The sequence below is a fragment of the Lygodium microphyllum genome, chromosome 20 (assembly GCF_053477565.2).
Source record: "Lygodium microphyllum isolate KBCC chromosome 20, Lygodium_microphyllum_v1.1.10, whole genome shotgun sequence".
In the NCBI taxonomy this organism is placed as follows: domain Eukaryota; kingdom Viridiplantae; phylum Streptophyta; class Polypodiopsida; order Schizaeales; family Lygodiaceae; genus Lygodium; species Lygodium microphyllum.
Window position 1 is genome coordinate 83986244 of NC_141154.1, and position 72089 is coordinate 84058332.

Genomic DNA, 72089 nt, shown 5'->3' on the forward strand with positions numbered 1-72089 from the left:
TTGCTATCCCACCCTGGGGGTATGATGCCAGGAGGCATATTTCACGATGGATTCCGTAAAGTTTGATTTTCGGGGCTCATACACAACGTGGATTCTTTGTGCGAGAAGTCAATGGGGACGCCTTTCCTTTTCAGGTATTTTGTTAATTTAGTGTGTACATGGGTGATTCCGCAAAATACATATTAAATTAATAAACTTTAATGAGTTTAGAGTGCGCACTCGTGATAAATTAAGGTTAGGATTGATTTCTAACCAATTGATTTATTTATGTAGCTGAAGACTGCTAGGTATTCACTTTTGTCGGTTTAATTGTATTATTTTACTAACAATTGTGAATGCTTCAGTTGATGTGTAGAGATAGCAGCAGTGGTGGAGGAAAGCATTGGAGAATAGCGTGTATTCGAGTCATCATCTATATTTTGATGGGCGCATACCTTAGGCATGGCGCCTATATTTTGTCGCGCCTATTTATTAAGGCGTTGGATATTTATTTATTATTTTTGTATGTGCATGGGTGCATGATTTAGATATTTGTATTTGGACATTGTATTGGGTATGCCTGACTTCTTGGGCACCCGCCCATTAGCTTTATTTCTATTTGGCACTAAAGCAAACTCAAAAGCCAAAAGCGTGCTATTTTGTAACTTGGGCTATTATTTGAGATTGAAGATGATTAATACATAAAATACATGCTTTGTAGAGTGCTCACACAAGGCATGGGGGGAGATTGCACCCAATTGGTCTCTTGTTCATGTCATGCATGCTTTCTACATTGAGTTTTGTCCAAAAAGTAGAGTTCTTTTGTTCTTGGGGACCTTCTGACACTCACTACGTGCGCTTATGGCATCCGATCTGTGCACCAATAACTCCATGCTCATGTAGAAATACAGCCCCTATGCCATGGCCACTGGCATCACACTATATGGTAAATCCTCTAATGAAATTTGGACATACCAAAATAGGAGTAGAAGTAAGAAGTTCCTTTAAGTGGTTGAAGCAAGAATCTGCAAAGTGCATCCCAAAAGAAGGCTTCCTTCTTCAACCTCTTAGTCAAAGGAGCCGCTACTACAGTCCTATAATGCTTAATGAATTTACAATAGAATGACAATAGACCAAGAAATTCCCTAAGTAAAGTAGTGGTGGTAGGTGTTGATCAATCTTTGACACACTACACCTTCTTAGGATCAGTATGTATCCCTTTCTCACTGACAATATAGCATGAGTACTCCACTTATGTCTGCATAACAGAACACTTATTCTCCTTAGCAAAGAGTTTGTAATGCCTCAATACATTAAAAACCTTCCATATATATAACAAATGATCCTGTGGTGTCTTGCTGCAAATTAGTATGTTATTTTTTTTTAAAATGAAAATTTGAAAGAGAAAAAGTTGTAATATCTTATTCATTAGACTACTCTGGAAGGTATCCGCATTGGTAAACCCAAATGGCATCACTAAGAAATGGTATAACCCTCAATCAATCTTGAAGGCTGTTCTAACATCGTCACCCTCTCACATACGAATCTAATGATATCGTAATCTCGAGTCAATTTCAGTAAAGAACCTAGCCCCCTCTCGAGCTCACCAACCAAGTCGTCAACTCTAGGAATTGGATACTTGTTATTTACTATGATCTTCTTTAGATCCCTAGAGTTAATACAAATCCTGAAGAATCCATCTTTCTTCTTCATTAACAAGACCAAAGATGCGTAAGGTGAAGAATTAGGCTCAATGAACCCTATCTCTAGAAGCTTCTTGATTTTCTTAGACATTTCTTCACGCTTATATTTAGACAGCAGTTTATAGGGTGGCTTATTGATTGTCTTTGAATGTGGCTCCAAATCTATAGGGTGATCCATTGTTCTCTTGGGAGGTAAGGAAGTAGGAACTTTAAATAAATCCCTATATTCCTCAAGTAGAGCTTTCAAAGCTAGATGCTCAGCTAAATTCTTGGACTGATCCTTAACCTCTTTATTTAGGTGTAAAATAAAAATCTGAGAGTACCTCTTATACTCCTTCTTGAGTTGCTTTATGGTAATAGTAAAAGTGAGATTTATTAGGGATTCCTTGTAAATGGATAAGTTGTCCATCAATGGTAAACTCCATGTATAACTATGAGAAATCCATAGCAATCTTCCCTACGGTCATCGACCAATCACACCCAAGTACAACATCTATGGGTTCCATTTCCAAAGTAATTAGGTTCATCTTTGCTCCATAATTTTTGGCTAACGGCATGGGAACCTATGGATACATTTGATGCTAATCTCCTTTCACCATTAGCTACTTGTACTCTTGCGGGCTATTGTAAATCAGTGGAAAAATAGTGTACCTTGTCCACAATCGACTTATTTACAGAACTATGCATACTACCACTATCTATCAGGATAAACACATCCTTCCCATTAATGGTACCCTTCATACAAAGTGTGTTAGGGCTCTTTGAATCAAGATAAACACATCCTTCCCATGAATGCTACCCTTCATATAAAGTGTATTGGGGCTCTTTGAATCTATACAAGCATCCATGGAAATAGAATAAAGGGTAGTGGTGGCAGCAACAATAGTCAAGTCTCTTCCATTAGGATCAAAGGGAACATGCCCCCTAAGGTCAAATGGAAATCCATCAGCAACCTCGTAAGATTGTTCAAGATCAAGATCCTCATCATGCTCTTCAAATTCAGCTTGTGCACTCATAGTTGGTTCTTCTCAATGACCTCATCATCCACATCCTCAAGTACTATCATATTGTAATTATTGGCTTTGGCATTCTTATAAGTGCACTTAGATACATGATCAACTGTATATTTTTCACCGCATTTGAAATATAGACCCTCCTCTTTGCGCTCTTTAAAAAGATCCATATGTGTAAACTTGTCATTGTTTATTGAGTTATTTTGAGGTCTATTATCACCTTGCTTAGGCTCAACCTTGTCATTGTTTATTGAGTTATTTCGAGGTCTATTATCACCTTGCTTAGGCTCAACTTTATGGCTAATTGTTGATTTGAAACACTTTGCTATTTTGAAGCATGGAAAGTAAAGTATGTAGGGACTTTGGGACCACTAAATGAAGTATTGGATCCTCCATAATTGCCACAAAAGTTTCTATGTTTACCAATACCCCTTTGTTGTCCAAAAGAAACTTACATGGGAATATCCTTTCTATACTTACAAGCATACCTCTCTGCTAGCTCAATAGCTTGGAATAGTGTGGTGTGTTACTAGTTAGTATACTCTCTAATTGATAGGCTTCTTTGGTACAATTGATACCATCTTCTAGCCAATACTTCTTTCTCAATGGGAGAGACAAATGCTTGAGCCATCTTAGCTTTGAATTCCTCCCAACTATCAACCTATTGATTTTTCCTCTTTATGTACCTCCACCATATAAGAGCAAAGCCCTCAATGCAAAGTGTAGAAAAGTGAATCTTTTGGTCATTTGACCTAGGGAAAATGTCAAAATAAGACTGTAACTTTAAAGTCCACTCCTCCAAAATAATCGGTGATGATAAATGTCCACTATATTTGGTCAACACAATCTTATCATGGAGTTCCCTCTCAATAAGGCCTTGCTATCCATTAGTTACTTTGGACTACATATCCATGTAATTGCCAGTGGGGTTTGAAAGATTATTATGGCACTCCTATGATAGTTGGTTTGAAACCTACATGGAGGAATAGGTGGTTAATTTATAGTTGCTTGAGGAGGATTTGACCCATGGATGCTCAAAATAGGCTCATCAATCCTAAAAGAAGTCTCCAAAATCTCATAACTTGTATGTGGTATACCCTTCTTCCCAATAATACTTGGTTGAGGATTATTATTTGATGGCCAAAAGAACTATTTGTCTCTACTCTCTTTGTCTACCGTTCATGCTATCACCACAAGCATAGAGATTTGAGCATTGTCTGTCCAATGAATCTCTAATAGAATATGTAAATTTAACCAAGGAATCCTTCCATATAATGGGCCATCTACTCCATAGCTTCCTTAGTTTGAATATTGATCAAACCATTTGTTCAACCACTTGATCCAGTTTAGAGACTAACTCCGTATGACTTATAGAATGTCTAGTCTCATGGTTACAAATAGTGCCATTGAGAGTAATATATGTGCCATATTCTTGCAAATTCTCCTCATTATGATGTGCCTCAAGTGTTTCCTCACATTCTTCCTTAATTTATTGCTAAACATCATCATTTTCCTTATTCTTTGCTTTGTTTCCAACCATTTCTACTCATTGTTATATTGCAGTCCTAGTAAAACTCTTGTCACTAAAATGGCTATAACTTTTCACTCCGAAATCGGGATCAATAACTTTTTTATTTAAAACAAAGCTAACAAATAGCTGTTCAGATGAGCCATAGTAGTCCATTTTAAAATTTAAAAATAAATATTTTAATAATATTTTTTTTAACTTTACAAAACAATCCTGCAACTTGTAAAAGCACTGTTTTGGTCTATCAACCCCTCTTAGGTCCAAACTAAGGTCTTCAAACCTTGTGGTACCATGTATACAACCTGTAAATATTGAATATGATTTGTAATACCCTACTTGGGCCATATAAAATTTCCAAATTACTTTGCAATACCTATAACCAAGTAGGTAATGTGCCAAAATGGGTCCCAATTCACTGTTTGAGTGAAATACTCTATGTAAAACTTGTAATCGACTTGGAATAACCTATAGCACTTATAGATGGTTGAATATTGTTAAATGATGTGGATCTAGGACATGACACAAGCTATGGTGGATCAAAGATGTAAACCAAGTTCATAATGACATGGACAAGTAGAGACAAACTATTACACAAGTGAATTAGGTTCCAAGATAGATTAGCTTGGACTCATAAACACAATCTTGTGTAGAATTGACAATGACAAGACACTTAACTGAAAGTACCAAGCATCATGATATTGTGTTCATTTCATAGTCAAGTACAATGCTTTATAGGCTTTGAGTTGTTCCACTCTCCTCATTGTGCATATGGGATTCAGGACAGCTCCTCTTGGAGCATACATCATTTGTCTATTTCTCAACAAATATCAACCCCAATCACTGCTGCCCAGGTGCCCTATTACTCCTGTGTACACATGTACTCTATTAATAAAGAGTGAAATAGGCTAAAATACCATGTATTAAACCTATAATAAACCTATATAATCCTTATAATTGATCAATGAGACCTTGATCAATACTCTCCATTTGAAATTTTGTGTCTTCAATGACTCCACTCATGATACCTATGCTAAGCGATATAACTGCATGACATGCTTCATGTATGAGTTCCAAATCACTAAGAGATGGGCAAAGTTCCCCCCAAGTCTATTGGTTGTACCCCCTCAAGATCTTTGATAGTGGGGGAGAGTCATCTCTCTATTGTTCTGCTATCTCCCCTAGCATCCACCTTTTTCCTCATTGGAAATATCAACATGGTAGGAGCATTGTATTTAAGTAAATAGGAATGAAATGCATAACTAAAATTTTCATTTAGCCTTCAATGATATGCAAGATTTGATCGATGGAAACAAATGGAATCAAGAAATAGAGATTAGCTGAGGGTCTTACTACCATGATTCAATGACTCACTGATTGCAAGTACTTAACATTTACAATATTTGTTTCTTAGGTACAAGAGAATAACACAATCAAATTAGAGTTGTGCATCAAGACAATATAAATGGTAATCATGATGAAAGAGGTCTGAAATAAATGCTAAAATTCAGGTAATAGGCTTTGATTATTGAATAGAAGTATTGACCTCTGATCCATTGATAAAAAATCTCCCATCAAAAAGTGGAAAAGCTTAGAATAAGTGGATGTTGAGAGATTCCAAATATTTAAGGAGGTGACATAACTTGAAGATCAATTACAAATATAGGAGAAGGAAAATTCTAGGCTCATATAAAAGGTGCTCAACGAGCAAAGAGCTAGATTGCAAATCTATACAAGGTCCTTAACTGTCAAATCCAAGACTTAGTGAATCTCTATCAAAAGAATGAGATATTGACTATTGCAAAATAGCAACTAAACTTTTTCTTTTTCAAGAATAGCTAACTCTCTCAATGGAGAGGTGAAGCAACCAAGGCAAACCCACTAGGACTTGGTCATGTAGATGGCTATGGACCCTACCAACACCATCCATGAAAGAGATGTGTTGAAAGAGTAGGCCTCAATCATCCATACATGACAATGCAAACAATTCTTCAAAGTAATAAGCAACATTGCTTCCAACTTCCCCTTCCTTTAGCAATGGAGATGAAGAGCCCCATGCTACATACAAAGAATTCCAGCCATCACAATCTCCAAACAACATCCCCTCAACATTTGACTTTTGTGATTGCTCAAAAGCTAAAAAAAGGTCTACCCCTTCCCTTGTTTGATTGTCTCATTAAGACTAGTGCCTACATGGGCCATATGTTCATCTAGTTATCCAAAGGAACTCTTATAAGGTCTCCTTTCGAGATCACCAAGTATGGTGGGAAAACTATTACAAAAAGTATGATGAGGTTGGCAAAGTTCAATAAAGATGGAGGAAACTCCTACTCTAACAATGATACCTTAATCCTTGTACAAATAAATTCAAAACAAGAAAATAAATAAAGCAAAAGAACCCACATATATAGCACCCAGGGGCCCTCAAGTTAGTAAGCTAAATTGGCCTTGCTCGATTAGCTCCATCTCTAACCCCTTAACCCTTTTCCACCACTACATATCAATGGCATGCCATCTCCAAGTTGGTTAGAAGGATTTGACCCCTTAGACCTAACACATTGGACATTCCCTTTACCAACTAGCTCCTAGAGTGTCGGACATACCTAGGGAACCTCGGTTTGCACCTAATATTAGATGCATCTCTCTCTTGATTGCACATGTGCCCATACTCTTCGCATCTATGAGATAGGAAACCTCCCTTCAAGATAGCATGTTGTTATAAGTATGGATGTGGTGGATAGATGACCCATCATCAACCTCTTGTTTCCTCATCTTCAACTTATCTACTCTTGTGAAGACTCTTGTACCCTACTACAAGTGCCAATGGGATTTGCACTATTGTAGGAGATAATGTTACTAAGGCTGGTTTCACACCAAAAAAGGGCCACCCACTTTTTAAACTTTGACCAATCAAAACACTTATTTAAAGGTTGGCGTCCGCAGTCCTTTACACACTGGAGAGGACATGACCTGTTGTTTACCTGTTAAACAGGTGAACTCCCCGCCCACTTTTGGACGGGGAGTCTCCCCTGCCCACTTTGTTAAGTGGCGGACAAGGGTGTACTTTTTGCATTTGCAACCAATCAAAAGATTTATAAGTTTATTCTTTTTTATTTTTTTACAAACTGTGTCCCTTTGGTGTGTAAAGGTATGACGCCCATGTTTGTGCCCAATTTCAAAAAGTGCATGCCCACACTCTGGGCGGGGGTTGGCCGTCCATTACTTGGTGTGTAACCAGCCTGAGATATGGTTGCATGGACCAAAGTGGATGACATGACAAAAAGAAGGCATAATAAAAAAGGAAGAGGAGAAAATCAATCATTAAAAATAGAAGTTACAAAAAGTAGTTGTTGGATTTTTGAATATATAAACCTTTGTTTTTGTGAAATGATAACCAAGATCAAATGTTTAAATGTCCTCCACACATGGGTATGCATGGAAAAGTCACATGCACACAAATGTAAATTTAAGAGCCGGTTTCTCTCCCATTCATGTTCTAAATTTTTGTAGCATGCCAAAAGGCCTAGAACTACCATAAATGGCCAACAGGGTGAGTGGAAAGGTGGCAAACCTAGAATTAAAAGCCTAAGCATTCAAAGTTTAAATGGAATAGAAGGGACTCATTCTTGTGTGTGCATATTTTGTATCTTCTTATCCTCTCTTTTACCAGAACTCAAGCTTGAGTGAGTGAGGAGGGTTCATGAGTGTGTGCTTTTGTGAGAGAGCTTCCCTTGTTCTCCTCTTCTCTTACTTGCCAATTGAGAACCAAGGCGTGGATCAAAGAGTGAAAATAGAAGGCACCTCATTAGAGCTTGCAAAATAATTGGAGCTTAAATTTGGAATCTCTTCTCTTTGAATGGGACTACAATGATGGAGGGAAGTGCAACATTGCAATCTTTTCTTAAATATTCTTCACTTCTACCTTATGTGCAATGATATGGTAAAGTAGAAGGAAAGATAGGGATAGAGCAGGATAAGAGCATTCTAGGAGAGAGATAGAAAAAATAATTAAGAAATGTCTCTTCAAGGAATATGAGCTTGTGTTGGAAGTATAACAAGGATAGTTAGCATTTCCATACACAACATTTGCATAGTTTGCCTCCATTTCGGTAACAAGAGAGCTTCCATTCACAACCATTGAAAAATAATCAATCAAATATACCATGATAATCAATTATGGCAACATGCACTTTGGAGAATAGCTCCTTCTTGGGAATAACTTTTCAACCTCTTGCATAGTTTAATTAGTAGCAACATCTTTACTATTGTCATTAGGATCTACAATAGTAGCTTCAAAATTTGATATATCTCCATGATGTAGTCCTCAATAGTTATATATCCATAATGTAATAGCTTGAAGGATGAAGCTTTGATATCATGTAAATTGTTTGAGGATGAGAGGAGAGAGAATACACAACCTAGTGGTACTTGTCTTCATTAAAAAACTCATAGTATATAGAACTCTCTCTCACATTTGCTTTTAGATAGTCCTAATTTAGATCTACACACTTAAAGTCTTTTCACATATGCACGCTTGCTACATGCATTTCTATTTCTCAACAAGAGTAAATGAAGATTGTGAGGTAGACACCCAAGGCACCTTTGCATTAGGTGATGGGACCTTTACATCAATATGTTTGTGAGTGGTCAATTGGTCATTTGGATTACATAGGTACTAAGTTTATTGGACTTCCCAACATCCATTGAAGCTCATTTGAGTGTATTTGTCGACAATATAGTCAACCATAAGTTTGATATAACACAAATCTACTTGTTCTTGTTGATTACATCTCTTGCAGTTGTAATTAGTAAACTTCCATTGTGCTGTATTTGTTTCAAAATATTTTACTTTGTCCACCGCTTCTCCCTCCCCCCCCCCCCCCCCTCTCTTTCTCTCTCTCTATTATCACTCATATTGAGATATAAGATCCAATTCTTAGTATTTTCTTGTTTTTAAATTTGATTTACAAAAATATAACTTTCATAACACATGCAATTGGGTGCATGGTCTTTTGATGCACGAGACCCTTGCATCTTCCTACCTAACTTTAACTAGTTTTGAGAAGGAGGTGGACGTCGAATACCCAAGTTGTGTTTCTTTGGCTTTATATGGGACAATTGAACTCTTTATTATGTATTTGAGCTAAAACCCCTATTGCATTAGGCACTTTGGGGGAATCTAACCTTGCCCCACTCAAGAGAATATTGCACTTTATCCTAACAAATTGAACATTTCTCAATTTGATTAACTTCTAGTTCAACCATACAGTTTTTTACATTTGTGGTTGACTCACGCATTGAAACTATCCTAGCACACAAACACATATATTAGCACACATAATATGCATGAGAGGGTTATCAACAATATCAAGGCATCAAATAATCCATTACTTTGGGCCATTGCCATCATTATATTGTCCAAATCATGTTCTTGCACTCATTCCCTAATCCTTTCAATACCCAATACACTTAAAAATAGTCACCTTAGAGCATTAAGAAGGTGTGATTTTGTCAACAAATGAAGAAGTTATGTTGATGTTTCATGCATTCAATAGGACATATTTGAAAAAGAAGCCAATATAGACTGTCTGTAGCTACATTTGTTGGGGACTACATCCATATCTCAACTTTAACGACCATGTAAAATTGGAGTGGGTGGGTGCATGTGTGTGTGCATATGTGCACACATGTGTGGTAACAATAACCCCTAAAAACAATAGGTTATAGAGTAACACATGATTGGAGGTCCTTGTGTAATGCGTTGAATGCGCTTTTGTTGTCTTAGTTCATTAAAAATTTGCTTGTGCATGTTATTAGATTAGTTAGGCCAAATAACCACCTCATGGAAGAATAAACATTTATTTCCATTAAACCCTTGGATCCTTTAGCCTTTAGGAAGGGAATTGTTGATTTGAATTCCAACTTGCTTTATAGTTTTTCAATGCTTTTCCTATAAGTTATGGCTCAAGAAGCATTGGCGCTTTGATTTATAGTATTTCTTTGCCAAAACGTGCATGAATAGCTCTTTGGGGTTCCCATCCCACTCGACAAAGCCTTTATTGCTTTAAATATGACATAGGCAAAGTTCAAACATAACTTGTGGTCATTATACACTTAGAGCCCTTGTTTGCATAAAATTGAGTTTCTTGCAACTCAAGGTTGTACATAATTATGCGTATAGTATTAAAACTTCAAAATAATTATGCCGATTCTAGTTCTCACATTGAAAATCCATAAAAATGCCACAAATTTTAGCTACGTAACAATGAGTTCTATTGTTTTTGCATTCCAATTGCAAATCGAAAACACTAATTTCTAATAGCAACAACAAACAAATAAAAGTTGACATGTTTCTTTTTTACACTATAGTTACAAAGTAAGTGACAAGTATGAAGAGATTGTTTGATACTGCCATCAATTAAGCCTCTAATTAGATTACAATAATCATACAAGCTAGTTCTTTCCATTGGGCACGCTCCTAATAAAATCTATTAGAACCTAACCTCGAACATTCTTACAAACTTCATTGCTACATATAAACAAACTAGAGTAGCTTACCTTCTTGTTGTAGCATCCTTCTCAATGACCACGAGAGTCATCCATAAGTTAGCAAACTTCACCAATTCAATGCAAGCAGTTACCACTCTCGCAAGTTTTATGCAAAAATTTCAAATTGTAGGCCAACTTTTTGGTAAATGAAAGGGTTTCATAATAACATTTACTTCATTTAAGTGCATGTCAATGGGTGATATATCACTTCAATATTTTGATGTAAAGAAAGAAACACATGTTGTATGAAGGACATAAGAGCAAGCTTGGTGATATAGTATTGCACTTCATGTCCAAGGAAACATTTACTTAATGTGCTCCATAAGCCTTGCTTGTATGTCACATGAAAGCTTTGCCTACAAACTTGAAAGAGGGGGGCAAGTTTCTATCAACTTGTCCAAAAAAGAAAAAGGATGTGTTTTCCACGCCTTGCTTGTGTGTCAAAAGATCTCACTCTTATTCATGTACAATGCAAATATGGATGACACGCCCAAAACCTAACCTTATCATTTATTTCTAGTGCATGCATTGCACTTGGACTCATAAGCTTAAGACATTGGTGCTTGGTAAATTCCAAAATGCAAGGGGCCAACGGTCAAACACACAATTTGTGAAGGTTTTTTTAAAAAATTTTCACAAGCTAGATGGACATTGATTTGGCAGTGTCTTGTAGGTTAGTTGTATGTATTTTTGAGTGGTTGGGGATGAAGCATTTGGTAATACTAGACATTAGTCGTGCGGGGGTGGTTGATGTAAGCAAGACAGAGGTTAGGGAATGGAATAAGGGGGGGGGGGGGGTTTAAGGAGAGGGACAAGAACTTATATTAAGTAAATGCATGTGAAGGATGGCAAAAGCACTAAAGCACAAAAGGCTTCAAGTCATCCATCAATGCTTTGAGTATTTGTTTGTTCCTTGGTTGAATCATCCAACATCACATAGAGAAAAGAAACACCTAGAATAAAAGGCCCAAAATTAAATAAAAACAAAGCTCAAGGATGTGTCCTAAGACCATTCATCATCATCATCATCATCATCATCACTAGAACGAGGGGACTCAAAGGTTGATGCCTTTGGTTGTTGTTGGGTTCCAACTCTAGCTAAAGTCATAATCTAATCTAAGGTATGAAATAATGTAATAACAAGCCTTAAGCTCTGGACTCCCCTATTATGAATTTGATCTAATGTATGCAATAGTGTGATAATAAGACTTAAGCTTTGGGTCCTTCATTATAGTTTAAATCTAATGTATGTGAGAATGGGGTAAAAAGCCTTAAGCTTTGGGCTCCTATATTATAGTCTCATAATGTACTATAGTTTCATAATCTAATCAACACCAGCATCATCATCACCACAATTGGGGGGGGGGGGGTGGGGATGGGCTGAAGGCAAGGCCAATGCCTTTGGTTGTTCTTGGGTTGTTCAAACTCCTCGTAGATCCATTATCTGATCTAATGCATGTGATAATGTATGCCATCACCACAATGCCTTTGGTTGCTCTTGGGTTGTTCAAATTCTTGCTAGAGCAAGAATCTAATCTAATGTATGTGATAATGTGATCTCAAGCCTTAAGCTTTGGGCTCCCCTAGTATGGTATCATAATCTAACCTAATGTATGTGATAATGATAACGATGTAATGTAATTACAAGCCTTTTAGGTTTTGGGCTCCCCTACTATAGTTTCATAAGGCTCCAAATGTTTGTAATAATGCAATAAACAAACCTCAGGCTTTTGGACCCCTTCTACTTTTCCACAGTCTATTCCCGTCTCTCTCTCTCTCTCTCTCTTCTATCCCGATATTCTGTCTGAGAGACTCTCTCTCTCTCTCTCTCTCTCCGTGTCGTCTCTGTCTCTCCTGCCTTGCTCTTCTTCGTCCTTTTTATGTCTGTTTCTTTCTTTCATAGTATGATCATGAATGCTCTGCATCTCCTCATTTCATCTCAATTTCGACCCGCCTTCTCTCCCCTCCCTTCCTAAATCGGCCATTCGCGAGGGTACTTCATTGCTTTCCTCCCAGGTAAAAGCGCTCTCTCTCTCTCTCTCTCTCTCTCTCTCTCTCTCTCTGTGTCTGTGTCGTTCTCTTTTTGGTATTTCATCAGACATTTTCATCACTATATTGACCGATTGGGTGGATTGCCCCTGCCGAATTTGTCATACAGGCTTGCCATCGCTCCCCCCACCAAGCCCCTCCCATTGTTCAGTCACTCATCCTCCCCATTCCAGCCCCCTGCAGCTGAAAATGTTGCCCTTCCGCTAACATGCCTCGATGGCGATCGCCTCTCGACCTCGTGCAGTCCAGTCATAAGCGCCGATTTGGCCTGAAACCCCTAGGGTTCGCACAGCTGCCGCCCAAACCCTAATTGCAGAGGGGATCCACGCTTCCGAAGGCAAAAATGAAGCTCCCGGCTTGCTCGATTTGCCAAATCACCTACAATGAGGAGGACAGGGCTCCGATAATGCTACAGTGCGGCCACACGTTTTGCAAAGATTGTCTGGCTCACATGTATTCAGTCACTACAGATCATATTCTGCTCTGCCCCCGATGCCGCCAGCCATCTAAGGTGGGCAACAGTGTGGACACTCTGCGCAAGAACTTTGCAATGTTGACCCTGATCAATCATGCTCCATCTGAATGCACAGTGGATGATGCTTCGGAGGATGAAGATGAGCTTACAGACTGCGCTTCCAACTTTTTCTCCGACCGATCAAGAAGCAATACCCCACAAGCCAGCCCTATGTGGCTCCCCACATGCTGTGGATTGCACCCTGGGCTGGGTACACATTCTGTACGCTTAATGCAGGTTCTTGGAAAGGGACCAAGGATAGGTCAAGAATTGTGGTCAGGATTGCTAACTGGACCAGGTGGCTGCAAGCACAAGGTGGCGGTTAAAAGCCTTCAAGTTCCTGATGGTATGGATTTAGATTGGGTACAAAATCGACTGGAAACCTTGCGGCGAGCTACTATGTGGTGCCAGAATGTCTGTGCATTTTATGGAGCTTGTGAGCAAGATGGGAAGCTGTGTATTGTGATGGATAAATACTCTGGCTCGGTGCAAGAAAAAATGCAGAAGAATGAAGGCCGGCTTACTCTGGAACAAGTCTTGAGGTGATTAATCCACTGGTGTTTTAAGCTTAGTTGTTATGTTATCCACACTATCAACTTTCATGCTCTTGTATCAAAGTACTTACTGAGTGCTTTTAGACTCCTTGTTCCAGTTGATATGAAAAAGGAAGCTACAGTGTTTTCTTTCTGTTGACTTCTGGTGATAATGTCATGATTTGCTTACCAAAGGTACCCAATTGATCTACCTGTCTAATGGAAATCCTTGGAAAGCAGGTATGGAGCTGATATAGCCCGTGGGATGGCTGAGCTTCATGCAGCAGGCGTGGCATCTATGAATCTGAAGCCTACAAACCTCCTTTTGGATGCCATGGGTCGGGCAGTTGTGTCTGATTATGGCTTGCCAGAGATTTTGAAAAAGCCTAACTGCCGAAAGGCTCGTTCTTCAGGGAGTGATGATGGAGCATCACGTCTACATTCTTGCTTAGAATGTACCATGCTAAACCCTCACTATACAGCACCTGAGGCGTGGGAACCAATGCGGAAGTCCGCTCTTAATCTCTTTGCTGATGACCGTGTGGGAATTTCACCAGAATCTGATGTCTGGAGTTTTGGATGTGTCATGGTTGAGATGTGCACTGGAGCTGTGCCGTAAGTCCTATCCTGGAGCCTTTTCCTACTTTTAAACTATTCTCTGTATTGAAGGTGGGTACAGGTAGAGGTTTATAGTTTTGCTGATGCAATGCCATTTGATGAGTAGCCTATGTTTTCACTCAGGTGGGCTGGTTTAAGTGCTGATGAAACATACAAAGCTGTTGTCAAAGCACGAAGACAGCCTCCTCAATATGCTGCGGTTGTTGGTGTTGGAATGCCAAGGGAGTTGTGGAAGATGATCGGGGAGTGTTTGCAGTTTAAGCCTTCCAAAAGACCCACCTTTTCAGCAATGCTGTCCATATTCCTCCGCCATTTGCAGGAGATGCCATGGAGTCCTCCTCAAAGTCCAGAAGTGTAAGAAATTCATCTGAACTTTAATTAAGGGTGCAAGGTCTATATATTAGCCCATGCACTGCCTTTGGATCATGTAGTGTCTTTCAGAAGGTTGGTAAAGTTAAAGTTCCATGAAGAAACGTAGAATGTTTCGTGGTGAGCAAGTGCATACTCCATGAATCTTGTGTCTGCAAAACCATTGTGTTTGCTTGGAAGCTCTTGCATTTACTGATGTTATGTCTGGTACAGCTGCCTCTCAAAGGACTCAGATAGCACTGGCTTGAAGCCATCGCCATCTTCAGTGCTGGAATTCGTTGAGGATGTTCAGACATCACTTCACCAGTTGGTGTCAGATGGGGATGCTGAAGGGGTCAGGTAAAAGGCAGCCGTGTTTCGCTCAATTCTACCTGATGCAGCCCCTTGTTTTCTGGTATACTGGTGGTCTCTATTCTGTGCAGGACTTTACTGGCAAGGGCTGCAATGGGGAAGGCGGGATGCCCTTTGGGCAGTCTTTTGGACAGCCGAAATGATGATGGCCAGACAGCACTTCACATTGCTGTGATGAGGGGCTATGTGGAGATAGTAGATGCAATTTTGGAGTTTCCAGAAGCTGATGTGGAAGCTCTTGATAAGGATGGAGACCCACCCATGTTGTTTGCGCTTGCCTGTGGGACACCGGATTGTCTAAAGGCTCTAATAAAGAGAGGAGCAGATGTTAATGCACGACTGAAAGAGGGACTTGGTCCTTCCATAGCTCACACATGTGCTAGCTATGGTGAACCGGAGTGCATGCAGGTGGAAAGACCTCTTTGGATAGCCTAGATTTCATGTACTGGGAGCTCATTTCTTAAGTTTACATTGTATCTCTGTTGCAATTGCAGGTTTTACTTTCTGCAGGTGCTGATGTTAATACAATGGATAGTAAAGGGAAAACTATCCTGCACAGAGCTATTGAGACAATGCATACTGCTTGTGCCATTGTCATTCTAGAGAATGGAGGCTGCAAGTCAATGTCTGTTCCTGATGGTGATGACACAACGTAAGTTTCATATACTGCAGAAGGGGTTTTTTGCTTTTGGGGTAGAGTTTGATAGATTGGCATGTTTCATTCACTATTTCAGGCCTCTACACCTTTGTGTTGCCACAAAAAATGTTTCTGTCTTAAAGAGGTGGGTGGAATTGGCCACAGCAGAAGAGGTTTCACTTGCCCTAGAAATTCCCAGTCATGAAGGAACAGCACTGTGCATGGCAGCAGGCTTAAAGAAAGCCTACGAGTCTGGTAATTATGCCTTTCGTTTCTAGTCTCATGACTACAATGATGTTTATCTAGGTCATTGAATCTTTACATGACAAATCATTTGATGCATGCCAACTTGGTCCAGAGACCTCAAACCTTTGAAACTGCAAGTTTGCATGTGTCCGGAGACCTCAAACCTTTGAAACTGCAAGTTTGCATGTATCTGACTTACCTGTGCACAATGCTGTTTTACTTGTGAGACACCTTGAACCTTTTTTGAGTGGCTTATGTCCGACTTACCTGTGCGTCAAGGGAAGGTGTGCTTATTTGGGGTAAGTAACATTATTTGGGGTATGTAACACATTTCTAGTGAAGTAGTTAGCACCTGTTTCCAGCCAAAGGCACCACCTTTATTGCTGTAGTTACAGGGTTACCATGATTGGCAGGAGTTAGAGTCTCCTCCTGCACCTTAGTCAGCATATGTTCAACTGTCCATCATCCAACTTATCTGCAGCATCTGTGGTGATGTTAAGGCCCTTTTTTAATCATTAACCAGTAAGGTCGTCAAACATGTTTTTCTGTAGTTTTGTCTTTATATACTGGGAAGATGCCCTTATAAATTCCTAGCTACCTGAAAGCACGTTTTGCTGTCATTTAGAGATTTGCACTTGGAGGTGTTATATCAACTGAGGCTGTGATATAGAAATGGTCAAGCTTATGAAATACTGTAGAAATGCCTTAAAATTGCTGAAAGCTGGACAAAGCTATGAGAATGTTAGCAGGTTTGTCAGCTCATGTGTGAGTCTGTGCTTGCCTATCAGGGCTGGGCACATTGCCTTTTATTTAGGCATTATTTTATGTTGGCCGACCAGCTGCCATTTTAGGCATATTTTATGCCTATTTATTTTGTGGCTCCTCCTCCCGTTCAGTCATCATCATTCTTCAAGTGGTCTTCCTGTTGTAGAGAGGAGCTAGTGCTGCCTTGGAAGGGAGGGGAGGGGATGATAGAAAAAGGGAGGAGGGTGGTGTGTGGGGGTATATCAGTTGAAAATGAAGAACCACCTATAATAGAAGAACCATCAATCGAATCCTCGGAGGCTGCAACCTCAATGATCACATCCCTGGGGTCTTAGAGCCGATAGCCCTTTGTGGTCGTATTGTAACCAACAAAGACAAGCTTCTTCGACTTGGAATCGAGTTTGCTCTGCCTTTTCTTCTTGTCCACATGGACATATGCCTCGCATTCAAAGATGCAAAAGTGGAAAACAGAAGGCTTCTTCCCAAAGAAAGCTTGGTAGGGAGTCATATCTTGTGGCCAAAGTAGGTGACCTATTGCAGACATGGACCACAATAGCGACAACCTCACTCCATAAGGAATGGGAAAGACCCCTATGCTTCAACATTGACTAGGCCATCCCAAGCATGGACCGATTGGCACACTCCGCCACGCCATTTTCAGATGGTATGTTTGGATCGAAATATTCCACTTGAATACCTTGATCCCTACAAAATTTAGAAAAGAGATTAGAACAAAATTTGCCGTCGTGATCAGCCCAAACACCACGAACTTTGAAAGAGGTTTGCTTCTCCGCAAACACCTTCCACTCATAGAAATGGGAGTATGTCTCGCTCTTGTACTCCAAGAAATAGGGCCCCACACAACGACTAAAGTTGTTAACAATTAGCATAAGATACTTGGCCTTCCCAAGGGAGATTGTGCCCATAGGTCCGCAAAGGTCAGTTTAAACCAACTCGAGTGGTGTAAATGTCCACTAAGTAGCAACACGTAGATGAGGTTGCCTATGATACTTGCCTTCCAAGTAGTTGGGGCATAGGGTGTGAATAGGAGAGAAATCTAGAAGTTCCTCAACCATCTTTCTCCTTGAAGCCCGTCGAATAGTATCAAGATTCAAATGCCCATAATGAGTATGCCAAAGTAGTCTAAGCTCGTGCAAAGATTGCGCAACAAGGGCTGTGAGTGTGTAGAGTGCACCCTCTTGTGTACGTGTCCAAATAGCAGCTCTTGAAGATGCATCCTCCATCATAATTGCATCCTGGGTAACGATGACTCGAGTATCTAGTTGTATAAGATTGCAATTAGACAGAAGGTTAAAGCCCAAATTTGGTATATAGAGGACTTTGACCAAAGAAGAATGTCGATCGGGCAACAAGGGAATGGTTCCCAATCCACGGATGGGGACTAAAGAGTTCACAAATGGTATTGGATCCCCCTCTGGATCGCATATCGTAAAGCCAATTCTAGTAATAAGTTATGTGGGAAGAGGCTCCACTCTCCACAAGCCAAGGCTTATCCTTAGAAGAAGCAAGAGCTGTATCCTCCACCTCAAGTAAGTGTACAAAGGTAGACTTAGTGGTAGCGGGTGTAGCCTTCGAATCCTTGGATCCCTCCTTAGGCTTGAAATGGGGGTACTTTTGCCAGCACTTCTACTCAGGATGAGTGCGCTTTTCACAGTGTGGATACTTGGGCTTCTTTTTCTTCTTGTCCTTGGATTTATCCTTCTTGTTCTTCTATTTCTTAGCCTGTGGCTTTCCCTTCTTCTTCTTGCCCCTAGAACTTCCAATAAATGCCTTTGTGGAGCTGGATCCACTAGGCCCCATCTCTTTGAGATGCTCATCATGCTCCAAGACAAGCTGTGAAAGCTCCTTCCAAAGAAGAGTATCTTGGGTCATCCAAGTCAGAAGGCTAGTGTAGAAGACATCGTACTTAGGAGATGGTAGCTGAGTCAATAGAATCATGGTCATATACTAAGAAGATATCATCCTCTTGAGGGACGCAAGCTTGTCTTGCATATCCTCCAGTTTGCCGACGTGATCCTTCATAGATTGTCGAGAATGCACTCCACCTTACACGACCATAGAAAATAGTTGAAACCATCTAGCTTGTCTTCTTTGGGCAAAGAAGAAAGCATAGGCACCTATACAGTGGGTGCTATGTCAGGCATCCTTAGGGCAATAGATTGTGCGTTATGAGAAACATGAAGGGAGGAAGGAGGAGAGCGGTGCTTTGAACAGGAAGTTTCATAGAGGGCTCAGACCGCTGATAATCTCGTTGTCGCTTAAAGGAATGATGAGAGACCTCATCCTCTCAATAAAGCTGAAAAACTGGTGTTTAGACATGTTCAAAACTTGCAATCACCCACAAAGCTGCATTTGTTGGTCAAACAACATCGAAACACGAGGAAGTCAACTACAGTCAGGATGTAGATGTGCCGTTTGCACAAAGACAATTTTTGCTAAGTACAAATGGACACTAGAAAAGCAGAAGAAACATACGTTTGGCAGCCAAATGTTGTTGCCTGGTCAAGAGGGCTGCCACCTGGGCAACAAAGGATGTTGAGAGTAGTGGGATGTTGTCGCCTAGATCTAGGAAGGTTGTGTTTGTACCAAATGCAAATTTGGAGGGGGCTTCTTGACAAGGGGGGATGGTCTTCGTGATGAGAATCCCCTTTGTGATCTCTCGTTAGGTGATGATACCATGTGAGAGTGCGCAACAAAAGAAGGAACTCAAACACAAAGAAAAGAAAGCAGCAGGAAGATGAAGGAAGAAAAAAATCTGCACTAGCTGAAATAAATGCTAAATACAAATGGAAGGACTGAATAGTCCCTGCATGCAACCTGAGGCGTCGGTGAGGGCACAAAATCAGGCTGAAAATGATGATGGCAACAACAGCACCAAAGACGGAGTAGTATGCTGCGAGTCCGAGGAGCAGCCTGCAATAGATAATGGCCAAAGTATTTTGGGCGGGGGGCAGCTATAAATAGTTGAAATCTCCTAAATCTGACTGACCTGAAATTAGGCCAAAAATATGGCTGACTAGTTGGAAATGACCATTGGACTGCAATAGATGCAATCCGATTACAGAAAAAATGCCATAAATAATGTCATGGCATGTTGCACAGTGTGTGACTGATAGAAGATAGAAACCGAGTGATAGGCATAAGAACTGAGACTAAATTAGAAGGAATGCATGTTAAGATGCTAGAGTTTCCATGTCTCCGTCAGACTCTAACAGAAGCTCACAAGTGGGAGATGACAGACTCAAAACACCAAGTGACAGGCTAACCCATTCTTTGTTGAGGCAAAGAGAGGCTGCAAGATTGGCAATACCCTCAAATTCTAGATTATTTCCATTACATTATTCTGGAGGTATCATCTTTTTCTCCCTCCCACCCTCCCTTTACAGGTTTGACACACTAGTGCTATGGCTTCTACAAGGACAAAAGGATGAACCACTAGGTGTTCCCATTGCAGCAAGAACAATCATTCCACTGCAAGTTGTCGTCATCGATCTTGCTCCCTACCCCACTTGATGTATGCGTCTATCTCCTAGCACCCCTTGTGCCACCTCACTATTCTAGGCAACAAAGATTGTCCTGCATCAGCTATCAGAGCTTTATGCTCAAGGCAATAAGACGTATACGACCTGCACTAAGTCCTTTTGAGTAAAAAGACCTCACGAGGTGATAAGCTCTCCTAGGATCACCACAACATGCTAGGGAGGTTCGCCCACCTACTTTCGGGTCCAATAGCATCCACAACCTGTGTGTCACCAGGTGGTGATACTTTTACAATTGCTTTTCTTATTTACTTATATAAATATTTTATTTTTCTTTTCTTTTGTTGCTGTTGCTTCTTATCCCTAGAGTTCTTTTGGAATAAGCCGAGATCTTTGCATGGCTGGAAGAGGCAGCCATTGAGACAAATTGGACTAATGGTTTGTCAGAGCCTTAGGACCGGTTTCATATTGAATGGGCACCGAAGAATAGAATGCCAATGGTTTGGGACTGTGTGCTTAGCCATTGAAGGTGGTGCAAGACAATGAGCTTGGCCAAGACAGAAGATGCATATGTGAGAATGCTCATGGAATAAAAGTCATCGTAACTGAGCCACATTACACTTTTTAATGTGGTCACAATGATAAAAGTTGCTCAGAACAACTTGAGGAATGCAGGGATCAACGTCTCTAAAATTTAGGGAGTTACTATTTTTGGACCCTAGAATTTGTTTGCGTCATTATCTTCGTTTTTGCAGGAGGATTAATTCTCTGGTCTGTGCCAAGGTCAAATTTTGCACCGATCATGGAGAATTTTAGACCAGAAGGTTTAACTGGGAAAATTGTTACATGTATGCCATGTGGCACAAATTCCCAAAAGAGAGACAAAGAGCATCAGAAAAAAACGTAATAGGTATAAGGGGCAGATGAGAGCATGAAGTTTTCAGGAGTTGAGGGCAGATTGCTGCAAGAAAATCAGTCATGCGGAGTATTTCTAGGTCTTTGACTTAAGTACGAAGGTAGAGCTTGCTCCCTCTGATCAACTCTCTCGATATTCTCGGAGGAAATGCTTCGCATGATGGGCTGATTCCATTGAAGGTACAATTCTGTGTTTTCTCTAAAATTCTGCACATGAATCATTGAGTATTGGTTACAGAAAATGCAGGACATGCTGGACAATAAGAACAATGAATTCAGAGATTTGCAGACTGTAATTCTGCACACGAATCATTGAGCTTTGGTCACATGCTGAATAGTAAGAACAATGAATTCTGCACATGCTGGATAGTAAGAATAGTGTGCTGGACAGTAAGAACAATGAACTCTGGACATGCTGGACAGTAAGAACAGTGAATTCAGAGATCTGCAGACTGCAATTTTGCACAGGAATCATTGAGTTTTGGTCACAAAAAATGCTTTCCTAAAAGGGATGTTGATCTGGACATTTTGTACTATTCTAATGCAGCTAGGATTTACTTAGAAGAGATGAAAACCAACTGTTCACAGGTTATGTATTGTATTTTAGAACATTATCATTTTTGTAATTTTTCATCTTTTAATTCATAAAGAATACCGAGACGGGCTCCGATCTTCCGGGCTCAATCTGGTGTTGAGCGATGGAGTGAGGTCTCTGCTTATGTGTGTGTGTGTGTAAAGACGAGGTGTTAATTGAAGGAACTACTGCTTTATGTGAGTCATAGACCGATTTCATGGTTCCATCTCCGGGATTTGAATTCTTTTCTGTAAGAATTTAAGCTCGGACAGTTTTGGGTGAAAAGGCCATACACAGGTTTTACAGAGATTGTAGGACTAGAGAGATGGCAGGCATGGGTAAAGGCAAAGGAAAACTCCCTCATGAAGAAGAGAGTTCTTCTTCTGCTCGTAGACATCGAAGAGAGAGTATTGGTGCACAGGTGTTAGCACCTTCTAGAACTGACATTGAACCACAAGATGAGGAGCAAGAACAGGGGGACTTGTTTATGGCACAACTCCTCAGTATGGTTGGCTCTTTTGAACAACTTGTAAAGAATCCTCAGATGCAAAAATTTTTGAAGTCACATAATGAGGATTCTCAGGCTGAGTCATCACATCATACCATAGAGCGCTCAAAAAGGCAAACTTCTAATGTGCGTGAGCATGTGGAAAAGACACCAAACATGGAGACAGGTCCAGTGCAACAAGAAGCACGAGCATAGGACCAGGGATTGAATGGTCAAGGCAGTAATGCACAAGTGGCACATCAGACTATTCCTCCTCAGTTTGCTACCTATCCTGGTTACTTTTGTGGTGGGTTAGTTTTTCAAGCAATGGCTGGATTACCCACGGGTTATCAGGGATACTTGCCTAGAGGGCCACCAGGAATGATGCCTATTGAGGCAGTGAACCCACTTTATGCTAATATTGGTCTACAGCCCGGTTATCAGACTCTGCAAAGTCCTTATTTGATGCTTGGAGTACAAAATGCAGCCGCTGGTTTTTTTCAGCCTAGTGGACATATGGCAGCTAAGACAGGTGAAATGAATGTTGATAATGCGAATAAGGGACTCCCCTTTTTACAGCCACCTGTCTATGACAACCTGACACCAAAAAGCTCAAAGCCTAAAGACTATAAAGAGGGTGGTTAGGTAATAAAGTTTGAAACCTTCAGTGGTATGCAAGATAATCTGAAAGCTTTGACATTTATACAACAGTTTGATGCAGCTTACATAGGAGGGAATTTTACTAAGACTTCCAAGGTGCGAAAGGCTACAACTTTTTTGAAAGGTAATGCTTTGCAGTGGTGGAACATATTATTGATGCAAGGATATGCACCTGCCACTTGGGTCCATTTTAAACAATTGTTTGCAGCCTCATGGTTAGCTAACACGTTTGAAGTAGATGTCATGACTGCATGGCATAAATTGAACGCGGCAAATTATACGGATTTAGAAGAGTACAATAAGAAATTTCGAGAAGCACTTTTGCTCGTGAGTTCTTACAGGACAGTGCCCCTGTTAGAACAAATTGAAAAGTACTATTGCGGCTTGCCCAAAGCCATCAGGGATTATTGTACCAAGACTAAGGTTACAAATATGGTACAGTTAATTGAAAATGCTGGTGTGGCAAATGCATTGTTGAAAGGAAAAGCTGACAGCTTTAAAGGCATTGAAAAGAAGGATTCTCAGTTTAGGCAGGATCTTGGCAAGAAGAAGAAGCAATTTCACAACAATCTTCTAAAGATGCGGAGGATAAAGATGCGCCAAGTAAAAAGAAGCCCAGCATTGGCTTAGTGCCTAATATGGTGGGAGATCAATCAATTGATGATGCTACAAAATTGTGCAGAGCTTAGGGAAAGATTAGAGATTTCACAGTGCTTACTTTCTTTGATCCTAGAGCTCGTGGAAACTTTATCTCACCGACATTGGCAGCTAAGCTGGGTATACGTCCCGAGGAAATGGGACCAGTTGGACAGGCTGATTTGGTATGCCCAGGACATTTTGAACCTGTCACCCCCATTCTTGGCAAACTCCGTATGCATATTCAGAGCTATGTGGATATAGAGGAGTTCCATATTATGCCTTTAGAGGGCTGTGATGTTCTGTTGGGTATCTCATGGTGCCACAAGAAGCATGCTATCTTGGATACTTACAATAGAACGTTTACTCTTGTATGTAGGGGCAAGACTCATGTGTTAGATGTGAAGCTTAAAGGAGAGTTTGTCCTAGTTGTTTCTGCTTCTGCAATTACTTCTGTAATGAAAAATCATATTTTTACGTACTTGGTTTTTGCAAAGCAAGTTAATGAAGTTGACAGTGATGTGTGTGTACTAGATGAAAGTAGAAGGGCTTTCTTGGATAAATTTAGTGACTGTTTCTCAGATTCGTTACTAGGAGAGATAACCCCCTAAGAGGCCTAATAGAGCCTTGAATAAGAACACGATCAAGAATAGGTTTCCGATTCCGAGGATAGATGACATTCTTGATCGATTACAAGGAGCAGGAATGTTTAGCAGGATAGATTTGAAAAGTGGGTACCATCAAATCAGAATCAAGCTTGAGGATATCCATAAGACTGCTTTTAGAACGACATTTGGTCTCTATGAATTTTTAGTCATGCTGTTTGGATTGACCAATGCTCCTGCTACGTTTAACAGGATGAAGGATAGAATTTTCCACCCTTATCGAAGTTTCGTTGGCACATTCTTTGATGATATGATTATCTTTTCAAAGAATGAAGAGGAGCATAGAAAACACCTAGTTGCAGTCTTTAATGAGCTTAAGCATAATATATTACTCATTAATGGTAAGAAGAGTGAATTCTTTTTGGAAGAGATTCGCTTCCTTGGGCACATAGTTTCTAAAGATGGTGTGAAGATGGATCCTGCAAAGATAGAAGCAATTGTCTCTTGGCCAGACTTGAAAACCGTTCATGATATCCACAGTTTTCTTGGCCTATACTCTTACTATAGAAGATTTGTAAGACACTTTGGAGAGATTGCTTCTCCTTTACATGCACTTGAAAAGAAGGATGTCAAATGGCAATGGACTGACAAAGAGAAATTAGCATTTAGATGATTGAAGGGGAAAATGACTACATATCTAGTACTTATTTTTCTAGATCTGTCTAAGCCATTCGTAGTGTAGTGTGATGCATGTGGAAACAACATTGGTGCTGTATTAATACAGAATGGCTAAGTTGTGGCATACAAGAGTAGAGTACTTTTTGTCATTGAAAGGACTTACCAAATTTATGAGAAAGAATTATTGGCTGTGATCCATGCACTCTCTAGTTGGAAGCACTATTTTCTTGGTGCTGATTTTGTAGTGCAAATGGATCATCAAACACTTAGATACTTTCTCACACAGTCTAAATTGTGAGAGAAACACATGCGTTGGGCGAATTTCCTATCTATGTTTCATTTTCAGATAGTGCATGTGGAAGGCAAGAAGAATGTAGTTGCAGATGCTTTATCTTGCAAACCACAGGTGTCAGCTGTTTTAATTCCTTATCACCACGAATTGGATGATATGAAAGAGTAGTTTGTTGATGACAAAGATTTCTCTAAAATCTATGAACATTTGATCAATGGCCAACATCATGATCGTTATGTGTTCAAAGAAGGCTTTATCATGATGCATGGAAGACTATGCGTTACAAAACAGTTAAGGTCAAAAGTTTTATTGGAAAGTCATGCTCCACCGTATGCAGGACATCGTGGTATTGATGCTATAGTCAAAGCGGTAGAGAATTTCTTCTATTGGCCAGCCTTGAGATCTAATGTTGATGCATATGTCAGATCTTGCCTTGTATGCCAAAAGGTGAAATTTGATAGATAGAAGGCACCAAGGTTATTGCAACCACTGCCTATTCCAGAAAGGCCATGGGAAAGTGTTGCCATGGATTTCATTTTTGATCTTCCAAGAACTTCTTCAGGGAATGATGGAATCTGGACTATCATTTGCAGATTCAGCAAATAGGCACATTTCATTCCTGTAAGGAAAAAGATTAAGTTAGAACACATGGTAAATATATTTATGCAAAATATCTTCAAGTACCATGGAATGCCACGGTCAATTATGAGTGATAGAGACCCAAGAATGACTAGCTTGTTTTGGAAAGCATTATTTGAAAACATGGACACTATGCTGAAATTTTTATCTTCTTTCCATCCATAAACTAATGGACAATCTAAAGAAGCAAATTCGACTGTTTTAGATCTACTGAAGTGTTATGTTTCAGATCATAAGACTTCTTGGGAACACTACTTGCCATTGGTTGAGTATGCATACAATAATACAGTGCACTCATCTATTGGCAAAGCACCTTTTGAGATTGTGGAAGGTGGAAAGAAATTGCCTTCCATTTTGCAGACAAAAGATAACATCTTTGAAGTAGATCGTTATGTAAAAGATTGGGAAGAAGCATATAAAAAGGTCAAGTATGCCCTAGAAAAGTCACAAGATAAACAGAAAAGAGTTGTTGATAGTCATCGTCGGGAGCTCTTGTTAAAAAAGGATGATTAGGTCTTATTGCGTTTTGAAAAGGCACATTTGAGAAAACAGAAGGGCAAGGAACGTTTGTTTCCAAAGCTGAGTATGCGTTACTATGGCCCTTTTCAAGTCTTAGAGAAGATCAATGACGTAGCATATAGGCTGAAATTACCAGAGAATTGGAAAACTTATAATGCATTCCATGTGAGCCTATTGAGGCCTTTTATTGGTTAAGTGCCAGAAGATATGGTTCAAGAGGAATAGCTTGAAGTAGAGGAATTAGATGAGATTCTAGTTCTTGAGCAGATCTTGGCACATAAGGATAGGAAAGTGAAAGGTAGAGTTACAAGAAGTTTTTTGGTGAAGTTCAAGAACTATTTACCAATTGATGCCAAATGGATGGAAGAGGCCAAATTGGTAGATTTGCCTCAGTTATTGCAACTTTACCGAGAAGCTTTCTTACTGGAATCTACAGTGACTTAGAATGCTTTTTGAAGCAATGTACATTCTCTATTATACAATTGAATATTGCATCTCATTGAATAATGCACAATGTATGGTTTACATTTAACATTAACATGTGTATCATTGAATGAAATCTCAGTGCTTTGAAGTTGTATTTGTTGCACTTTAGTTGAATGAATATGCATGTTGTGACACTAATAGTTTGCGCATACGTGCTATCGCCCTGTGTATCCGGAAACATGTATATTAGAAAGACTCCTAGTAATCATAGTTGGATACAGGATGTAATCCTCCACCTATGTGAGACTTGAACTTGCAATGACACAAATGGTAGTGGGGAAACTCCTACCATCACCCCGTGCCATCTGTTAGCAAGTGATACATGCGATGGCACTAATAATATGGAGAATCTTGTTATCGCCCTACGTCATCCGTTAGCATGTGTGGCATGCAATCGAGGTTGCTTCCTTCTTTCAAGAGAGGAGTATGTCACAAGGTGGTGATACTTTTTATAGTTGGTTTTCTTATTTACATATATAAATATTTTATTTTTCTTTTCTTTTGTTGCTGTTGCTTCTTACCCCCAGAGTTCGCTTGGAATAAGCCGAGATCTTTGCATGGTCAGAAGAGGCATCCATTGGGACAAATTGGACTAATGGTTTGTCAGAGCCTTAGGACCGGTTCCATATTGAATGGGCACGGAAGAATAAAAGGCCAGTGGTTTGGGACTTTGTGCTTAGCCATTGGAGATGGTGCAGGACAATGAGCTTGGCCAAGGAGCTTGGTCAAGATAGAAGATGCATATGTGAGAATGCTCATGGAATAAAAGTCACCGTAACTAAGCCACATTACACTTTTTGATGTGGGCACAATGATAAAAGTTGCTTAGAACAACTTGAGGAATGCAGGGGTCAACATCCTCAAAACTTAGAGAGTTACTATTTTTGGACCCTAGAATCTGTTCGCATCATTATCTTTGTTTTTGCACGAGGATTAATTCTTTGGTTTGTGCTTGAGGTCAAATTTTGCACCGATCATGGAGAATTTTAAACCAAAAAGTTTAAACGGAAAAATTGTTACATGTATGCCATGTATCACAAATTCCCCAGAGAGAGAGAGAGAGAGAGAGAGAGAGAGAGCATTACAAAAAAACGTAATAGGCATAAGGGGCAGATGAGAGAATGAAGTTTTTAGGAGTTGAGGGTAGATTGCTGCAAGAAAATCAGTCACGGAGAGTACTTCTTGTCAGAAGTGGTGCAACAATGGAAGCATAAACAACATGCTAAAATAAACTGTTGAAACACAAGACAAGAGAAAGAAAGAATGAATGAACACAAATACAGATGAGAACTCAGATGTATGCTCGGGAAACGGAATCCATATCGAACACGAGACAACAGCATACAACAGTGAGTCACTGGCTGTGTGGGCACCTTGGCACCGGCTCTCCTCTCCCCAGAAGAATTCACAAGTGATGGTCGAAGTGCTCAAAGAGGAGGAGGAACCCATCAATATATAGGTATAAAATGGAGGGAGCAATAAATGCAGTCGGCTAGCATTAAATGCTCCCTAGCCCTAAAAAGGGCACAAGAAAATGCCAGAAAAATACTACATGATATGCCACAGTCTTTGCAGCACGGACTCAGACCTAAGCTGACTAATCTTCTAACACTTCTGCCTTTGACTCAAGTATGGAGGTAGAGCTTGCTCCCTTTGAGCTAGCATTAAATGCTCCCTAGCTCTAAAAATGTCACCAGAAAATGCCAGAAAAATACTACATGATATGCCATAGTCTCTATAGCACGGACTCACACCTGAGCTGACTAATCTGCTAACACTTCCGCCTTTGACTCAAGTATGGAGGTAGAGCTTGCTCCCTCTGATCAACTCTCTCTCTATTCTCAGAGGAAATGCTTTGCATGATGGGCTGATTCCATCGAAGGTACAATTCTGGGTTTTCTTTGAAATTCTGCACATGAATCATTGAATATCGGTCACAGAAAATGTAGAACATGCTGGACAATAAGAAAAATGAATTCAGAGATTTGCAGATTGTAATTTTGCACATGAATCATTGAGTTTTGGTCACATGCTGAACAGTAAGAACTGTGAATTCTGCACATGCTGGACAGTAAGAACAGTGTGCTGGACAGTAAGAACAGTGAACTCTGGACATGCTGGACAGTTAGAACAGTGAATTCAGAGATCTGCAGACTGCAATTCTGCATAGGAATCATTGAGTTTTGGTCATAGAAAATGCTTTTCTAAAAGGGATGTTAATTTGGACATGCTGTACTGTTCTTATGCAGCTGGGATTTACCGGAAGATATGAAAACCAACTGTTCACAGGCTATGTATTTTAGAACATTATCATTTTTGTAATTTTCCATCTTTTAATTGATAAAGAAATATTGAGAGGGACACCGGTCTTCGGGGCCAATCTGGTGTTGAGCGAGGGAGTGAGGTCTCTGCTTATGTGTGTGTGTGTAACGACCAGGTGTTAATTGAAGGAACTACCGCTTTATGTGAATCGTAGACCAGTTTCACTGTGGCTCTACAATCTACTCCATTGAGAGACAAAGGCTGATGGGTATTGCTTTTTAATTGTTCACCCCATCGAGTGTCAAAGGCTACTCAACTTCTTTGGCTCCACGGTTCGCTCCATCGAGAGAGAAAGTTTGTTTTCACCCGTGGCTCCACTAGAGCTACATATTCCCCCTCCTCCCTCCTATGACTGCATGGATACCAACTCCAATGAGGTCATTGAGGAGATTACGTGTGGTACCTTACCTTCCATCCCTCTTTGAAAGGTCACCTCTAGGAGCTATCTGGTCTCTCTTCCCTTATAGCCTTACATACCTTCTCTAGCACCACCAATGGACCTTTCTTTGTCATCAGATACTCTAGAGGCCATGATCCATGAGTTCTCAAATTCCTTCTAAGTTCTCTATTAAAGGGGGATTCAAAGGGGGATCATATTTCATTATTTTCAAAGGAGGTCATTACTCATGGTGCAATCCTTCACACACCTTGACAAAACGCCTTCACATTCTTCCCTTGGAATGGGATGGTTGACATTAAAATAACATCTCACATGTTAATACCAAAGCTCTACTAGTTCTACCTAGGTCGATGCCTTGGATGCTTCTACCATGACTTTGTGGCTTTGCCTTCGCATGCTTACCAGCATGGAGACACAAAGCTAGTGGCTTCGCTCCCGACATTGAGTTTCAGGCAGCATCAACATGCCCTACGTGCTATTCTTCCTTGTAAGTGTCCTTTCCAGAGGAATATGCAGCCAACCTTCCTTCTCAGAGAGGATGGTAATGACTTGATTAATCAACAATTACATTAAGCATAAAATTCACATAAAATTGCCTCTTGTTGTCATATATGACAAGCAAGCCTTCAAATCAATTTGCCCTTGGTTTGCTCCGGGATTGGCCTTTAACTATGCTCCTTTGGTGACAAATTCAGCTCCAAATCTTTTACAAGAGTATTCAGGTATTTGATGTAAGCTTGATAAAGAGGGTGTAATCTGCTGTAAAAGGCCTAATTTACTGCAAACGAATCCTTCGTAAAGTGACAAATGGCTAGGAACTATTTCTTGGGTGCTAGGGTGGCAATAGGAGCTGGAAACTCACATAATAATGGTGAAGATGATTGGCTGAACTAGTCCAAGGAGGAGTGAAACCAGCAAACACAGCAATGAAATTGATGAAGAATAGGTCGCTACGCTGTGTGGACTCAAAAACACAACAATTTGGAGTGTCTACAGCTGATGGCGATGTGAAGAAGACTTCCAGAATGAAATTGCATGTTGGTAAGTTGTCTTGATTAGCTGGATAGCACCACAAACTGAGATATCCGCTAGGTTAGGGGTGTGGACAGCAATGGTAGAGGGATGGGGCTGAGGCTGAGGGTGTGATGGGGGAATGATGAAGGATAAATGAGAGAGTAAGTGTGGAGTGATGAATGCCCATGCCCTATTTATAGGCACACAAGTCATTGAATTGTCTAGGGTGGCACCCATAAACTAATAAATGATACAAATAAAGCCTTTTTGGGGCTGTAAATGGAAAGCAAAATAGTAGTTAATGGAATATGAACTTAATGATTGTGGTATCTCAACTAGGCCTTATATTTGCAAGAAGACTTTCCTACATACCCTTACTCTCCTTTATCATGGCCAAGGCATCATTCAATAAGCTGATCTAATAAAAACACCAAACATGTAGTCCAAATAGGTGTTGTGTATACATTAGTAAGAGGTGCTTCAGCATTGTATGTTTGTGAGTTGAAACTCAGGATGCATAAATTTTTTTCCAAGTCATCAATGGTGACATCATGTTATATTATTTTGTTAGAGCCTATACACAATGCTTTTTCAATAATATGACTACTACATGTTTCAAGTCATGGGTGGTGCACCATGTTAGTGCTATTTTTTAGTCGCTTTCTTCTTGATGGTGATGATTAGTTTGATTGAATAATGTGTTCCTTTCATCTTTTGTTGCCTTGTGTTTGAGTCAAAAGGGTCTGTCTACAAGAGTGAGTTTAGTGGGAGGTGGTTGTAGATTGACGATCTAGTTTGATCATGGCTTTTGAGTTGAGGGTGAAAGCCATAGTTATTTGGACTTTGAAGCATGCGCATGTCTTTGAGATTTATTCATTGTTGACGAGCCTCTAAGACATACAAATATACATGCGATCATGTTCCAATTTGAGCCTATAAGATTATCGGAAGTAGACCATGTAGTGCAACCAACTTATTGTTCTAAAAGAAGACTGACTACAAGTGCTTTGGAAGTAAGAAAGACGTTTCATGTGCATTTGTCTTTCTGTTATTAGACATTGCCTATTCATAGGCAAGCCTTTCCTTTCGAAGTATGCGTTTTAGTTTGTTGCTTGAATATTGTCACTCATGGCTCCAAGCAAGTATTTTAGAACAATATTTTGTAGAAGCGATCTCTCTCCAAGTTGAACACAATCATGGTACAATAAAAGAATGATGCTAACCTTGTAAAAGGATGATATTTGGTACACAGATAATGATAGTAACCTTGTAAAAAGGAGATCATCATTATTCCTCCCTTTCCTCTCCACCCCACTTTGCCTCGACATATGCAACCTTCTTACCAACAATAATGATTATGAAAAAGTTCAGATAGAGCTTGTTGGTGAGTAATCATTCGACTAGGTGTCATTGCTTTATTAGTTTACATTTTTTAGCTTTATTAGGCTTTTTTTTTTTGGCCTCTTGAGATAAGAGACACATGTGAATGCTCACAAGGGCTGGGGCCTCCCCTCCAAATATTAGGTGAGAGAGTGGGCAAGAGCCACCCTGGCATTTTTCCTGTGTGCAAATAGGATACTTCTCAAGTTGAATGAACTTTGGAGATTGATTGCATTGGTATCCTCCTCCTTGGTGACCCTGCCAAGGAGGAGGACTAGCCAAGTGTTTGAATGGGCAAGAGCCCAAACTTACACAAACACTCAATGTGAATATAGGTCTTAAACCAAGTGATGCACCTTGTGGGACTTGAACCTGCAAGCTTACGATTATGAGTCCAAGTGCTAACCGCTAGACTATCCTCGTTGGTACTATTAGGCATCCTCTTTTGATATTATGTAGACACGATTAGGGTTATAGTGTTTTCTAATCTCACAAAGGCTCTGATCTCTCTTCAATACACTTCTTGATTTGAGGATGGTTATGCAAGTTTTGTGTGCTTCCAACCTTTCTTCCTCCTTTCATGCACAAAGTATGCATTTGGTGGGCCTCTATTGCAGTATGTTAGATAAGGGCTAACGTGACAGCTGTTGGAAGTCCAAGTTTTACCACTTGCAAAACTTAATTTATTAGTTCTGGAAGCAAATTGTCAGAAAAGTGATTCTCAGGAGTTTTCATGTTCATGCAGGTAATTGTTTAGAGTTTTCACGTAAGTGTCCCCAGAAATGCCATGTGTATTTATAAAAAACAGCATGCCCGATTTCCAAGTATGAACCTCAAATTGAATGCTTATGAATGAATAGAGTCTCTTGAATCTTTTTGTATTAGGTGATTACAAATTCTAACAATCCATAAATTCAACCTAGATGTTGCCTGTTTTCACATAACAAATCTTTTGAATTTCCTTACTGGATCTGATTTATTGTTTATAAATGAAACTTTGATATAGGTTCAAACTTTAATCCCTTCATCTAGCCCCGGTGCCATTTTCAGTACCAGCATTTTGCAGATTCAACTTTGGATTCTTTTGTCTCCAATTCTAGTGTGATCCAACTTCTCCTAAGGCCAGTCTTTTCATGGGTTTCTCCTAAGGAAACTGCCAAGATCTAGTGTCAAATCTCTCCTCTTTAAAGTATGTGCAGTCATTTTTCAAGGGAGTGAAGAATTTTACGTTAAGTCTGTTCCAAAAGAGCTACATTGGAATAAGTGCCTCATCTCTCCCAAGGAATCTTCCAACCTCTATGAACTGCCAAGAAGCAAAATGTGTAGTCATTTTCCAAGGGGAATGTTTTGAAGACTTTTACTTGTAAATCCTGTTCCAAAATAACTACGAGGGAACAAGTGTAGTATCCTTCCTAAGAATCTCCCAAACTTTATGATTTTCTCTGTCAAGAAACAAAATATGTGGTTTCTCCTAGGAAATGTCTGTTGCTCGCAAGTGCTGTTGAAGAATATGTACAAGGAGATAGTTACTTTCAGCATGCTTCTGTACCTCAATTTAATCTAAAAGGCTTCATGGAACATCTTGAGATGGTGATGCTGGCTGGTCTGTTAGTGGTACTGGACTGGGGCTCAAAAAACTTTCAGTCTTGACTGATCGTTGTTTCTTTCTATTGGTTTCAAACCACAGGAGTGCATGCTGATTTTTTCGTCTTTGTATGAGTTTGTTACTTTCTTAAACAAGAAACTAGGATTGGCCACTAACATACTTGGTATATGGAACTTTCTTTAGAAGCCAGGCAGTTGGTAAAGCTTCTCTTACAAGCTGGGGCAGATAGCAATGCAAAGGATCCTCAACGAGGCCATACGGCATTACATACTGCAGCTCTTGCAAATGATGTAGAGATGATGAAGGTATGCCACTCCTGTGAGAAGTTTAGGTCTGTTGCACATCAACAACCAAGTCTTGAAGTCTTATCAAAAGCTATGCTTGAGAGCTACTAAAGAAAGCTTGGAACGAGTGCTTTGGTTAGGTCTGGGGAAAAACTTATAATGATATGCTGCCTTTGTCTGTATGCTGCTTTGTTCTACTCGGTATTGACACTCAAAATGTAGCTCTGTTCTATGGTCAAAGAATTAATAGGTTTCGGTCAATGCTAGTGATACTCTATGTAGCTTTTTACTTGGTCTTTGTCAAATATGTAGAGATTATGGATAAATTGGGTTAAAATGGACATCTTCTGTTACTTTGCGCTGGGATTCTGTATGCTTATCCGAAAGTGATATGTCCGGTGTGCAAGTCTACACCACGTAAGTACATGTTTCAGTTGATTGTTTTGCATCTTAGTTCATTTTAGTTATTGGAGTGTTGACAAGAGGGGCTCTCTTGCAGTTACCAGAAAATGAAGTATAATGGAAAGGTTATGACCCTGAAACAGGCATTGACAAATGCCGGGTGGAATGTAAGAGCAGTTTATGAAAAAGGAATGTAGCTCTTGAAAGAGAATGAGAAGGATGTGTTTAAATGACATTAGAAATGCACACCTTATGTACACCTTTGTTTTGTATGGAGTCAAAACCAATCTGTTGAAGAGAGTCTCAGGAATCCCTTCCCTTTGGTTGTCTTTGTATCCTACAGTGCTTGTTCTTGAGAAGAGGTTGTTGCATTACTGTGCTGCTGTTGTATTGCCTATACCACCTGCATTTTGCTGCCACCCGGGCAAGTATGAACTTTGGTTGAGGTTAAAGCTACTTAGTTTACCATAAACACAACCTACTTATTAAATCACTTGTACTCACAATTCTTTTGCTGCTATCTGGACAGGAATCCTTATTACGTTAAAGTTCCACCAAGTTCTACATCAATTTGACATTCCCCAGTTTCCTACTTTCTTCAGCTTCAGTTTCAAATTCCTGTCTAAATCCTCGTGAATTAGATACCGGAAACTATATGTGGGAAGTGAACTATTATAGAGAGTGTTTAGTTTGGGTGGCTAAACATTTAGCCTCTTATAATGGTCCTTTTTTTGGAATGACTCGATCAATAGTCACATAAGGAAAATTAGGATGGGGGATGAGGATGAGGCATGGCCGAGAATTGCTATTTCTTTGACTCAATAGTCAACATGGAATGGGGATGATGCTGAATTCAGCTGCAAGCATTCAGATTTTGTGAACGAGAAGCACATGCTTAATGAATGAAGGTTAATGGGCTAGGGAACCTGAGTAAATGGGTGTTCATGAGAGTCCATTCAGGGAAGCATATGGGTTGCAAACATCATAATGGTATTGCACAAGAAAGAAAAGGTGTACAATTTACACTATCTAATTAGATGCCGTTTGGGCCCATATCACATTGCCAAGGCTAATAACCTGATCTGAGAAAAGTTACATCAAAATCATTATTTGAAATATGATATAGAGTGAATATACAGCAGTGGGTGGAATGGGCCCTCTAACTTCTTAGAAAGGATACTTCAAATTCATGCAACATAATGTCCAGGATCATGGAGTGACAAACGTGATGTTAACAAAGATATATAAATAATAATTAGTAGGATTTGGGCAAAATTTTCTTGCAGTTTTGAATTGGATCTTTATTTTCAGAATGAGTTCTATGAGAACTAGGTGTACAAGACAACTCTGTCCAACATTGTGACTGAACATTTGTGATAGACTGAATGGCGTTCCCGGGTGGCACTTTCTCAAAGTTTGTGCTTTTTTCTTTGCTGCAATGGCTAGGGTCCCAGCCACCTCACACAAAATGGGCAAGATTAAGAGCGATTGTGAGGAAGGACTTATGCTATTAAGAGATGCTTGCAACCATAAATGTAAGCTATTGAACCGGAGCTACCACGGTACTCTTAGAAAGAGCCAGAGTTGCATATGCAGTGCAATTAGCACATGGAAAACACACAGATGTCCATACCAATGGTGTAATAGAGCTTAAGCCCACAACATCAGGTTACAAGTTAATGTCCTAACCGCAAGGCTGCCACTTGCGAAGATTGGGTGGCCCTTCCTTTTTAGGACTGGTCCAATATGTGATCACAGAATTTTTTTGTGTATAATTGAACAAGGTCCTTGGTCTTAGTTCCATTGAGGAGTGACATGGAATTGACTTCCATGTCTTTAGCTTGGGTGAGAATTCCTGATAGAGTGCTATGTAGATAGAGAACTTCTACAGGGTCAAGTCACCTAAGAAATAGAAGTGCGAGTGTGTATAAAGGGGTCTCAGACCTGTGTCTGAAGGACTTGGGCAGAGGTGAGCTGAGAGTTAAGAGAGGCGTCAGAGATGCTGAGATCAGCTTTGAGAGTGTGTTGTACTCGTGACGGCTCTCTAGACATAGTAGCAACAGTCCACTGGGGCTAACAATGATGTGGGCAGCAATGGAGAGTGAAACGCATTCCTCTGATCATCTAGATGTCTTTGAGGGTCTATGGGCAGCAAAACACAGTTCATGCAGGCTGAAACACAGCTACTTGGAAAGTTGATGATAAGAAGATTTTGAAGACAGCAAGTTGGCATCCCAAACATTGATATGCGGGCTATAGGCTGGAAATGCAGCAGCTATTATGATGGTGATAGGGGTTGCTGATGTCGACAAGGCTGGGTGGCAGCATAAGAGGCTGAGTGGAGTAGTACATAGGCGGGGGTGGACTTCGAGAAGGCTAGATGAGAGCTGGTACTAAACAGAATAAGCTTAGTCACATAGTATAGGTAAGTAGGAATGAGGAGGCTTGCTTCTTGTGGATTAGAATTGGGCAGCCAGAGGGTCATGACCTTTGAAAGATCTTTGGAAGCATTAATGGGCCATGGCCAAATAGGTACAGTTTTGTTTGACAACGAGTCTACTCACAAATTTCTTTCTTCTCAATTGGTATCTTTCGATCTAGTGCTGCCATGAATCCTTGGACTTCCAATTAGTGAGCTTCAACCATGTCGATGCCATTCTTGACATGCTATGGTTCTTTGATAGATTTTCATCTTTTTATGTCAACTATAAAACTCAGGTGCTTTCTTTTAATCTTGATGGTTGTTATCATGTGATGGAGGGTTGTTCGCCCTCCGAGAACTCCAAATCATATGGAATTTAGTAAATGTTATTGTGATCCGGATATTATATTTTTGTTTATTGAAGAATTTCAATTGTCTCTAATGCAATGTAATTCAATTTCTTTTATTAGTAATGTTGATATTAATGTGAGTAAATATTTGGATTTGATTCTATACAAATATGATGATGTCTTTTTGTTCAAGTTACTTGATGGACTCTCATCATCTCGCAGTATATTAGATTATAGGATTAAGACATTGCTTAATAGCCTTCTTGTCTCTTGGCAACTATATCGGTTTATCTCGAAAGTGGAGGACGAGATTGTTAGGTAATTTCACGATTACCTAGCTAAGGATTTTATTGAACCTAGTAAGTTTTCATGAGATGCGCTTGTCCTTATTGCTATAACGAAGGATGACACAATGGGGTTTTGTATAGATTACAAGGTCTCAATAAGGTGATCATCAAGAATAATATCCATTGCTTAGGATAGTGATTATGCTATGGGTGCTGTTATTTATCAGGAGGGTCGACCCATTGTATTTGAGAGAGCTGTAAGCTCACCAATGCCCAAATACGTTACACCACTCAAGAGAAGGAATTATTGGTGGTCGTCCATGTGCTTAAAGTTTGGCATCATTATTTATATGATGTGTGTATCATTATTTGGATCGACTACCATTCATCAAAGTACCTCTATGATTAGCTCAATCTTCGTGACGGTAAGATGAGATGGACGGAGCTTATGTAGGAGTTTGACTTCGAGATTTACTATTATAAGGGCGCAACTTATATAGTTGTTTATTGTTAGAAGTGGTGTAGCAATGGAAGCGTAAACATAAGCTGTAATAAACTGCTGAAACACAAGACAAAAGAGAAAGAAAAAGAAAGAACTCAATACTGATGAGAGCTCAGATGTATGCTCGAGAAATGGAATCCATATACCAAGACATGAGACAATACAGAAGCAATGTGAGTCACTGGCTGTGGAGGCATTGACATGCTCCAAGAACTGTTAGGTGATGAATGAATGTGAAGGAGGGAGCCTAAGAATATATAGGCCAAATAAATGCCAAAAATATGATTGGTCGGCATGTACAGACTCAACCATGAACTGCTGACTAATTTGCTAACACCCTTTCTCAGATCATGGGTGATTTGATACAATACAATATGCAATGATAATGTCGTATCATAGTACATACAACAATGTCCATCATAGTAGAACCATGGATATCCATGTAGTGGGTGCGCAAGCCACCACCAGGGTGCCTTGGAGAGAACTTGATGTACGATGTTGATCGTACCAGCTTCAAAAGATAGAGAAGATCATAGGAGCTCTCAATGTCTGTCAACAATGCCTCTGATGTAGCATACAGGACCGGCCTATCATCAATGCCGCAGCGCATACATGACCATGAATTCCCCTTCTTTGGCCAGATCGCGAAAGTGTCTCCTAATGTGAGCTCCAAACGAAAGCCATTTGCTCTCTATCAAAGAACCAGCCCATCATGAACCTGGATGCCAATCCTAGCTCCAGGGTTTGTATCTGCCAAACTTCGACCGATGCGTCAGGGACGTCTCGCTTTGGATCTTGTGCATCTGTATAGAAATATAGATGAGGTGCAGCAGTCCCATCTCACCACCCTCTCACACTACCTCTCTAGCATTGGAGAGTCGTGAGGGATGAGCTCATCACCACTACTAGAAAGTAGCTGAGGAAGCGGCCACCAAGCCCCTTCCACGATCTGAAGAAGAGGACCCCTTCCATGCCTTCGATTTCGCCTTGGCCGGAGGATTTGAGTCGGAATCTGAGGTAGATGATGACTTGTCGGAGGAGTCCGCATCCTGCTTCGTCTTCTGCTCCTTTTTCTTCTTGGAAGCCGCTAACTCTTTGCAGTCCTTCCTTAAATGACCCTTCTTGCCACAGTGGTAACACTGGCCTTCAGCTTCTTTGTTTCCAAATCCCTCTCTGAAGCGGCAAGAGCCTCACCTGAATCTCCATAATGTGACGGAAATCTCCCCTGTAGTTGCAAAGTCGCCTCATGGTCAAGGAGCATTGAGAACATATGAAGAAAACTGACAGAAGTCGTAGATGTCTGCGCTCGTAAAGCATTCGCCACTCCATCAAACTCCCGAGGAAGCTTGTAGAGTACCGTACCAACAAGATGTGTCTCTGATAGGGCAGTCTGCATAGTGTGAAGCTGGTCCTGGAGTTGGATAACCCGAAGTAGGAATGATTGAATTGTATCTTTGGGTTCAAACTTCAGTTGTTGGAGTTGGCCGTAGAGAATAACAGCCCTCATGGTGGAAGGAGCCTCGTACATCAATTGCAACTTCGACCATACGTCTGAAGCTGTCCTGCAGGAGGTGACCGCTGGTAGGACTTCTTTGGAAATACACTGAAGTAATGCCGAATAAGCATGAGCATCATCCGAATCCCATGTAAGCACTGCCTCCTCATGGTTGTCTTCATCAAAATCAGATGGAACAGTCGGACGTTGTTAAGGACGTGCCATAGCTCCACTAACCATGTACCATAACCGCTTCTGGATAAACCAAGCCTTCATCACTGCACTCCACATGTAATAATCAGGTCCATGTAGCTTGTCATCAGTGGATGTGCATGGAGGAGCCATTTGTAGAGGATTGAGAAGAGAAGTAGAGAAAATAAGGTATCTGGAGAGGGAACACAACCAAAACACGAGCACAGATTGCAAAAAGCAAGAGTTCACATACAACATAACCCAAAATCGGATCGAAATAAGACAAAAGCTGTTGTAAAAAGTCGAGAAATTAGTTAAAAACTGCCAAAAACAGGAAAAACGGCATGATAATGCAAGCGCCCAGCCAAGAGGAGATGCAAAGGCACCAAAATGCAGGCTGAAACGGACACACAGGCTGCACGGATGCTGACGTTGGCAAAAAAACGCAGGTAAAACAGGGCGCCTGGTTGGAGCAGCAGCCGCCTAATCAGCAAGGGTGAAAACAATCCTGAAATCAGCAAGAAAAAACAGCAGGAACACAAATCTTGAAATCTGATACCATGTCAGAAGTGGTGCAGCAATGGAAGCGAAAACATAAGCTGTAATAAATTGCTGAAACACTAGACAAAAGAGAAAGGGAAAGAAAGAACTCAATACAGATGAGAACCCAAATGTATGCTCGGGAAATGAAATCCATATTCCAAGACATGAGATAGTACAGAAGCAATGTGAGTCACCAGCTGTGGAGGCACTGGCACATGCTCCCTCTCTCCAAGAACTGCTAGGTGATGAATGAATGTGGAGGAGGGAGCCTAAGAATATATAGGCCAAATAAATACCAAATATATGACTGGTCGGCCAGCATTAAATGCTAGCCGATTGGCTGCAAATAATGCCAAAACACAAAAAATGCTGGTAAATAAAATGTCTAAAATATCTCTTTGCCCAGTCTGCTATACCACATGTATAGACTCAACCATGAATTGACTAGTTTTTGGTTTGCCCAATAAAATAGTTAGTAATCATGACCCTAAATTCACTATCCATTTTTGGCAAATGGTTTTTAAAAAATTTGAAAATCAATTGTTCACGTCGTCCTTGAAACATCGGAGATCGATGGATAGATCGAGAGGACAAATCAGACTTTGAGGATATGTTGCCTACATGTATCTTCGGTAGACAATTTGATTGGGAGCATTACCTTCCTTAGATTGAGTTTGCTTATAACAATGCTAAGCATTCGGCTATTGGCTTTAGCCCATTTATGCTTATGCATGGTTATGAGTTGAGACCACCAATTGCCGTCCAATTCAAGGGGGTAAAAATGCAATCCATGGTTGACTTCTGTACGATATATAGGAAATGTTGATGATTGCAAGGAAAAACATTAAAATGGTCTAGGATTGTGCCATGTTTTACGCTAATCAACATTGTATGCCTTGAGAGTTGTAGGAAGGCATATGGGTTTACATGAAATTTCCATAAGTACTTAGATTTAATGACTAAAAGTTATCTTTGAGGTATTTTAGTCCTTTCAAGATTAGTGAGAAGATAAGTAGCATGTTCTACAAGCTTGATTCTTTGGAGATTTGAGTTTATCCTATGTTCCATGTGAGTTGTCTAAAATAATGACTGGGACAAGGTAAATTGATTGTTTGGATTGAGGAAGTCCTATGGCTTGAGAACACTGCTCGATATATTGCATTTGAACCCGAATTGGTTCTTGGCCATGGGACTAAATGATCGTGTCGGACCGTTTATTTCCAATATTTGGTCAAGTGGAAAAATTGCCGAAAGGTGGAGGCTACTTGGGAGTCAGTAGAGTCGTTTTTCCTACTTTGTTCTTGAGGATATTGTTGATGCCTACACTCATTCATAAGGGGGGGATTGTTATGTCCTTGGACATCTGGACATTTAGATGGATGCTAGTAGCATTGGTCACATTGGCCATGAAGTGACTTAGTGCGAATGCACTAAGGGCACTTTGGGGTTAAGGTAGTTGAATTCTATTTATAGGCTCTAGACGCTATTGAGCACATTCATTGTGTAATCACCACTATTGGACTCTTGGCTCATAGGCTGATGCATTCATACATCAGGATGGTGTGGGTTGGTGGTATGGGATAATAGCTCTTGGGATGTGGTTGTGACCCAGAGTGTTGCTAGCTCCAAGGCTCGAGGGTGTGTTCGTTTGGCTCTATGGTTGGGAGGTGAGTGTGATGTCTAGTCCCTTCATATTACTGGATATAGCTTGTGTCATCTCGTGTGAAGGTTGGATCCTAGGTGGATGTTTCATCTAAGACTCATTTGTATCCGCTTGCCCATTGGTATTGCCTCAAACTATGCATACCTAGCATGGATTAATGGTTGCTCCCTTGCTTGTCACACCACTTGTCACCCTCTCTACCATTTGGCTTTGAGAGACATCATGTTTCTCAAAGAAAAATTTAGAGAAGATTGCTAACACTATCGGAATGAAGCACTATTTAGAGAAGAATATCCATTAATGAGGAGATGATAGGTAGAGTTTGGGCTTTTGGCTATTTAGAGAAGATTGCTAACACTATTGGAGTGAAGTAGGGTTGCATGCTTTCACCCACACTTTTTGGATTATTGTTAATGAGGTGGAGCGCATTGACAAAGGGTCCATATTACTTGTCGGAAATCTAGCAACAGAAAGATACTCAATGAAGGTGAGATACAAGGAAAGGAGCCTATGCATTTGTTATGCTCTTCGATGGAAAATAAAAGTGTTTTGCTTGAATAAAATTTCTAGTGATTTACAATGGACTTTGGAAGAAAACAAAGAAAAGGCTGAACGAGAGGAGTTTTCTTTTGCAGTCAGGTTGCAACAATGGAGGGAGTGAAGCACCCCTACGTTGTACCTTGATCACGATTTTCTATATAGATGATATTGTGCTTGTATCAGATTCACTTGAGGGCCTACAACGTCACCTTGATGCATTGTGGGAGTTTTGTGCAAACCTAGACCTCACAATGTATCTATTGAAGACTAAGGTAATGGTCTTCAGTAGATCCTTCTCTTGGATCACTAGACTTGGATTATAGTTTCGATGTATGGCAAATTCAGCAATGCATGTGAGATAGTCTTCCCATCAGTTAGAGCAGGGATATTGTTAAGAGTGATGTGATGGTTTTTTCATTCTCTTTAGGTATTGTTTCATTTGCAAGAGAGCCATGAGACATATAATGGGGATGATTTTGGGAGATGTTCCGTTCCATTGCATTTTGATGCCATGGTACGAGTTTCCAGAGATCTCTAGATTTATATGAAAAACACTTTTATTGTGCTTTTGCCTAGAGTTTATCAATGATGGAGCTTGTTGATCTTAGAGGGTTACATAAAAATAGTGAGATAGCAACAAGGTTCTCTGTGAGAGAACTGTAAATGTTTCTTGGAGAGCATGAGCCTTGTTGCGCTGGCTCCACCATAGGACAAATGGCAGCATTTGTTGCAAGAGGAGTTTACTTCCCTTGTAGGAGGTGATTGCCTAGCTTGTTTGGACTCTGGAGTCATTCTTGGGTTCTATTTCCTAGACCTCAACTTCTGAGGCTCTTGCGTTGCAGGTTGAGGAGTGTGTTCTACATGTAGACAGCTGCTGTCTTGATGAATTATTTCTACACCATGGTGTTTAGTGAGATGAGCCGAGGATCCTTTCCCATATATATGCTTGTGGCAGGTGCTCCCCAACCTTCATTGTGTGGTTGCTTGATTCTTGTAAGTTCCTCAACTTAGAGTTCTTCCAATTCTTTTCAGGCGCAGTGCTTTCTCTTCTGGCACAAAGGAGGTTAGCCATTGTTTCTCAATATTGGAAGCTTTGTGGCTTACTCTCTTGGTCTATACACGCCTGTCCGGACCTATTTATCTGTCACATGGAGATCATTTCTCTTGCTATGTGTGGAGATTTAGAGGGGGGTTATGAGATACAAGTTTCCATCTTCAGGATTTACAGTGACTTGCTTTGGGAGGTTCTTTCCAGAGTTTTCTTCATGCCAGCTATCTTTTAATGATCAAGCTCAGGTGATCATGTTTTCTTGAGCCCACTTCTCCATTTTGTGCATTCAGGTACATTTATCAGGTTTTCTCTGTAACGATTTCTTGGATCAGCAATGTTTTGTTGGAGCTCTTTGTGGTGGAGTCATGGACTCTACAGAGACAGCGTAAATGACTTCTTTGGGAGTGGAATACTGACCCTGAGATCGTGTTCCCAACTTCTGCTCCAGATCTGCTGTGTGCAGTGCCCCATCTGTGATCTATGAGGGAGTGTTAGCAGTACATGTTGCATGACATCTCCTGGTTGAGCCCTATCACTGGTTCAGTGGGGGACATCATGGAGCTGTAACATTTATCATCTATCTGTGGTTGATTTGGTCATGTTGTCCATTGTGGCCAGTTGTTTTGTTATCAGACAAGTTTTTTCTGCACAGACACTTTAGATCACATCAAGGGTTTTTCTATGTATAGGACCCTAATGCTCTCTCTCTCTCTCTCTCTCTCTCTCTCTCTCTCTCTCTCTCTCTCTGCCTGCCTATTGGCCCAGATTTCACATTGTGGTCTGTTCCTCTTTCTCACCAGTGACCTCACTAGATCATCTTACACTCGCTTAGGGGTGCCATCTTGTATCTTGTTCATTGTGTCTGCCATCTATGGAGGTTCTTCAGCTTCTGAGTTCATGTCTTTATTCCTGCTGCTTCCGCCATTATGACGGTTGCATCTTCTTCCTCTAGCTGGCTAAATCACGATTCACTGCAAGATGGATTGGTATGTTCATTTTCCTTCGTGCCATGTGCAGGTATATACAGTCCTCTGTAGGCTGCTGGCATCTTCTTCCAGGGTTAGAACTGCATTCAAAAAACTGAACCTTCTAAGGCCTTATTTATGCATCTCTGCCTCTCTTTTAGGGTGCAAGCACGGTTGCATCTTCTTCCTCTAGCTGGCTAAATCAAGATTCACTGCAAGATGGATTGGCATGTTCATTTTCCTTCGTGCCATGTGCAGGTATATACAGTCCTCTGTAGGCTGCTGGCTGCTTCTGCCAGGGTTAGTACTGCATTCAAAAAAATGAACCTCCTAAGGCCTTATTTATGCATGTCTGCCTCTCTTTTAAGGTGCAAGCAAATGGCCAGGCTCTTCAAATGTGGTTCTGTTTGGTGCTTAAATAGGTCATTAGTCACCAAAAGCAGGATAGAAGGCATTAGTAACCAAAACTGGGAATAAAACTTGCCGATCAGCACAAACCATCGTTTGAGAATGTGTATAACCATTCTGATGATAGATATGAGTTTTTACAAATGATTCCATCAATCTTCAACCGCCTGTTTCTGTGATACTGATATACAGTTCAGATGAATGGTTACCCACACACAGTAGGAGTTATTAAGCATGCTCTTTGTGCATGTGGATTTCAAGATGGTCTGGTTGGGGACAGTATCTGATTATTAATATCAGAGCATTCTGCATTTTCAGTTTGGTGTTAGAAGATTGCAAAAAGTTCGTTTGTTTCTGTCCTATTTTTATAAAATTCAAGCATAAGTGTGGCATTGCTTGGTGATTATGTGGAAAGTAAAAATCTCTATTAAAGCTTTTATTACCTGTGCTGCAGATAATTTTAGATGCAGGAGTTGATGTGAATGTTAGAGATGTGCGCAATGCCACTCCCTTGCATGTGGCACTTGCACGAGGCTCTAACTCATGTGTTGGTCTCCTTCTACAAAGAGGTGCAAATTGCAATCTACAGGTAGTTCATGTGTGTAGATTCATCGTATACTCTTCAATTTGAGTTATGCTGCATCATTGATTATTACTAGGAGTCTTGCATGATTGTTTGAGGAGCTTTTCCAGAGCATGATAATTTTAATTGGAAGCGGAGATTGAAGGAGTATGCAGGTGGCTGTGCATTAACTCAGTCAGTCACTCGTGAACTTGGTGCTTTCACTTGATCGTGAGCTAGAAGCACACAGGGAAAAGTTCATCACTGTCTTTTATTGCCAATGAGCTAGATATTCTTGCTGAGAACTATTATTGTGGTGCCAATGCCATTTTAATTTTCGTCAGAGCCTTTTCTAAGGAAAGGACACTGAAAGTAAGGAGACCATTGCAATTTTAATGTCCATCTTTATTGGAACAGATTATTCCTCATAACCTGGATAGATGTGTGACAAACTTTTATCTTGAATGACCTTGGACTCTTGGAGACTAGGGCAAGTCATTTATATTAAAGACAATGTCTTATTCAGAGTATTGTTTTAGGACGATGAAGGTTGCAATGCGTTCCACATAGCTTCAAACCTTGCCAAGGTGGTAAGAGAAAATCTGGACTGGATTACAGAAATGCTCGGTCTGCCAAATGCAAATATTGAAGCTCGAACAAATAGGTGAGAAAAATTGATCAGTCCTTGGTTGTCAAAAATCTAGTGAAAATGTGCTCATGGTTTGATAGGGACATGTAATTGATTAAAAAATTGTTGCCTTTTCCCCTCTCTCGTTTATGTCTGCAGTGGGAAGACATTAAAAGATTTTTTGGAGATGCTACCAAGAGAGTGGTTACCAGAAGAACTACTGGAAGCTTTAGATAACAAGGAAATACACTTGTCTTCTATCATGTATGTGCATATATACGAAGTACTGTATATGTGGAGGTCAGTTATTTATCTAGTATCAATTTTTGGAAAAGAATCAGATTCTTAATGGTCTTGTGCAACTTGTCTGTTGTTGAGGTTTTCTCAGGTTTGAGCCTGGTGATTGGGTTAAGTTCAAGAGGGTTATCAAGGCTCCAAGGTATGGCTGGCAAGGTGCCAACCGAAAAAGTGTGGGATTTGTTCAAAATGTTCCAGATAAAGAGCATTTGATTGTGTCATTCTGCTCTGGTGAAGCTCGTGTACTGACTGATGAGGTGGTCAAAGTTATTCCTCTTGATAGAGGACAGCATGTGCGGCTGAAGGCGGATGTCAAGGAACCTAAGTATGCTGTTTATGTTTATCCTGTTTGATGTCAGTGATCATTTATGTTGAAAACCCAGCAGGGTTGTGGAGTGGAATCTGTAAATGTAATGTTCTTGTTTCTCAACCAAGGTGCCAATTTCACCACGTTTGCCTTAATCTTGATTTTAAAAAGATGGTCTGTGCTTAGTGAATTTCAATTTGTTCCTTCTTATTAGATATGGTTGGCGTGGACAAAGCAGAGAGAGCATTGGCACTGTGTTGTGTGTGGATGATGATGGACTTCTCAGGGTAGGATTCCCAGGTGCATCTCGGGGATGGAAAGCTGATCCAGCTGAAATGGAACGAGTTGAAGAGTTTCAGGTTGGAGATTGGGTCCGAATCCGTCCATCACTGACAACAGCCAAACATGGGCTGGGATCTGTCACACCCGGCAGCATTGGTGTTGTATACAGTATAAGACCAGACAATAGCTTACTTCTGGATTTAAATTATGTCCAGGGCACATGGCAGTGTGAACCTGAGGAAGTTGAGCGTGTAGAGCCTTTTAAGGTTGCAACTTTTATGCTTTTCTTTTCTTTTTTTTTTTCCTGGCTTTGGGTCCTTTCTATCAGAACATTGTTTTGAAATAAGCAGTATGTAAATCATCTGGAATCTTTATTGTGCATTTCATGGTGGAGGTTTTAACCTCTGCTTATTGTAGGTAGGAGACCGGGTGTGCGTGAAAAGATCTGTTGCAGAACCGAGATATGCTTGGGGTGGAGAAACGCACCACAGTGTGGGCATAGTTACTGAAGTTAGCAGTGATGGATTACTTATGATAGACATATTATGTGGACATAGATCCTGGAAAGCTGATCCAGCTGATATCGAGAAGGTGGAGGATTTCAAGGTAACACTTCAAAAGGACAACACAATTGAACTTGAAATATGTCTTGAATGGTTACATTCCTCTCTCCTGTGATTCTTAAATTAATTACATCAAGGCTTCTATTGCTCAATCTATACGGGTTTTGGAGCTGTTTCGCATTGATAAGGTTGCTAAATCTGGGTTTAAATCACGTTCATTTTATATTCCGATGTTTTATGTGATGGGGTTTGCTATTGAAGCTGAAAAAAAAAAACCTGTCAGGTTGGTGATTGGGTGCGTGTCAAACCTTCTGTATCTTCTCCAAAATATGGGTGGGAAGATATTACAAGGAGCAGTGTGGGTGTGGTCCACAGTTTGGAAGAAGAGGGTGACATGGGAGTAGCTTTTTGTTTCAGAAGTAGGCCTTTCTCTTGCTCCTTGACAGACATGGAGAAAGTGACTCCTTTTGAGGTGGGTCAGGAGATTCATGTGAAGGCATCAGTCTCAGAACCTCGCTTAGGCTGGTTTGGCGAGACATCAGCTACAACAGGAAAGATTGCAAGAATAGACATGGATGGCACTTTGAATGTAAGGCTTTCAGGAAGTCAGAATGATTGTTATTTTGATGTGCTATGACAAGATAGCAGATATTAATGAATTCTTGGATTTCATTGCTTAATGCAGGTTAGAGTTACTGGCAAACCAACATTTTGGAGGGTGGCTCCAGGTGATGCTGAACCCTTGTCTGGCTTTGAAGTAGGGGATTGGGTACGGCTAAAACCATATGGAGGTTTGAAGCCTAGCTATGATTGGCATGGTACTGGAAAAGATGGCTTTGCGGTTGTTCACAGTGTTTCAGAGACTGGCTACTTGGAGCTCGCAAGCTGTTTTAGGAAGGGGCGTTGGATGACACACTACTCCGAGGTGGAGAAAGTACCAAGCTTCAAAGTTGGTCAGCATGTACGATTTCGATATGGTCTGAAAGAGCCACGATGGGGTTGGAGAGGTTGCTGTCCAACTTCAAAGGGCGTTGTGATTGGAGTTCATGCAGATGGTGAGGTGAGAATAGCATTCCCTGGTCTGGTGGCGCCTTGGAGAGGTGATCCTGCTGACCTTATGAAAGATGAAATGTTTGAAGTTGGAGATTGGGTGAAGGTGAAAGAAGACCTGGAAGAGCCCAAATATGGCTGGAAGTCTGTGAGACCGGGGAGTATTGGTGTGGTACAAGGATTAGCTTATGAGTCTGATGTGGAAGAAAGAGCTGTTCTTGTTGGTTTTTGTGGAGAGCAAGAACGGTGGCTTGGACTACCTGAGGAACTTGAGAGAGTAAGTCCCTTCAGGATAGGCCAACAAGTGCATGTAAAAGATTGTGTGAAGCAACCGCGGTTTAGTTGGTGTGGCAACAATCATGACAGTATAGGAACAGTCACATCAATTGATGCAGATGGGAGGCTGAGGACATATTCGTCTGCAGGATCACAGAAGTACTGGATGCTTGATCCGGCAGATGTGGAAATTGTGGAAGAAAGGCCCCTCTGCATAGGAGATTGGGTTAGGGTGAAGGGTACAGTTTCAACTCCTGCCCATCAATGGGGAGAGGTTACGCATTCAAGCATTGGTGTTGTTCATAAAATTGATGATCATGGAGATTTGTGGGTCGCATTCTGCTTCCTTGAAAAGCTTTGGGTTTGTAAACCGTCAGAAATGGAAAAGGTGAAAGCGTTTAAGATAGGTGACCGGGTGAGAGTGAAACGGTCTGTTCTAACACCTAGATGGGGTTCAAATATTGTATCACACACTAGTCGAGGTTTGATCACTGGGATTGATGCAAATGGAAAGTTAAGGATACAGTTTGCATGGCAAGAAGGAAGGAGATGGCTTGGAGACCCTGCTGATGTGGAACTGGATCCAGATGGCAACTGATCAATTTACAGGGATGGAACTGGCACATGGTGGGTCTGTGTTCGGTATCTAGTTTCGTAACTAGATGAAGGATGCATCTGGTAGTTCTGGGATTCTTGTGCTGCTCCTTTCATGGGTGGAGAAAGGAATCACACTCCTACCAGGTTCTTCGTCTACTTAAGAAAGGAGAGAGCACCTCCACCATAAGAAGTGGGAGTGCCATAAGCCAAATACATCTTCGTCAGGTAGCATCCCCATCAGCTAACAAATCTGCTAACACATTTTGTTTAGTGTATAAAGGAAGGTCACTTGGCACGAGTATATACATATATAAATATATGTTAGAGAGTGTTAAAAAGAGAGGCCTAATTATCTTGTACTCCACGAGTGCTTCCATGATTACAAATGTTGTAATGTGTAGTTTTATGTGCAGGGGGTTTAAGGAAGCACTCTTGAGCTATGAAATTTTTTCTTGCAATTCAATTCTTTCATCGCATTGCGTAACCCGTCTCCTATTGCTCAATGTATGTTTCACGACCTGCAATAACATCTTTGTACATTGGACACTCTTGGTTCTTGTGTCTCTAGAAGGTAAGCATTCTGAATGTTGAACAAGGTTCTTTTTGTGAATGTAATTTAGTTTGCCAGCTGATCTTGAGCCCCTGCCAAAATGTATACTGACAGAGAAAGGGCATACCAGGGCTGTGTATCATACTTCCCGAGCCTCTAGTTCTGCAGAATCTACAAATGCTATAATGATCTGCACCAAATTGTGGTGTAATGTTTCTGGATATGGCATGTGTTAAGTTGGATCTTAGGTTGTGTGTGGTAATGGGACCCGAAATCAGCAGTAACATGTATTCTCAGTTGGCAGTCTGGTTGGATCTTGCCTGATGCCACACGTGTTCTCAAGTGGAGGGCCATGCTCTTTTTCTTTTTTCGAGACAAGTCGCATTCTTACTTTTGTGAGTTGCAATTACCATTTCAGGCAGAGCGTCGTGGTTTCAAATCTGCCATCCTTGTTCTTGAGAAGCATCAGTTAAAGGGATGACCCTGCAAGTGCAGGATTAGCAGAGGCATCAAGCTTTCCGGGTTGGCTAATTCCTCTGAATTCTGAAAGTAAACGCTTCTTTCAGTAAATTTCAAGATTCTTTATACTGTTTTTCCTCTGGCTTATTTGAGGGAGCGTGCGATTGTGTGGGTTCTGAAATCAGCTATATGACGAGAAGTATTTGCTAGCATAGTCTCACTGTCCTCTACTAAAGGCGAAGTAACTTCCAGCAGGCTTGCATTAGATCGTGTGAAGATTGAAATGTTGATAATTTGAAAAGGTATAATAATTTAGAAGTACAAATCAGTAGGTTAGTCGGAAGTCACTCCAGATAAATAAGCTACAGCAGAAAATCAAATAAAGTATCTAGGTTATCTGTAAGATAGGTTGGTATGATGCCATCCCTGTCAATATATACACATTATGGGATTTTAAGCGGAGGAGCGAGCTGTTTAAAGTTAAATGTTGTCCCTTAAGGGTCAAAACCACTAGGCTTCCCAGCACAATTAAGCTTGATAGTTGTGTCACAATGTCATGGTTTTGCCAATTTTAAGCTGTAAAGGAAATGGAGGGAGTTTTCTTTGGTTAGCAAGAAACTCCTAGTGAATCTCCCTCATTGGAGGTGAAGTTCTCAAGGTTCTCAATGGATTCTGAAAGGCTAAAGAGGTGGACACTATTTTGAAAGAATCCCTCACCATATGGTGCAAACTCCTTTGTTGAGCTAGAGAAAGATCAAAGGTTAGTTTAGCAATTGAGAAGACTGAAAGTGTGTGAAAATCCTTATAGGTAGAAGTCTCAAAAGTGCATGGATTTAGTAGTGATTCTTTTGTCACTTACAAGGGAAGGCTTTGTGCAACTGTAGATTATGGTGGTATGAAAGATGAGATCATAGTTGTGTAATAATATGGCTCAAAGGGACTAGTTATATTCTCTCTTTTCGGCTTGTGTTTGTGGTTTATTGGTTGCCACATGGCATAGCAAATTTTGAGTTTCGGTTATATTTCTTGAACTTGTGGATAGTAGTGGAGGTAACATGCACTCAACTAGAGAGAAGACCAAAAAGAATTGTTAAGACGAAAGCATCTAGTAAGCGAGGGGAATGCACAATTCTCAGGTCATAATACTTGCTTTTGTCCCATTCTTTATGCAGCTGTCCACTCTAGCATTCCTCCAATACATGCTTTAGGTTTGATAGAGTCTTGGGCATTCAGAAACCTTGAAAAGGCTTTGTTTAAAAAATGTGCACTCTCAAAAAATTGTAGGATCAATGGCAATGACCCGTTATCAACATTGCAGAACTTGTTATCAAAATATTAAACATTTGTTTTGTTAAAGAATGGTGGGAACTCCCATTTCAACTTTGATAGTGTTTCTTTGTAGTCCATAAACCTCTTAAGGTTTACATTCAAATGTGGTCTTTGTTACCTTAAAATTTCTATCCTAAGATATCACCTTTTGTAGCAAGTTACATTCCTTTGTTGCATGATTGTGAATATTGAAGGTAAATGTGCACATATGAGCGAACTCTCTTGCTTGTATGGTGTGAATGATATAAAAAAGTGAGAATCATGGGTGTTGAAGGCAATTGCATAAAAGCCATTGGGGATTTGACAAATACGGGCAAACCTAACTATCCCTCTAGACATTAATTGGGAAATGGTTGTATGGCAAATCAACTTTAGTGGAGGGTAATGTTATCGATGTAAGTACGGATCAATGAGAGCTCGTACACGGTTGTCTTTGATATTATTCTGAGTTTTTTGTTGTACAATTACATGGGCGTCACATTTGCATTGCTTGCATTCATGAGAACAAGTCAATATTAGATTGTGGGGCGATGGGTAGCTTTGAGCAAGATAAGAGTGCTTGGGAAGAAACCAACTTGCTTCTAGATTGTTGTGGTTTGCTTGAGAGATTAATATGGCCTATTTAGAGAATGGAAAAGATTCATAAGGAAGTATGCTTAGAATGCTTCAAATACAAAATACACGGAGTTGTTGAAGAATTTTGTAGTTCCTTGTTAGTGGACATAACAAAAGCTTATTCATTGAGCGAGGCAAGAAGAGCTTAAACTTATGAGATACTCGGGAAGTTCATGTTGCCAATGTAGTCCCTAATGCCAAGTCATGGCTAATACCTCCAAGCGTCTCATAGGGTTCTTTTTGAACAAACTCTCATAAAAGATCCTTAGTAGTCAACATAATTAGCCTTGTATAAAATCATTGCTTGATTGATTCTATAATACTTGCTTACTTTCTTTTCTTTATTAACTAGTGCAAGATTTGGCCAAATGTTGATTGATAAGTTGTTTTTTGGCGTTGGATTTCTTTCTATTTGTGTGATTTCAATCTGTTGGATTTCATTGACCTCATCTTCTATTAGTAAGCTTTATATGAACTCAATCGCATTATTGTATATCATTGGGAAAGTTTTTGATCCCATTTTGTGATCCAAGGAGAAAGAGAAGGCCAAATCATATGAGAAGCGAAAAAAATGGAATGCCAACAACGAGCGTAAACAATACATTCAAAGGAAGTTATTGACATAATGTGTAATGCATGCATCATTGTTCCAAATATATAGAACTTATTGCATTTGCTAATATAACAATTTTGCAACCACCTTTTGAATCTCATGATCATGTATCTTAATTGTGTGCATTGACACCTTTGCATTTAAAGAGTTACAAATGTATGAAAATGAGATTTATTAATGTCCCCTTAGATGCCTCAGAAGTGTACATGAGAAAACAATATACATGAATGTTTTGACTACAATACATTTCAAGGTGCCATTGGCATAATTAAAAGAAAACAAATGCTAAAGTTGCAAGATGTTGTAAACACATTGTGATCCTAATACACTAAATGCTTAGGCTTTTTAAACTCCTCTATGATTGCTTTGTGGTCAATAAACTCTCACTTCATCCTCTTCCTTATTAGTTTTCACCTCAATGATTTCACTTAGTCATATATTGAGTTGTGTTCATGTAAGTTCATCTGCGATTCACATCTTGATTCCCTTGAAACATTATGTTTACTTTCATACTTCAAAACTTTCTTGTATGTCTCTAAACAACAAAGTTTCTTGATTATTCCCTTGCTTGGTATTCCATGCTACGATCCAATGGAACCCTTGTTTTTTCTAATAATGGTCTTATTTTAGTCTCTAGCTTGTATGACTCTAAGGGAGAGAGATGTTATAGTTCATTCTTATAATAAATCTTTCACTATTTTTTGTTCACATTTGATGGTCATATGAATCTTTTGGTAAAATATAACCTAAGTTCGATGTGCAATTTTAGCTTTCTTTGAGATGATTTTATTTCTCTCTTCCATGCATGGATGCTATGGGAGGGTATGCAATAAATAGAAAACAATGCATAGGCTATTCCTCAAACCTAGATATCATTCAATGGCAAGGACATCTTAGACAACCTTCATGTAAACATGTTGTTTAGTGTACTCCCTTGATGTTAAGTGGAATACATAATTGAAAAGTTGATTTCAATCTTAGAAAGCATTATAAAGTTGGTAAAGATAAGTCCATTGACGTAATATTATTATAAAACAACATCCAAAGACGTGGAGAAAAAACATTGTGGATTTGCAAGTGAGTTTTTGTATTGGGTATTAAAATATTTTGTGAACACTAATCTCAAAGCTCTCGAATGTCTTTCACTAAAAGAGCTACTTATGAGACATGTAGCCATGAGGATTTGTGGCATGCCATTATCATTATATATTTATAAAATGTGAAAATTGACTTGCATTTGTGGTAATCTTTCCACATGTAGAGTGCCATATGGTGTACAATATTGGCCCTACTTCTAAATAAACTGTCCATAGACATTAAATGAGTAACATTTGATGTGTGAGTTTCTTACCTGAATGCTATTAGAATGAGCTTGATGATCTAAGGCTATGATTAGGTTACTACCCATGTAACGGATAGAGTCAACCATTCATCCTCAGCCCACTACAAACACCTTGTATAAGGGATGGAGTCAACCATTCATCCTTGGTCCACTACAAACACATCGTATAATTAATTTGTAAAAAGTGTCAATTGTTAATGTCTTTTTTCAAAACACAACTCACTAACTTATACCAGCATAAAACAAGTTAAGTGATACATACATTTATTCTCTTCCTATGTGAGATTTATACTTCTAAGATAAATCATGCATGAGATCAAAACTTGGTACATAAAATGTGAGGGGAGGTCTCTAGCAATGGATTCAATGCTTGGAGCCCCTTGCATCTATGTCTATGTCTCTATCTATATCTATCTATGTGTATACTATAGATCATATAGATTGTTGCTAAGGTAATACCAAAGCAATAAGAGAGTTCTTGAATCAATGTGGTAGTTGGAGAGTGCTCCCAAACCGTGAGGTTCATGTTCTAAAACCTTTAGGAGTTCTTTAGTAGTCGAATAAAACTCTTAAGTCCATGTGCAACACCATCCGATCTCCCCTTGGAAAATAATTGACTTAGATATTGGACATGGGAATTCTAGTTCTACTTCATAGGAGGTGTGGGATGGTCACCCCTAACAATAGTCTAAGAACCACCTAAGAAGGGTCACTTTCTAAGCAATTGACTTGGTTCAAAGAGAGTGGAGCTATCTTTTAAACTTCCATGGCCATTAGGACTAGTACTCATTTGCACTCTCACCCCCTAAAATGGTGGTAAGCTAGTTATATTCTATCAAATTGGGTGGCCACGTTCTAATAGTGTAAGAAACTAGGAAGAGACATTATTTTTAGAGAGTCTGATTAATAGTAAAAGGGCACACTGGCATAGGTATATAAAGTGTTGAGACTTGTAAATTTTCATAATTCATTAATACAATTTACAGTCTCTTCATCTTACCTTCTTTTTCTTAGCTTCTATGGCTTTTCTCACCTCCCTCTTGTTTTCTAGTATTTCTCTCTCCTCTTCACTCTTTCTCTCTCTTATGCACTTTTCTCTCTCATCTCTAAGTCCTCTTCTTGACAAGTGGTACTAGAGCATTGGTCTTTGATGCATCTAGTCACAATCTAACCAAACATTTATCCCTCAGATGCTTAAATCCTAGTTACTCAAGGATAGGTTATACAACTCTTGAAATGGACTAGTGTAGAGACCAATGAGCTTTCAAGTGTAGAGAGGAAAGCCTAGTGAGAGGTAATTTTAGGACACAGAGGCCAAGATAGAGGCACAATGGACAAGTTAGTAGGTCATCACTAAGATATATGCTATTTTGAAGGCATTTTGGTTAAACAAGAGATCATAGGAGTTAGATAGGGTTAAAACTTCAATTACTTTTTTGAAAGAGGCTCTCTCTCTCTTCTTCCTATAAGCTCCTTTGCAAGCTTCCATAGCAATCAATCCTTCTTCTTGATTAGTGTGATGACTCTTTCCTTTCATGAAACGTTGGGGAAAATGATCTTTTTGCAATGCTTGATCAATAGAGCACACTTGTGCTAGTGATTAATTAGGCTTTTGGAGCAGCAAAACCAACACATTTTCACTAGTAGCAGTAGCTCACTTCTCCATATCCAGCATGGCTTGATCACTTTAGTTGGCCTTGGTGCTTGTCCATTGCAATGCCAATCATCCCTAGAAGGTATTGAAGCTTATCTTTCAACCTTTGAGCATTCTCCTTTACCTTCACAAACCCTATCTTTGGCAAAAATGGGGCAGTAGCCCTTCTTGTGAGAAATCTTGAAGTTCACAAAGGGATTTCATATCTTTTTGCTCTTGAGGTCTATCTACTAGCCATGAGCTTCCATTTATACCAAGATTGAGATGTTTTCCCTCTTCCTTCCATTAAGTGTAATTCACTTTAGTTTCGAAGGTGTTTCCGTGTTATATCATGGTTGGGTCAGTAATTGAGGTGAAGTCGCTTTCTTCTTCTCCAAGTGTTCATGGACAGCAAGGTATTGTTGAATTTCTCATAAATCCTTAAAGAAGGCTTGCAAATAAAGACAAAGGACATCACTCAAGAAGACACTGAGGAGGAATACCTTCAAGATTGCAAACATTGAAGGGGTTTTGAGCATTTCAAGCATTATAAAGAAATATTTTGTGGGTTCTTTACATAGAGCTTGAATTTCTTGTCAGCATTGAGGAGGAATACCTTCAAGATTGCAAACATTGAAGGGGTTTTGAGCATTTCAAGCATTATGGAGAAACATTTTGTGGGTTCTTTACATAGAGCTTGAATTTCTTGTCAGCAAACATTCAAAGGGGTTCAAGGCACTTTTTCTTTAAGGCCTTAATGATCTACAAGCATTAGATGGGGTTGATTCATGGGGATTATTGGTTATGGAGCATTATGGACCAAATTGGGGATTATTCTCTACTTGATAGCTAAAGCTTGATTCTTACTGAACCATCCATCTTCTTTGATCTTTAAATAGGTGATTTGTTCTCTTTTAATCTCTGACATCTCTCTTTATCCAATTGTTCAAGACTATCCAATTGTTGATGGGAGATTATGGTTTATGTAGGCTTTCAATGAACCTTAAATCAGAGATTAAGCCCCTCTCATTTGAATCAATTTTTAGTAGTGAATTCATTCCAATTCCAATCATATTTTCATTCTTTCATACTTTTGGATAACTTTGATTTGTGCATCAGGCCTTATTGTGCCCAATAAATAATTGTTAAAGGGTAAGCATTGCAATCAGTAAGTCATTGATTTATAACGAGTAAGACTCTTAGCCCATTCTCTATTTCAAATTTCTCTTTTTAATCAATCCATGCACTTCATTAAAGGCTAAAAACTCAATTTCAAAAATGCATTTCATCCCTGTTTTCATTGATTAGTATGCTATTACCATGGATATTCTCAATGAGGAAAAAGGTGGAGGTGGGGGGAGATAGTGGAACAAAAGAGAGGTGATCCTCCCTCACTATCAAAGATCCCAAAGGGGTGGAATCAAATGACATGGGGGGGGGGGGGGGGGGGGAGATTTTCCCACCTCCCAGTGATTTGGAGCCTATGTAGAGAGCTAGTTGTACTGTTTTATCCCTCACATAGGTACCGCGAGTGGACTCACAGAAGACTTTGAAAACTTTAGTTAAAAAGCATCAAACATGGCATTCATTGATAAGATTACATCAAGGATTACAAGGGTACAAGTACTGCAAGTGAAACAAGACACTTGACTTATAATGGGGATGATTTTTATCCATTTACAGGTGCTATAGGCTATTCCAGGTCTTATATAGGTTGATTACATGTTACCACAGTAAAACATGGTACTAGGTTCATTTTGAATAGTAATACCCACTCATTCACAGGTATTGCAAGTTATTACAGAGCTTATACATGGCTATTGCAAGTCATTATAGGTGATACTCAGTGCCTACACATCATGTACAGGTTACTACAAGCTTTAGAGACCTTACTTTGGACCTACGAGTAGTAGAAATACCAAAATAGTGAATTTACATGGTGTTGGATAGTTTTGTAGAGCAATAAAAGAATATTTTGATCTAGTTCTAATGGGGTTGAGTAGATGGTTTAGTCTAATGCTCAAACTAAAGAAGCAATGGAACAAATTGTTTGTTCCACTAAGGATTCTTTAGAGAAATTTATAGCTCTTCTACCAAGGAATATTTCGACAAGCTTATTGCTCAAATATCTCAGCTTTTGGTACCATAATTAGCATACAAGGAAAGTAGGGATAAGTAATCATTTCAGCCCTCTAATACTAATCCATAGCCTAGAATCATTGTCAAGAAAGGCATACCTCATACTATTTGTGAGATAAGAGAGACTTCCTTTAGGAGTGATGAGCCAATCTTGAGTATTCATGCATCCAACCCTTTTAAGGGAAAGAAATTAGCCACCTATACCTCTACGAAGACCCCAATCCATCTATCATAGGAGTGCCTCAAATATTTCAGCTCCCACTGGTAGTTACATGGATATGCATCCCCAAGCTTCAAATGGGCAACAAGGCTTTATGGAAAGAGAACTTTGTGATAAGATAGTGTTAACTAAGTATAGTGGTCATTCATCTTTCCATCAAATTTCAAGGAGTGGACATCCAAGTTAGAGAACCAATAGGCTGGCAATGGGGAGAATTTTAAATCAAAGATGGCTTAAGCGTTTGTGTTCCCTATAGGAGGAGAAATTGGCAAGGAGGTGGTATCAATTGGACCAAAGAAGATTGACTATTAGGGAGTATACCAATAAGTTCTTGAATCTTACTATGTATATGGAGAGTGTGAGTGATGATGCAAAGCTACATAAATACATCTATGGTTTGGAGCCTAGTCTATTAGGGTGATGTCATGGCCTAGAAACCAGCCACACTATTCCAAGATAGTGAATTGGTTGCAAGGTATACTTGTAAGCACAGGAAGGATATCCATACTCACACCACTTTTGGATATGAAAGGGCTTTAAATAGGCATGGCAACTTTGGTGGATCTAGCACTTCATTTGGCAACCCCAAAGTTCCTACATACCCAACATTTAATGCCTCAAGGTAGCAAAGCACTTTAAAGCCAATAGCCATCCATAAATTTGAGCCTAAAAAAGGTGAAAATAGACCCAAGAATAATTCAACAAATGATGGGAATCTTATTCCTATGGAGCTCATTAGAGAGTGGAAAGAGAAGGGTCTATGCTTTAAGTGTGGTGAAAAGTACATGGGTAACCATGCATCCAAATGCACCTACAAGAATTCTAAGGCTAAAAACTATAATATGACTGCCCATGAAGATGTTGATGAGAAAAAAATTGAGGATCAAACTACGGGTGAACATGTTGAAATTGAAGATCATGAAGAAGATTTTGAGCAAGGTCAGTTTTGTGACCCATTTGATGACTTTCTGTTTGACCCAAGTGGGAATGTACCATTTGATGCAGGTGGGACTGATCTGCATATTGCTACCACTGCGCTTTGTTCTATCTCCATGGATACCTAGACATGTTTTAGGAACCCTACTGCACTTCAGATGAAGGGTACCATTCATGGGAATCATGTTTTTATCCTGATACAAAGTGGAAATACACATAGCTTTGTAAAATAAATCAGTTGTTGACAGATTGTATTGTCTCCCCAATGATTTACAACAGCCCATAAAGATTCAAGGAGCCAATGGCAAAGATGAATTTAGCACCCAAATGTGTCCATAAGTTTGTATATAGTTGGTTGAAAACTATGAAGCAAAAGTAAACTTGGTTACCTTAAAAATGGGGCCCATGGATGTAGTACTTGGGTATGGTTGGATGATGACGGGTAGGATTATTATGGATTTTTGTAGTTGTACATGGAGTTTTCCATTGATGGGTAGCCTATCCATCTACATTGAATACATAGGGAGTTTGATTTTTAGCTTATCAACATAAAACAACTCCATAAGGAGTATAAAAATCACTCTTAGGTTTTCTTATTACACTTGAATAAGAAGTAGTAGATCAGTCCAAGGAATCAATTGATCATCGAGCATTAAAAGCTGTACTTGAGGAGTGCATGGATTGATTTTAGGTGCTTACATCACTACCTCCCAAGAGAGTAGCTGATCACCCTATTGACCTAGAGATTTACCCCTAGCCAATCAATAAGCCACCCTACAGATTATTAAAATGTGAGCGAGAGAAAGTGGCCAAGCAAATGGAGGAGCTTTTAGGGATGGGTTTCATTGAGCCTAGTTCTTCACTGTATGCTTCATTAGTCTTGTTAGTAAAGAAGGATGGAATTTTTAGAATGTGTATAGATTACAAAGATCTAAACAAGATCATAGTGAAGGACATGTACCTTATTTCTAGAGTGGATGATTTTTTGGATGAGCTCAAGGGGGATAAGTTCTTTACAAAGATTAACTTAAGGTCATGCTACCATTAGATCAATATGTGAAAGGGTGATGAGGTCAAAACAACCTTTAGGATTGATTGTATGCTATACCATTTCTTTTCTAGCCACTTTACACAGTATGATGAACAAAATATTGTAGCCTTGCCTCTTCATTTTTGTTCAAAACAACCTTTACAATTGATTGTAGGCTATACCATTTCTTTCTAATCACTTTTGAGAGTATGATGAACAAAATATTGTAGCCTTGCCTCTTCAAATTCATTCTAGTGTTTCGATATACTCATTAACAACAAAACATTGGAGAACCATGTTTATGAGAAAGTTATTTGATGTGTTAAGACACCACAGACTCTTTGCTAAGGAGATGAAGTGCTCATTTATGCAAATAGAGATGGAGTACTTAGGCCATATTATTAGTGAGAAAGGTATTTAGGTTGACTGTAAGAAGGTACAATGTGTTAGAGATTGGCCAACACATGCAAACACTACTTCTCTTAGATGATTTTTTGGTCTATTAGGCTAAAAGCAAGGTTTGGTGGTACAAAAAAAGGGCCAATTTGAGTTCCACTTTCTTGGTACATATACCAAGAGTCCTTTGGAATTTTGGAGGGAATCCCTTTAGAAAAATGAACTTTAATATGTAACTAAAAGCATCCTTTAGAGTGCACTACTATTCTTTAGGCCAGAATATACATGGGACCACCTTGCATGAAAGAGGTAGTGTTGTTACTAGGTGGAGTGGTCAAGTGCTTGAGTTTGAACTCATGCCCCATTCACACACGTGTTACACTGGATGTCATGCTTTGGATATGCTTGTTTGTTGACTTTGCTACATTGTCCATGCTCTAGTTCTACTATATCATTCCTACTCTTAGAGCTCTAGTGGCCATTGTAGGGTTGGTAGAGAAAATTTAGGCACTCTTTCATGCTGTGTTGTGCCATGAGGACGCCAAGGAGTAAGGTTGCTACAAACAAAGCCTCACCAAATCCTACATCAAAGATCAATGAGGGCATGCCAAAATCCCCTTAAAGCATGAACAAGGATTTGACAATGTCACCAAAAGCTGAGGTGCAATAGAAAAGCACTCCCAACACAAGGCAAGTGCTAAGTTAGTTGACCTTGACCACATCTATTAGCAAGCCAAGAGATGAGTGGAGAGGATGGTCAATCTAGTTTTTACTTTGTATGCAAGCATGCATGCAATCTCTAATCAATCTTGTTGGGCTAGTGGATGTGGGCTATTTTTTGGTTAAATTGCATGCACATGCTAAATCTTGCTGAAGGCTAGTGTGTGGTTTGATTGAAGATTCTACCTTATAAATGTCATCTACCTGTGGTTGCGTGGCTGGATAGAAGAGTTGTTCCCAGCCGCCTACTCGTGACGGAACTTCTTGCTTGATATAGAGGATGGCATCTTCTCATTTGTGGTTAACCATTTCATACAGCTAGAGGGGTATGCCTATAGATTTGACCCTTTGCCATCCAGCGAGCAATGTAACCTGAGTTATGTACCCTTAGAAATATAAAGATTAATGCAATTCCACCTATGGTTTAAAAAAAAAAACTTTTCCTATGGTGTACACTAGTATTTGTGCAATGTTTACTTTCTGGTGAATATCTTTACACTAGTTATTTTACTTTGCCCAAATTTGGTAGTATGTGGTAAAGTTTATGGTACTGTGTCAATAACAATAGTTGCATATGAATTTCATATTGTGTTGAATTTGTGTACCGTTTCCTATATTTTGGGTCCATTGACAAGTGTGGAGCTTGTACAATACCAAAATTGGGCACTATTTTGCACGAAGTTTGGTGCTATTATGTACCAAATTTGGTACTATATAAAGCAACTTGTGTAAATGGTAATGAGTATGTTGGACATCTGTACCTCTATCCATTTTGGTGTTATGATGTACCAAAGTTGGTATTGTAGTGTAGAGGTTTCGTTAATGTCATACAGCTTGTATGTATGCTAAGTACATTGCTTAACATCTGTATCTCTAACCTAGATTGTGGTTCAATAATAGTTTGGGAACATATTTTGCACCAAATTCGGTATTGTTGTGTACCAATTTAGGTATTTTTTGTATCAAATTTGGCATTGTATAAATCAACGTGTATAAATGGTAACTAGTATGTTGGACATCTATACTTTTGTCCACTTTAGTACTATGGTATACCAAATTTGGTTGTGGTAATGTACATAATATGTCCAACTTGATACTATGATGTACCGAATTCAATTCCAAATTTTGTATTGTGGTTTGGGAACTTTGTTATGTATCAGATCTGGTACTGGACCTAAATTTAGTATTATGGTTTAGGATTACTGTTTTGTACAAAAATTTATTTTAGGATTATTATTTGTATCAAATTGGGTATTCTAGTAAACAATATTAACAAAGTGGTCTTACTTGAAAGAGGAAGCCAAAAAAAGAATTAAATACAAAAAGTTTGCAAAGTAAGATTTTGTTTGGGAGAAGTACAGATTTGGCCACTTGTAAGTATGGTAGATGGGGTCAAGGCTGTTATGCTTGCATCTTGGTCACTTCCATTATCATATGGCATATTTTTGTATATGTTCTCATATAACTCATTGGATAATATAAATTGGTTATGGATTCCACAGATAGCCTCTATAGGGAAGCGTATGGTTCTAATAAGATGGGAGTAGATCATCACCAAAGGGGTGTGATCCAATATGGTAAATGTATCAACTTTGCCTTCAACCTTGGCCATTGTACATGCCCTCAGCTAATTTTCAAGCTCTAAAAATTTTGTTATGCCAAAGGTCTTTTTGTGCTCTTGTTGTTTGATGCATTATTTTTGTGCATTTTAGAAGGTAGAAGTCTTGGTTGGGCTTGGTTGCCTTGACTACAAAGGTGTCCTTGGTGGACAACATGGAGTAGAACACTTCAAGTTCTCCCTCATAAATTGCCATGTTATGATATTGACTCGTTGTCATGGCAAACATATCTATGTTGTCCTCCACATCCTCTTCATCACAGTTGCTATCTGCTTCTATTGTCTTTGTCAATGGCACAATGGAGACATATTTTCATTCTTCTACATGTTATCTATTCTTACATCTCCTCCACTACCCATTCACACATGGATCACAAAAGCATAAGAGCATTTGGAAGCACATAACACATGGGTTGTTCATTGAGTATCCATCAACACAATAGAGTGAGTAGGAGCCTGTAATGTGTCAATAGTCCCACAGTAGATTGTGCTCACATCTTTCTTTGAAACCAACTAGAAAACTCTTTGAGTACTAGACCTATGTATTTCTCTTATGGACTAAAATGTTGCATTAAGAAAATTAACAACATCAACTACACACTTCATAGGCCAACCATCTAGTTTTAGCTCATCAATTCTCTTTATGACAACACTTGCACCATCATGCTCTCCTTTTCCATGTCTTGAGGTGGAGATGTTGTGCATCATGTGCAAGCCTGTAAGCTAGATAGTACTTTACCATGAAATAAAAAGGATTGTGTGCCTTAAATTGAGAAGCAACACCATATGACCATATCCAATGATATCATAGACGATGCCCTTGTTGTTTTAGCCAGTTGTCATGAAGCATAGAATAATGCTGAACAAATGTGTTATGGAGCTTGTCATATGATATGTAAAAATGTAGTGTCTTCTCAATAGCACCTACTAAGTTTCTCACATAAGAGATGTGCACCAATATGGTTAAGTAGGTTGACCACGCTAATGCATGTATTGAATGTCTTTTTGCATTTTAATGAATAATTCTCTGCAAAATCAATGATACACATGACAGCATCACTCTGAAACTTAAGCAATAAATCTTAGATCTATTGGGCTTGCCACCTAAAGACAAAGTTATGCTTGATGAAACTTTTGAGATGATTTGAAAATAGATGAATACAAGTAGCACTTTGCAGTCTTTCCACAACTAGAACCTTTCTCTTCTTCTCACTTTTATTATCATTAACTTGTCCAATTTCCGCATCCTTAAAGACCTTCATAGTCACCTCACTACTATTTGTTGCAATCTCATCTGGGCAAAATGACAACTTGCTTACATCACATTCGGGGCACTTTCCAACCAAGCATTCCTTTGTATGATATTGACTGTCAATAGGTTTTGGGCACAATATGGATTTCCACAAAATACTCATGTGTTGACATATTGCATGGTTTGTAGAACACTACATGAGCCACTCCTTGCACAACAAATGGAGCATGCACATAGATGACCTTTTCCATGATGCCCAAACTTTTTTTAGCACATTTGATTGAAAGTCTCTTTGAAATATATTATTTGGACATGACATACATAGTGGCACATATACCACTCTTTCAACTTTTGAACAAAGGATGGTTTTCTATGTGAAAGGTTCTAAGTGATAGCATCACTATATGATAAGTGCTCTTGAATCTTTTGTAGACCTTAACCTATCACACAAAAATAGACCAAGCCAGATCTTAAACTTTTACAATAAAAAATTCCAAATATTTTTATAAAAATCCATGAATTCGTAACAGTACCAAAATTTGGTACTGTTAAATCTCGTATTGTTTACAAAGTACCATATTTTGGTACTGTTCTTACCAAACTAGTATAGAGTACCAAACTAGGATAGAGTACCAGTTTGGTATTATAGAATTCCAATTCCAATTCAAGGTAGGGAATCAAATCTATTGCAGTATCAATTTTGGTACTATATAGAACAAGTGCAATACAGAAAAGCACCAAATTCACTATCATGCATACAATTTGGTATCAACAAATGTACTTGTGATATTGAATGTTAGTCCTACTATTCATTTTAGCTTCATATTTGGTGAACATGCTTGGGTACTATACATGGAACAGTGAAGCACCAAATTTGTTGTAGTACCAAGTTTGGTACTTTATAGAACCAATGAAATACAAAAAAGTACCAAATTAGGTACTACACATTCACTTTGGTACCCATAATGTACTTTTGGTACTGTATGCCACTCTTACTATTCAAATTAGCTTCATATTTGGAGAATATTTCATTCTTGGATACTATGTAGGGTACAATACAACACCAAATCTATTATGGTACCAATTTCTGTGCATAGAACCATGAACAAGTACTAAATCTGGTACTACACATACACTTTTTTACCAAATGTGGTACTTTTGGTAATGTATGTGACCATTCATGCTATCCAATTGAGCTTCACATTTGGCACTCAATTTCATGCTTGGATACTTTACAGAGCACCAAGAGGAACCTAATAGCAAGAGTACAAAATCCTCTACTATATGGAAAACTACCAAATTTAAACTCCACAAAGAGTTTTCTATAAAGGAGAGGACACTTGGTACCTGTAAGCTCCTTCTATTCAAGAGAAAAGCCAAGGTGTGTTCTTGATCTTTTGGTATTATATGGAATGACTACTAAGCATCATAATATATTGATTGCTTCTCTAGAATGGCTTGGGTAGTATATACCTAGTTTCTTTGGTGACATATGGAACAAGTGGCCTACATATGATAAGCAACAATTTTTGTTAATCTAGTGTTATATGAAGTATTAATCTCCAACATAAAATTTGGTACTGCCCAAAGGCTTTCCTACTATTCTAGAATGCATTTACAAATATTAGTCTAAATCAAAATCTAGGCATTCAAAGATTGCAAGAATAACATGTTACTTGAGATTCATCAGGGAGATGTATGGTATGTTTGATAATACATTTTGCCTCAATTCTTTGGTTACATATGTCTTTTTTATCAGGTGAAACTCAATGTCTAGAAGTCATAAACCAAATCTCTAGTTTTACATGTGATACTGCTATTTCGAGACAATTGTCTATGCACATTAAGTGGCAATACTTGATCCTCATCTTTTATATTAAACTGAGTATTTGCTGCTATTATATTACTTTGATATACACCCAAGACAATAGCAATTCTTGATTGATTGATTGATGTTATTATATCACCATTATTCAAGATCATCATCAAAGAGGTTCTCTTGACAAAAAGCTTGCTTTTGCTGAGTGGGGTACCTTGAGCTAAGTCAGTTTGTTATGAACACCAGAGACAAGACTCACTTCAACATCATAATTTCTCAACTTGGCAAATGTCCAATGATACATGAGCCTATGCCAACATCGAGAGCATATGTTCCTCTCCTTGACCTGGTTCTTGACCATTTGAGCTCTCATACCACAAATTCTTTCCTTGTTTCATTGCTCGCACTTCTTTTTAGTCCAATAATTGTGGACATAAGATTGATTAGAGAGTGGTTCATGGATGAAAGAAGGGGCATTGAATTCCATGGTAGTCACTATAGATGCAGGTTGCTTTGAGAAGACAAAGGTGGAGAGACTGATGTGAGCTTCCATGCTACAAGGGGGGAGAGAGTGTGGTGTGTGAGTGTGAAATTCCATGTTGTAAGGGGAGAGAGAGAGAGAGAGAGAGAGAGAGAGAGAGAGAGAGAGAGAGAGAGAGAGAGTGGCTATGGTGGGAGCAACTACAAAGACTAAGCGTGTGTAGAATAGGTTGAGCATTGGAACTCCCCTCACCCTCTACCCATGTCATTGAGGTCCCACCCTTCTGTTATGAAACATTTCAAAAGAAGTCACCTTTCCAATCCTTACGCGATTTAATTCTTCTTTTCTCTCTATTTTGTTTTTATATCTTCTTTAAAAAATATCTAGTTTTATACACACAAATCGGCAATCCAATGTGGTGTCAAGGACAATCCTTTTTGTATCACGAAGCCTTGCTTTCAACCATCATCATTCTATTGTAGGTTCATAAAACATTATGCAACTATAGTAGCTCCTTTGACTGACAGATTGAAGAAGGAAGCTTTCTTTTGGAATGGCATTGTGGATAAAAGCTTCAATAAGTTAGAGGAGCTCCTCACTTTTGCTCCTATCTTAGTATACCTAAACTTTTCTAAGGAGTTTACTATACAATGTGATACTAGTGGTAGAGTCATAAGGGTTGTAATATTATAGGAAAATGGTGTTATTGCCTTTGAGGGTCATAAGCTCACAGATAAACAGATGGCTACGAATGTGTATGACCAAGAGATGTTGGCTATACTCCATGGAATCAAGAAGTGGAACCATTACTTGTATGGTAGCCAATTTAGGGTTAAAAGTAATCATAGGGTCCTTAAGTACTTCCTTACTCAGTTAAATCTCACTCCCAAGTGGTATAGGTAGGTGGCTACATTACAAAAGTATGATTTTGACATCACTCATAGACATGGCAAGGATAACATAGTGGTTGATTCTCTTTCTAGGATGTTGGCATATAAAGTTTTACCATGACTCAGCTTCATAGTGACTAGATTGAAGAGTTAGATGAAGCTTGCCTTTTGGATGAAGAGCTCAACCATACATTTGAAAAGTTACAAGAAGGACTAATGGAGAAAAACTCACATGTTCAACTTAAAAATGGTTTCATTTGGTTTAATAGTAGGATCGTCATTTTCTCTTCTTCTCAATTCAAGTTGAAAATTATAGAGGAGATGCATTCTTCACCCATAGCTAGACACTTAGGTGTGTTTAGGACGTATGATAAGATCTCCAAGAGTTTTCACTAGAAGGGATTGTGGAAAGATGTGAAGGATTATGTCACAAATTGCATTCCATACCAATAGAATAAGGATAGCACTCATAAGCTAGGTGATTTATTGTGTAGCCATTGCTTATTCTCGAAGGAAAGTGAATGCATATAACCCCAGACTTTACTATTGGATTTCCTATGACTAAAAAGAGATGGAATAGCATCTATCTGGTGATGGATAGACTCACCAAGATAGCCAATTTTATTTCCATAAAGATGCAATTTACTACATCATAGGTAGCTAGTCAGTTCATGGAACACACCTTTAAGTTACATGGATTACTGCATGTGATTATGCATGACAGGGGCTCTAAGTTTATTTGAGTAACTTTTGGTAGGGAATATTTAGCTCCATGGGTTATAAGTTGCCTCCCTCTATAGCCTATCATCCACAAATTGATGGCTAGATAGAAAGGGTCAACAAGTGGTTAACGACCTACAATTAACATTTCTATCATGATTTGCAGCATGGGTGGGACTCCTAGTTACACTTGGTTGAGTTTGCTTATAGTTCTACCCATGTTGGTATTGAGTTTCTCCCTTTAAAGCCTTGTATAACTATAAAGTGCCCCTTTCCATAGTTCTTTTTAGGGAGAAGATAAACCCTCATCATGGAAAAGAGGAGTTAGAAAGGATAGAAACCTTTCTTTAGTAGTGTAAACTGAATCTTAGGAGAGCCCAAGATTAGATGAAAATGTATGCTGATGAGAAGAGGCATCCTATGGAATTCCAAGAAGAGAGTTGGTTTTACTAAAAGTAGCCAAGTGTCACTACTGTACTTTGAAAGATGGCTCCAACAATAAGCTTACTCACATGTTTTATCGGCCATATAGAATTCTAATGCATGTAGGGGACTTGGCATATAGATTTGAATTACTCTCTTCTACTAAGATTCACAATGCATTTTATGTTAGTTAGCTCAAAACATTTTATGGCCCCTAGGTTGATACAGTTGATGAATTGCCTCCATTGATGAAGAAGGTCTCATATAGTACATCCTTGAGAAGATCATAGGACATCATGTGAGAAGAAGCTTCACTCCAAGTCCATCATTGAGTACTTGATTAAGTAGAGAGAATTACCACTTGAAGAAGCTTCTTGGAGGCTTGAATCTATTTTGGATGGGTTTCCTTATCTTCAAGATGCTTTAGTGAGGTTGAAGCATAGCTCTAGTTGGCCAGATTAGTTTGCAGATAGGACTTAGACAATAGTCTATTTTAAAATAGATTTTATTTTATCCTATTTTTAGCAAAGTGAAACTTACATAGGCTCCGAGTACTCTTTGAGAACTTCATATTGATGTGTAGCATGCCCGATTTGGACCACTCTTTGCAGAGTTATGGAAGTTTTTTTCTAGTAGGGTCTATAATTATAACAATTTGTCTACCAATGACATTTTATTGAAGATTTAGAGGCTCAAACTCTTTCTTTAAGACATCTCAATGCCATACATTGCAGAGATTTCTATTTGTGTCTTCATTGCAATTAAAGATTTGATTTTTCTAATTCATTTTCTATCAATTGTATAGCGATAAAATAGAGTAGTATTCTATTATGTCCATAATCTTAGCCATTGCAATAACTTCCCAATTTTGTTTTTTTAAAGGTTTGATTAATAATACCATCTCACAATAGCATAGGTATATAACGTGTTGAGACTTGTAATTTTCCATCATTCATTAATACAAATTACATTCTCTTCATCTTACCTTATTTTCTCTCAACTTCCATGGCTTTTCTCACCTCCTCTTGTCTTTCTAATCTTTCTCTCTCTTCTTTTCTCTCTATTCTGCACTCTTCTCTCTCATTTCGAAGTCCTCTTCTTGACAAATAGCTTACCTAGTGTCTAGAAAAGATACGTGACTTATTGGATCCACCCAACCATGGACTCAATCATTTGGTCTAAGGCCTCCCACTTTCCTTAAAAGGTTAATTTTAATTATTTAAATAGCTAAAGTATACTACCAAACTATTTAAACACATAAAAGTGCCTTAAATAAATATGTTACACAAGGCTTGTTAAACATCCTTTCAGCACATGAACAAACACTTTGAAAAATAGTAATTTATTAAATAAAATATTATATTACAAAATAATCACTCTTACTCTGCAACCTTGCAAAGTTAGGCTATTTGTGATCACACTCCTTTTACGATCACAGGGGTTTCATGAAAGCTCAAAGTTTGGCTAAGCTTCCCGAAGCCCCAAAATCCATCCCACATTATGGGGACACTTATCACTCATTCCTTTGCTCTATTAGGTGCTTGAGTGATTTAAAAAAATAAAACATCTACAACTCTTGTTGCAAGAGTGGAGGATCTTCATCTTGTAAGGTGAGTTTTTTCAGCATCCAGAAAGATGCTAGAGACTTGTTGGTGTGGGGATCCCAAGAGTCTTTACCAACATATCCTCTTTCCCATTTGACTATCACAATCATTAACTCTTGGTGTAAGATAACCAACATATATACACATTCTATCATATGATAAATAGAAAGCAAAACTTTAATTATTAATGAAAATGTTGTGCATGAATCTACCCTTGCTTCTGCTATTTATTTTCTTTCTTAAATTTATCTAAAATAGATTTTGGGTCATGTAGGTCTTTAACCAAGTTAATTCTCTCCAAGCCAATTTTTGAAGAAAAATACTATTTTTAATGTGGTATTCTAGCACTTTCAAGGTTTCTTTTTCCATCTTTTTAATGTATGCATGACATCTTTTTAATGTATGCATGACTATCTCTATGATTTTAAGAGAGAGAATCAAGGAATTCAAAGTGACATTTAATGAAAAATTATTTACTTGTAATTTATCCAAGTTAGATTGTCCTCATTTGGCCAACCATCATTTCATGGGATTATTGCAATCTCAAGTCAATGCATGATCATCACTATTTCATGTTGTAAGGGGTTCCATGATTTCCAAGTTGGGTTGCACTTCAACGTTAGGATGCACTATAGCTTTAGCCATGTGTTTGTTGATGATAGGTTCATGCAGATCTCTCGATGGGGGTTTGGGGCCATGGGAAGAAGTCTTTGGGATGCCTTTTACTCATACACAAGGGAATGCCTCCAATCTCTTGTTGCATGGTGTCACTAAATTGATTGCTTATTACACATTCTCTATTTAATAAATGCATGCCAATAAATTAATGACTCACTTTTCATCAAGTCTTGATGATGATCTAGCATGGCCATGAGACCATTTAGAGACCAATATTCCTAGTGCATCACTTAATGGGGTGATCAGAGCACTGTGACGAGGATATCTGGTACATGTAGTACAAGTTATGAAGGGGGAAAGAAGTGTCTACCAAGTGTAAGAGCGTACACAAGAACCAAGGAGTTACACATTAATGAAGATGGATTGAGTTCTAAGAAGAGAAAGTGCATTAGCATTGTGTATATGTATTTATGTGTGCATTTGGGGACACGTGGGAACGTTTACTTGTGTGTATAATGAGCATTGTATTCATTTGGGGTCATCCTCTCCCTTACAAGTCAAGGTTTAAGGTCTTTTTTTCATTAAGAAAGACGAGAGATGTAATTCTCTCACTAAGAAAGACAAGAGACATGATTCTCTGGAAGTGAGGAGAGAAGTGATTTTCTCTTTCTAAGGTCTAAAAAGACAGAAGATTTTGTATGGAAGTCAATCTTAAGGTTGAGGCCCAAGGCAATTTAATGAACTCTCCTTAAGGTGGTTGCATGGACCATAAGTTAAGAGTATAGTTTGAGAAGCTGTTCTTTTTAAAAGAGATATGGTGAATCCATTTTTAAAATATCTCACGATAGAAAGACTATCTCTAAAAACGGGTCACGTGGGTTATCGAAAACAACGAGATCTACAACTTTTGTGTTGGACATTTTTTCATTTGAATAACACATAGGGAGATATCTAGAAATTGGTGCTATGCAAAGTAGGTCCTGGAACAGCCACATCCTGTATGAAGATCAACCTTTCCAATCTTGGCATTCAGGTCTCTCTCCAAGAAGAGAATCTCTTGAAGCCTATAAAAGAGGAGGCTCTCCTTGGGTGTGGGGGAGATAAAGGAAGCATCACCTTGCATGCATCCAAGAGGAGAAGAGAAGGTGCAAGTGCTGTGGAAGTTCTGCTGAAATCCAGTTCCAAGTGGAGAAGAGAAGATGCAAGTGCTATGGAAGCTTTGCTGAAATCAAGTGCCAAGAGGAGAGTCCTACACATATTGTGTAGGAGAGAAGGAGACTCAAGAAGGATCAAAAGGTGCCAACTTCCAAGTTGTGCAAGTGTTATCTGGTTGTATACCGTACAAGGAACCATGATCTTGTTTCCAAGATTTACAAGTAAGAACTCGCTTATGTGTAATAGAGGAGCTTAGTCCTTGTCAATAATATAACTCCACAAGGGGGGGATTGGCCC

The 72089-nt window shown here is 39.3% G+C and overlaps 1 protein-coding gene and 2 pseudogenes across 2 annotated transcripts; 2 read left to right on the forward strand and 1 right to left on the reverse strand.

Annotated features, from left to right (window-relative positions):
- Positions 1–12560: 12560 nt before the first annotated feature.
- KEG (protein kinase KEG) lies at positions 12561–50273 on the forward strand. 2 transcript variants are annotated; one of them, XM_087701672.1, is made up of 17 exons: positions 12561–12785; positions 12928–13874; positions 14106–14480; positions 14607–14837; positions 15066–15191; positions 15275–15611; positions 15698–15855; positions 15938–16095; positions 33748–33869; positions 45123–45257; positions 45770–45894; positions 46018–46122; positions 46247–46480; positions 46677–47010; positions 47162–47350; positions 47591–47896; positions 47993–50273. In XM_087701672.1, the coding sequence occupies exons 2-17, from the start codon at positions 13162–13164 to the stop codon at positions 49229–49231; spliced, it is 4887 nt and encodes a 1628-aa protein (XP_087557798.1). In that variant the 5' UTR covers positions 12561–12785; positions 12928–13161; the 3' UTR covers positions 49232–50273. The 2 variants fall into 2 exon arrangements, with proteins under 2 accessions (XP_087557798.1, XP_087557799.1); XM_087701673.1 differs by having other exon boundaries at positions 33751–33869.
- On the forward strand, positions 22166–23617 carry LOC148019093 (uncharacterized; annotated as a pseudogene).
- Positions 50274–63635: 13362 nt separating the features above from the next.
- LOC148019094 (uncharacterized) lies at positions 63636–64415 on the reverse strand (annotated as a pseudogene).
- Positions 64416–72089: the final 7674 nt, after the last annotated feature.

Coding starts and splice junctions, on each gene's coding strand:
- KEG (XM_087701672.1), top strand. CDS start 13,162: ATGAAGCTCCCGGCTTGCTCGATTTGCCAAATCACCTACAATGAGGAG. Junction 15,856..15,937: donor CCTGATGGTGATGACACAAC/GTAAGTTTCATA, acceptor TCACTATTTCAG/GCCTCTACACCTTTGTGTTG. Junction 47,351..47,590: donor AGAAGGTGGAGGATTTCAAG/GTAACACTTCAA, acceptor AAAACCTGTCAG/GTTGGTGATTGGGTGCGTGT.